Here is a 72,089-nt window from a genome sequence, read left to right as displayed (position 1 = left end):
GCAGTCAAGATCTTTTTTTTTTCCTGAGTCTTCGGTAGGTAATGGTAAAACACTGTCTGACACTATAGTCCACAGTTATTTTCAGTGAGCTTTTGGGAACCTCTGCATTAAAGGATATTTCCAATAAGAAGGTTATACATATTCCATTGTATCAAGTCCATCTTTCTTTACAGACAGCTTCCTTAACATTGGAGGCCTTGTTTGATGCAACAGGTTTTTCTATGTACTTTTCAGTGTCTTTTTCAGTGGCTGCTGTTTAAAATGGCATTGGACTTATCTTCCACACCTAACTTCTGGCTTCTAGTTCACAGATGATCATTGTTATTATAATCTCATTTTCCTTTGACTAAGAAGGGATTTTCCCATTTCAGAAGTGTTTTATCTAATGGAAGGCAAGCAGCAGATGTTTCATACACATACCTCATTAGTCTCTCTGAAAGATTACTGTGTGGGTAGAAACATCCTCTGTTTTCAAAGTAATCATCATCTAGCAACTTAGTCTGGTGCACACAATATTCCAGGTTTTATATACATTGTCTTATATGAGACTCAAAATTAGAAACAGTGAGGTCTACAGGAACATTTTTGACCTTGAGGATGTCACTTTTACCTCCTTTTTATTTATTGTTTCTGTCCTAGCTATGGCCAAGTTTTTTGACACAGAGATTATGTTTTCATGTGTGGTTTTATAACAGGTGCCTTTCTGCAGTCAGGGCTTCTGTGGCAACGGAATAAAAAACCCAACAGTAACAAGAAATGAAATTACAACTATGCCTTATTCTGCTGTGGTAATAATGTGAACAAAAAAGAGTCTGAGGATGTCATCCAGGAGTATGTGAGGCATCATGAGTGGAGAGATTAAATTCAAGGCATGAAGTCAGAGAAATTCCCACTGTAGTCACCACATACAGATAAGTAGGCTTTGACTTTACTTCTGTTCATCATAGAAAACTGAAGCAGAAAAGAAATGGGGAAATATCTGATGGCAATAATAGCGTGGAACAAATTAACTATTCACAATTAGGAAATTTTCTGGCTTTTTTGAGCAGTTCATGCCAGTCTGAGATGCAAACTCCAAGTCACTTTGAATAACTCTCAGTCTGAAGACCAAGGAAAGGCAGAACAGTGAAGATTTGCACTGTAAAATATAGTTATGTTGCACCAGTAAGTATAACTTTGTGTTTCTGTTTCCTTAGTGAGCAACCTGTGTAAAAAAAGATTGAATTAGAACCATAAATTAGAAACAGTTCTTTCAAATTAACTATTCAAAATATTCTACATATTGGGCTGTAAAATTATCCTGTTCTGAGTATGGGTACTAGGTTGAACACTTCAGTACTCATGAAAAGAGTAGCTGAGAGGATCACAACCGGCCAGATAAAATACATTTTCTCCCACTACTACTTCAGTTCCAATTATGAACTTGACTATATAATCACAGCCATACTGAGATGGTGCTGTAAAGCCTGGCCTGGTGCAACCATACCTGTACAATCACACTTAGTGTAGCAACACTCCACATTTGCCATGTTTAAGGGCTGCTTTTGCTCCTATTGTTACTGACAAATAATACAAAAGCTGTCGGTTTAAAAACTATTCTTTTTCCAGCATAACTCTTTTCTGTGACTCTGGGTGTTAGTTTAGAGTAGTTCTAATAAATATCAAACTGATTCTGAGTTGTAATTCATGGATAATGTGTTTTTTTCCAGTAACATTTTCAGTATGTCAGGAAATCAGAATATTCATTTGATTTATTCTAACTTACTTTCTTCTGAAAAGAAAGCTGAATACATTTAAGCTGCAGAGTCAAAAGCATTTAAAAAAATAATTTGCAGAAATTACCTCTATAAACTCGCATGTAAACAAGAACGAAATACCCTTATCTGTGGCAGGGGAAGGGAGGTAAGTAGCTACCACCACCCTGGTGTGCAGGCTGCTGAAATGGGTAGAACATGCTCACAAGAGTGGCTGGGCAAGCACACAACCACTTCACTGCCTGTGTGGGCTGTTAGTGCCTCTGCATTTATCATTTATTAAATAAACTAAAGAAAGAGAAAAGGATGAAAAAATACTTAGATGTCCACATTTCGGTACATATTATTTCTAAACAGCACTTTATGACCTGTCAATGTTATTTTGATAGGTATGTTTATGGCCTATTATGACATGTATGAGGATACTCCTTCTGCACATTTTTTTACTAACACTGCCAAATGGCTGGCCAAAGATATTTTCTAGGGAGTTGTGCGGATGGGAGTGAAAAATGTATGTTAAAACAGTCCAAAGTTTTATAATTAAAAAAATCATTATGAAGTAGCATGAAAAAGTTAAAAATTTTTAAAAGATAATGTTGATTTCAGTGTAACTTTTAATGAAAATCTTCCAGCCCAATGACTATCCAGGTCTAGCATTCATGATTTTTATTCTGCCCATTACACATTTAGAAATATCCTATCTCTGATGTCTGACACTCTGAGATGAGATTCCATTTAGTCATTTTCCATCCTTCTCCACCAAAGAGCCACACCATTACCTCTCTCACCTTGGGCCAAACACAACCAGCTGGCCATGTCTTGTGTGACAGACTTTTCTTCCCTTGGGAAAGCTTTCAAAAGTAGGGGAGAACTGGTCACCATCATGCCAAGGATTTTATCCTGTAACAGGGAAGCTTCAAGCAACTTGAGTGGAAAGGTTAGCACTAGGGGCACTGTGTTAAATCCAAGATTTTATTTTTGGTCAAAATATCTAAAGATAACATTGTTTCTGGTCTGATCTCTTTGTTTTTCTTAGCCTGTGAGTCTTTAGCACAGAAATTTGGGATGAATTATTCTCCTATGCCTGTATATATATATATATTATATATATATATATATTTACTGGAAGGCTATGATTTAAAGAGCAAAAGAGTATAATGTTAAGTCTACATACTATAAATTGTTATATTCTACCCAATGCATTGGAACAGTCTGTTTCTCAGCCAGGCAAAATCTATTCACTTGTGCATTTTCAGCAGTAACGTGTTTTGAATGAAAGCTGCTATTTTTTGGTGCCTTATCATAAAAGAACAGAACTCTCCTATATATGTTCCGCACTGGACACATCTAAGTATTAGTTTCAGTGGTGGTTCACCTAAGCATTTTCAGCAAACTACAAATTATCTTCAGACAAAACTTCTAAATGAATAAGGCTCAAAAGTTCAAAGTATCAAGGCTGGAAAAAAAAATACTTCTTAGAGAACTACATTAATGTGAAATAAGTTTTAAAAACCCCTTTCATCAAAACAAAACAAAAAAATCACCAGTCATTCATCCAGTTGTAGTTTTCAACACAGTTAAGAATAAATGTGAGGAGAAGAACAGCCTAGGAATTAATATGCAGATATGATAAGGAGCTTTCTGCCTTGTCTGATTTTATCCACAGTCATTACAATGAAAAGTAACCTTCTAAATTAAAATAGTCTATACCAGTGTGGACAGCCTCATATTTACTGTACTCAGATAACAATTTAAAATAAAATAACTAGTGTAAGGATGAATTCTGAGCATGTTAAATCTTCCTGATTGACAAGACAGATAGCCAAAATGTCTAATAACAAGAGACATTCAGGCTTATCTTTGGATTTTGCAAAGCATAAAATACAGAACAGTTACAGACAGAATCCCTTTATCACTCACCAAATAATTGTTCTTTGCCTTCCTACAATATTGTCCAGGACTTTGACCACAAACATTTAAATTTTGTATTAAATCAAACCCTGCCCTCCTAAAAAATTTAAAGTGGAGAGTTTTAAACTACTATTCCATAATTTTCACGATTTCACATTTCAGAGTAGGATTAAAGGTGACAAAATCCATGTAGAATTTAAGAAGATTGGGGAAAACAGTTGTAATCCAAGTGAGAAGGCTGATGTCTTCCACTGCTGCATCTCAAAGCAGCTCATCAGCTCCAAGGCACTATAATGTAATGATAAACAAACTGAAGCTCTTCAGCATGCTCTTCCCTAGGAAAAGAAGGGAGCTTGTTTTCTCTCCTAACACATCAAATATTTAATCAGCCACTGGAACACGAGGCGCTGTGGATTAAATTGTCCCTCACAGTCTGTTGTTCTGCAGAGGGGCCATGGCTCTGGGAGAGAGTGGGGACTCACAGCAAGCATCTATGTTCCCTCCCATCCTCTCACCCTCTTTTTCCTCCTTTGGATTGAAATCACAGACTCATTTTAGGTAACACCAAAGCTTGTGATGATGCAGTTGAGCTAATATCTTATTCTTTGTTTTAATGCCCTGAAAAAAAATCAAATGAACCTTTTGATTTTTCTGGGAGAATACCTCATTAATATTATGGTGTAGAGTACACAATAAGCATGTTTAGAGGTTCTCTGCTCATAGCAGCATTTCAGATAACCAATATTTGAACTCCTTTGGATAAACAAATATGTGGTAAAATAGAATATTCATATAATGAAATGTCATTCGGAGTTACAGATGATGTTAGACAAAACGCCAAGTACAGAAATCTGTGTACTGAAACCAACATTCATCTTCAAAAAGTCGATGTGATAAATAATAATAGCTAACCTGAAAGAAAATATATTTACAAAAGCTCAGTTATGCATGAAGAAAATGGGTGTGAGTAAAGAACAAATGCTCAACAAGAAATACTACAGCAATTTTTTGTCTGCTTAAGATTTGTCTACAGAAAATTTTAGGACTTTTTTTTCCAAATCATTTAAGTTATGCAAAATTCACAAAAGATGTGTTTTACATCCCAGAGGATCTTCATTTTAAAAGCTCAAAAGTTCACTTTTCTCTTAAAATAAGACTATAAGGATCCCATGAGGCCATAAACAAGAAGAAACCCTTAAATTAAGTAGTACACAAAAAAGAAAAAAATGGTTAAGCAGTCACACAGTCCATCTGCTGGGGTAGGCTAATTTAAATAAGACCTTGTCCAAGAGTATTCTGTTATTCAGTATTCAGATTATAACAGAGAATAAGAAAAAATAAGGCAAACCCTTCACGCTTTTAACTGTGACAAACACTTGCTTCATATTCGTATCTAAAGTGAAATAGAATATGGCAGGATATTTTAATTAACGTGAGTTAGGGTATTTACACCAACAAACTTTGAATTTTGAATTCCATTGCTCAAGGCAGTGCTCTGAACTAATGCTTGTGTGCAAAGGAACTCTGAATGCCTTGTAGTATTCACAGAGTTATCAAAATCCCAGCAAACGGAAAGAAAAACAACTCTTCAGTCATTAAAAAGTCCAGAAGTAGAAAACTCACTACTGTGGGTGAAGCTGGGTTCAAGGAAACTCCCATAATTAAAGTGATTACAATACCAAAGCACTGAGCCAGAAGAATTATCCAAGACCCCCTGTATAGTTTTGCAGTATATATAAATGAACTCCTACTATAAAAATCTGACACTTAGCAGTGTTCTTTCCAGGGAAGACTGCATCATATATCAGAGATGTTATATATATAGACACCTCCACTCACTGCACAGAAGCACCTAGAAGGAACTTGAATTTATGCAGGTCTATATCTACCAGTCTTGAAATAATATGCTTAATTTAGCCATAACAGAAGGGAAGTAAAACACTCAACAGAGTGTATATTTTTCTGTATGCTAATTCTTAGCTTGACTTCATGGTTTGACTGTTAAAATTCTAGGGAAACAGAATTTTGTTACCAAAATATGGACCAGTGCAAAATCCTCAACACAATAAACATAATGATTTTGTCAGTATCTCAGACATCCACAGTGATGAAAATACAACCAAAAAACCAAAACTGTGTTTGAGCCAAAATCAATATGAGGCATTATACCACAGTGGTATTTTGTAGTATCTGGCATCTGTTTAGAGCTCAGTGTAGGATGTATTGTGCCTAGAGGACTATTGAGACTCTTTGCTGTAAAACATCTTACCTCAAAAAACACACAGCAGTTACAGAGGAGCTTTGAGATGAATTATAGCTGAATCTAATAAGAGTATAAACCATAATTATAATGTCTTTCCAATTTGTTTACTGAATAACTGATTATCTTTGCTTCTGGATTATGAGCCATGAGCTCATAATGGATCTCAAGGGCTGTTGCTATTATTTAAAGGTTTAAAATGGGATACTTTTTTGCAATCTTAAATTATTTATATCTAACAAGCTCAGGAAGAAGATTTCCCACATAGAACAAAACTTCAAATTCACTGAAATGTATAGACAATGCTTTTCTGATAAAAGTTTGCTCCCACAGTTATATGAATACAACTGCACTCTTAAATTGTTTTAATTAAAATCCAAATCAAGAACGCCTCTCATTGTCTTCTAATGTCATTCAGATTACAGAAAGTTAGAGCATAAAAAAATAGTTTCTTTAGCCCACAAGACATTTTCCAAAGCAAGATTCTCCTTTTACTTCATCCAAATAATTGTGTTGTCCCTTCCTTAAAACAATGCATAACTCACTTAAATAAAGGGCTTTTGTTCTGCTATCCAAGATTTAGCTGCTTTCTAGTTTCATTTTATGACAAATTATCTTTTCATCCCCAGCATGGGTTTCAGTGTCTCTCTACATATGTGACCATAACTTCTCTATGCAAATCAGAAACAGATTTGGACACACAGCATTGGTATCTAAATGAGGTCCACTGAGAATTACCAGATCTTAAGAGAAATCAACGATCTTCAGAAATACAGCATAAGCACCATGTCAATGATGATTCTCTCTATGAAAATAACACTATTTGTAGCACTTGCTATGAGCACACTTGAAATTGGAGGCAGTCTTGAAAGAATAAATCCAGTGCTGTATATAGAAGTACTTCATTCTAGGAAATGGACTTTAATTAGCACATCACTGGTGTCAAATTTCTAATAAAATTTAAAGACAAATGGAGATAGCAGAACCTTGGGAGCTCTGCTAATGTAGAAACAGCTGTTAATTGCTGGGATTTGCATTTTTACATTAGTGCAGTCTGAGGCACAGAGCTGATAAAGAGACACCAAAGTTTTGTATTCATTTAAGCTCTTTTGAGATTGCCAATGAATGGCGTGTTCAGCCACTGTGCAGCAACCAGAAGCTCACAGAGCCCTCAGCATCACCTCCTCTGCTGATGCAGCCTGTGGGGATTAACTCCGCCTTGCTCCAGTCACGTTCTGTTAAGCCTGCACAGATTCCCATGGACTGGCTCCATCTGCATTTAGAACAAACCCAGTTGTATCCAGTCTTTCCTAAGGAAGCTGGAAAACAAAAGGATTGCCATCTTGATAGCTTCATTGCTTGCTTCCTTGGATCTCTCTCACCACCACTGGAGCATGACATAACTGTCCTCTGAACCATAATATTCTGCTGAGCCCCACATAGATTTTTCAATCAGAAATTTGATAACAGATTATTGCAGGTCTTCAGTGAACGACATGGATTTCTCTCTGGGGCCTCCAGGACCAGACAATTGAAAAGGTGGTAAATTGAAAGTTACAGGTAGTAAGGCATGGAAAAACTTGGGAAAAATGGCACCAAATTACTTTTTTCTCCCTGAAGCTGTCAGGTACAGTTGGTCAATAAGAGCAATATGTAAATTCTCGAATAATCTGGACAAAAATGCAACAATTTAACCCCCAAAGAATTCCCCCTTAAAATAGCCCAAGACACCAAAACAAACAAACATACAAAATGAAAAAACAAAACCCCAAGCCCTAACATCTCCAGAAATACCAAAAATACATTGTTCTTGACCACTCAAAATCAAAAAGTGATCTTCAAAAGAATGTATTTGAATAAATTGCATAGTTTAAAGCTGATATATTTCAAAATAATTCTACGTACTTTCAAAGTTACTAAACAAAATCAGAGACTATGAAACAGTCTTATGGGAGGTGTGGAGTGGAAAGAATCTGATAGTGAAAGAGTCAGACATGACATGCTCAAATGGAATCTATTGTGCACAGCCTTGCACCTCAGTTGCAGGGAATGGCTGTAAAAAAGCCAGAGGGAAGCAGTAATACATATGCGGATATATATCTGTGCAAATATATTTCAATAGATACTCATTGAATCATTGAATTGTAGAATATCCTGAGCTGGAAGAAGCCCATAAGAATCATCAAATTCCAACCCTTGGCCCTGCAGAGCACCATCCCCAAGAGTTACACCCTGTGCCTGAGAGCATTGTTCAAATGCTTCTTGAACTCTCTTAGGCTTAGTGCTTTGACCACTGGTCACCAGAGAGACTGGCATCAGCTCCTCCACTTAACCTCACATGGAAGCTCCATACTATGATGAGGTCTCAGTCTCCTCTTGTCCAGGCTGAACAAGTGAGGACACCTCATTTGCTCTTTACATGGCTTCACCGTTTTCATGGTCCTTCTTTGTATCCTCTCTAAGACTTTTATGTTCTTATTTGTGGCACCCAAAACTGCACACAGTAGGTGCATAGGTAGATAAAGGTTTCTCATTTCTGGTGTGGAGAAGGGTATACAAGTGACCTCACCCCTGATAAATAACAGCTGTGTTAATTACCAATGCAGCCTTCCCCCAATGAGTAACAGATGTATCCAGTAAGGATGAGTAAAATAAAAGAGGGGATTAGGTGGTAAGGGAAGGCTCATCAGGGAGGAGGAACACTGATAATCATGAGCAGGCTGCTGGTGAGAGAGAATTGCTCCTGTGAGGTTAGTCTGGGTCTGCAGTCTTAGCCTGTTGTTGGGACCTACAGTCACAGTCTAGCTGGGTAAAAGCCGCAGTTGGAGTCTGTACACTAATCCCTGCATTCAGAGTTTAGCAGAAAATACTAGCAGCTAGAGACTGCAAGGGAAGCCTACAGTAGGAGTTTGCTGTAGCCGGGGTCAGTGAGTTCTTGGAGTTAAGATAACTAGGAATAAGCAGAGAATTTTTATGCTGTATTTAACAAAAGGTATGTGCCTTGGCTCATTTCACTCTCTGATAAGAGGGCTGCTGCAACAGGGTAAGCTACAACAGGGCATTGGGGTAACAGTGTCAAGGGAAATGAGCTCTATGCTAATGGACAAACCAGCACAGTTCAGAGACATAAGGTGGTGAACTTAGGAAGATGTGGATGCTATTCCTGAACACCTAAGTACTTTTCAGATGATACTCTGCAGATACAGCTTCATACCAGAGGCAGACTCTCTTCATTAGCTTTTATACCGCCACCTCTCTTGGGCATTTCATCCTGCTCCAGAGCTGTCACTTTGTTGGGGAAATGCAGTGGAGTCTGTGAGAAATAGAAACACAGAGTCTAAGAAACAGACCTGTAGTGCTGTCACTGGTCTTAGCTTGGTCCTGTTTAGGAGGAGATGCTTAGCGATACTGAGGACTTGAATGGACAAGGTTCTGAGCAGCTGAAATCTGTTCCTGCTTGGGGTTGGGTGGAAACCAGTGGTTGAAGTCTTGGGCTGTGTCTCAGCAGTACCACAGGGAGGTTGATCCTGTGTATCACTCATGACCCTATACCTGTTAAGGACCATAATAACACCAGAGGTCTAAGCCCGGATTTGTACCTGCTGTAAAAAAACCCAACCAACAGAGCAAACAAAACCCCCAAACGTTCCTGTTTTTCTTACAGTCATTGAAAGTAATTGTTCTATAAAACATTCAGGATGTTTACATTTGCAGAGAGGAAAACTGAAGTGTTGCTAGAGGAATGACTCTGTAACCCACGTTTTTCTTTTGCTAGAACTGCATGAGGAGGATAGTTTTATTTAAGGCAGATACATTGAGGCTGGAAGTTTTCTCATCTCCTGCAGTGATTTTTCACTTTTCTTGGCTAGAGAAAATCATCTATACTGAATAACAAGCATTCACTTCTGTATTCAAACACATGAAAGGGACTAATAGTTGCTAAGTATCTTCAGTTCATCCTGCAAAGAACTATAGTACCTAGCTAAATGTGCTTCACAGTGTCCAAACATCCCACTCTGTTCTAAAAGCAATCATTTTTAACATTTTTAAACAAGTTCTGGTAATTTAGAATGAAATAATTAAGATTCAGACATTAAAGTGCAAGAAACTTCTGAGATGAAGTTAATTTTATTAAGCTATTTTAAATACTAAAGTTTATTGCAATATAGAGTTTATGCTCCTTTCATAGAATTTCTGGCACTAAAAGCTTGATAATCTGAGTATCTAATGATCTGGAAGGATAAGTGGAGTTATACAGTTTTTTTTAATGAAACCAATCAGTTATATTGCACATTTATAGGTTGTGTTGTGGCATTATGTCAGGCCTAACATAAAGAAATTTAATTTAGAGATTCTGCCCCATTAGGCCAGGACTAAACTGGGGTTCATTAAGTTGCACTTCCATTTCTGACAGTGCTTGTAGCAGGGGCACAGGGACAGCTTTAGCCTTGATGCTCAATTCCTGAATTATTCCTGCCTGATATCTGTGCCCATAGGAATCCTTTCCCACCACCTGTCCCATGTAAGTGGTTGGCTGCTTTTGCTCCGGAACATAACTCTTGATGTGATGGCCTAACAGGGTAGCAAAATCTTTGCAGTTTATCACAAGATTCAGCAAGGGTAAAGGAGTTATTTTAATCCTTAGAATCATCAAAATAAATTGGAATAACTTTCAAATCACATGTAAACACAGACCATGTCCTCGTTATCATGCTTTATCTGTAATGTCAATACCTGAGTAAAATAATGTAAGGACATGTTTCCATGCATCCTTTTATTAAGTAAATGATAAGAGCTTTCTTGCTCTGAGGATTCTTCACTGAATGTATTATGAGGTATTATATATACTGAGATTAACCCCTCTGTACTTTGTTTATCCAATATTAAAGCCTACTGTATTGACAGGTATGGTGATTGTGCTGTAATGAACTGGAAAGATAAAAGCTAATTCAACTATATTTGCTATGCAAGAGCAGTCACAGTCAAGTTAATAATTTTTGACAATTAACCTTTTTAGGTGTGAACTAAAAGTAGCTAGAGCAGGATAATCTTTTTTTCTGTGAAGCATATCATTTGATTTACAGATTTACATTACAGATCTAATAGTTACTGAGAAAGAAGTAATCTAAGTACTAAAATCTGGGGTTCTAAAACTGCTCAATCATTTAAGAGAGCTTTTCTGCATTAAGGACAGCAGGATTTGTTTCTGTGCTTTTAAATGAACAAACTAATAAACAGTTTTGAAGATGCAAAGTCAAAAAAAAGTTCTTTGATGGATTAACTGTAGAAAAGATCCAACTAATCACTGCTTATGAAGGGTGACCTTCAACATAAATAGAGCTACTTTGTCAAGCCAAAGTTGATTTGATGGAAACAGAACTAACAGGGAATAAAATCACAAATTGTCTGCAGTCAAGATGCTTGTGCAAGGTTATAAAACATTCAGTACATCTATCAGTGGTAGGGCACTCACATATTTTAGGTCTATGGTTGTGAGGAGTGTGATATAATAGACTCATAAAGGCTGAGGCCTGAAGGACCTTTAGATCGTTTATCTGACCAACACCATAAGACTTCACATCTTCCCTGTGCAGCAGCACACTGAGCCCTTCTGGGCTAGATCATGGCTTGATATAAACACTAGGAAATGCATATTCTTGCATTTTCTGTGGAGTAATGTTATAGGTGCAGAAGTAATCAAGCCATCTTCATTCCCACGTGGTTTGTGGGCCACTGCAAGGCAGTGGTTTTACTCTTCCCCGTACTGAGGAGGAGGATGTGAAGGTTATTTACCCTCCTCTCTACACAAAAACCCAGCTAGTTTTACTGCTAAACAAGAGCTTGGGACCCATGGTGGTTAGTCCTAAAGGGTGGAGAGAGCCCCTTGCAGCCTCAGCCATGGACCTTGTCCACGAAAAGGAAAAATTATTGACCTGGCCCCATCATGTGTCTTCAGATTTTTCCTCAGTTTTTCTCTGTTCTGTGACAGGAATGAAACCTTCCGTCCCTGCCCTGGGGGAGAGGGATAAGTGAAATTCTGTTGATCTGTAATGAAGAGAAGCTTTGGAGGGGCTCCAGGGTTTGACAGGTCTATATCAACTGCCTGGTGCATTGAGAAAAAAGTAAAAAGGGATGGTGCAATAAAATACAAGAGAAGTTCATGGGCAATCAGAAATTACTACAGGGCCTGGGAAAATTTGAAAAAGGATCAGGAGTACAAGTAGTGATTTCCTGGATAACTCTGGTACTAATGATATTATTGATAGGAACAGACAGATCCATCAGGTCAATGTGTGGCTCTGAGGTTGGTGCCAGACAAAAATTTGATTTGTCAGCCATGGGAGTATCTACTCAATACCTGGTCCACTGACACCTGACAGGATGCACCAAAAGATTTCTAGCACAGGAGATAGCAGGATTGCTTGTACTTCTTGTGAACAGAGAGGATCTCATGAGTGGTGATTAGTGGTCATCTTGGCCATAAAGGAATCGAGTTTAAAATCTGTTGACAGGAGGAAAAGTGCCAGCCAAACCTCAGCTCTGGACATGAGGAGAACTGACTTCAGTTGCTCAGGGAATTAGTGAAGAAGGACCATTGAGAAAAATGTTTTTGCAGGTACTGGGATCCATCAACCATACAAAGTTCCACAGCAAAAAGTGCCGGATTCTGCACTTGGGATGAGGAAACCCTGGATGTTCTGACAGACTGGGGAACAAGATGCTGGAACAGTGCCATGGTAAGGGACCTGGAGGGTCCTGGTCATCACAAAGTTGAAGAAGCCAGCAGTGTCCTGCCATCCAGAAGTTGGATATATTCCTTGTGGGTCCCTCCCAACTCAGAATATTCTGTGATTATGCAAATACCAGAGCTGCTTCTGAACACAGATCAGTACCTTGCAGCTAATCACTGGGCACTACAACTGCCTTTCCTTATAAACACTGTTGGACATGCTTGTGCTCTGCAGTCTTCATTTCAGCTATCAGACAATCTGCTTGCACAGTGGTTCTATTCTAGCTGCCTTTTTTTCTCCTGGATGATTACTTTTGATTTTTTTTTTTTTAACTGGCAAATGCCTGAATGGCCTAGTACACTAGTTGAAGGGAAAGTGCTTGTTGTTAGCAATTTAACAGATGAAGCATAAAGAACACAAAACAGTTGAGAAAAAAAAGAAGCGCACTGAAAAGGAAACACAGTATATAGACCTCATCACTGCATATTCTGAGTTGCAAATTAATTGATTAATTGATTAGTTAATTTTCTTCCTTTCCCTTCTTCAAAAGAAATAAGGATGGGAAAGAAAATTTTTATAAGCCTAAGTTCACTTAAATTTTGACTTTGTTGAGGTTTGGATCAACCTCAAAGATTTAGTGAGTTAGGAATGTGAGAGTGATGAGCAGGAGAAATCCAAATGCAATAGAGTAGAGGATACAGTTCCCTATGGTGAGCAAAACAGTGGAGAAAATGAAATGTTTCTTAGTTATGACTCGAGGAAAGAAGACCAATCAAATGACAACATACCAAAATTTCCACATACATTATCACAAAAAGGAGGAAGCATTAGGAAATCCTATTTGGAATGGGTAATAAATGTCTTACAGGATACCAGAGCATGTTCCTCTAAGTGTTCAAGCTCTGATGATAAATTGGATTATTAAACATTATACTCAAAAGAAATGAGACACTGTTAGATCTGCTGGAAAGTAAAGAGGAACTTTTCATCCTCAGAGCTCAACTGGGATGGTGGAGTTTGTATAATGTTTGTATCTTTGAATGTAACAAGAGCATAATTCTGGAGTGGGAAAAAGACAACACAGTGTCTTAACACAGTGACAAAGTGACAACCCCAAACATACAACCTGTACCCATTTTATCATGCAAAGTACCAGTTATTTTACTCCTCAAATTACAGTAAGTATTAGAGGTGACAGGATATGGGAAAGACAAAAAAAGTTTAATAGTTCTGACTGGAGATAAGACATGGAGCAAGTGATTATGAAGATAACAGTTCCCTTGGATAAATAAAGGTCTTTTTATACAGAGATTTTAGCGCTCATATTCAAATCTGTCAGTATGGTTGAGTATTGCTGAAATAATTTCTACTTTCAAAAGGGTACTCAACAAATTTCTGTATTCATTCAGAGTTCTTTGTATTTTTTTTTTTTAATATATTCTCCCATTTATCTCTGTTATCTGTTGTTCCCTCTGAACATCCAGAGATAAAACTTCCCTTATTTTCTCTTTTCCTTTCCAGGAACTCCAAGATTATAACCCAGAATTGGCTTTTCAATCCAAATATTACCCATTGATCTGTAAACAGATAAAAATGCAATTCATCCAGCTGCTTATGCTCCCTGAGAGATTTACTTTACATATATCAAGCCAGTGCACGTCATAGCCAAATTGGGGAGTAAGTGGACATCTTGTAAATGGAGTTTCTAAGGCTTTTCATTAAATTTCCTTTGACATTTCAAAGGAAATGGGGCAGATCTCCTCAAATTAATGGAAGGGCAGAGAAACCTTTGCGTAGAATATTGTTAGGTCTGTGAATGATAAGTGTTACTTTTCATACCTAGTGAGCAGGACATTTTTATGTCTCAAAATGGGAAAAAAGCAGTAATTAGACTCTTTAATGGTGAAATACACGTATGTGAATAGTTCGAGAGAATTGTATGTCCACAAGGTCAGTTGAACATTCCTACCAATTTAGACCTGAGATTGTTTCCATTATGCACATCTAACACTGCCTTTCCAGACTCTCCTGAGCTGTAAATAAAGTGACAGACTTTTATGTCAGTAATTGGGTGGTATTGAGTTATTGAGAAGTGGGCTCAGGGGGCATGATAACATGATGAGAGCTCTTGCACACTGCACGTACTTGAAAGGACTACAAGGTATAACTTTTCTAGGATGGCCTATTTCAGTAGTCAGTAGGAAGATTAATATGATGGTGTCAAACAGAGATAATTGATACCAATTTTATGTATTTAAGTTTCTATCAAGGAAGCGCACTGAAATCCATCATTCCATTTATAGTGACAAGTTGGTGTAATAGAAGCAGAATTTTTAGGTTAATTCTTTCATAACTTGTGATAAGCTGTTATTCTGAATTATCAAGATTATGAACTGGCAGATTTAAAGATCACACTTGGGGCCCGTAATGCATTCCATATGAAAAGGCATTGAAAAAGAAGGAAAATATTTTTAAGAACTGAACTGCCAGGAGACACTGAAACTGTATAAAAAGCTTTTCAGGTCCAAGGTTACCACATATCTCTCTTCTTTCTGTTAGGTCCCACTGTCCAAGTAGTCATCCAGCATCACTTGGTTTTTTTGGGTTTTTTTGGTTTTTTGGTTTTTTTTGCACCTTCTGCAGCAATATCTAAACTTTCATCAGTACTCCCCTATACCCAGTAAATCCTCACTCTCCCCATGTGTTCCCAAGAACTTGGGCATTTAGCTAAACAAGAACTGTGTGGTGAATTGCTGCACAATCAGTAAATAGCTTGGATTTCAGTAAACAATGGGTGAGTAGCACATTCTTTGCATGCACAGAGAATCCATCTCTTCCGAGGAAAATCATGTTCTTGGGAAAGCCAGAGGTCCATTGAAGGACTCTAAAAAGACTTATGTGCAGACAGCAATCATGGAAAGGGAAAACCAGATGGAAGGGCACAACCTTGAGCATAGCCAGAAGCATGTGGGATCATTAATGTTTCCCTATAGTTAGTCCTGGTGCCAGGTACCTATAACCTCTTGTCCTGAGGGTTACTGATGTAGAACTGTTATTCCTCGCTAAGGACTGTCCTGAGCCTATCTCATCAGTAAAATGCATAAATTCTTCAGTAGTTAATTTATTAGGTAGGAATACAGTTCCAACGTAATTTTTTCTTCATTCAGATGTGTGTCAATAGAACATTTAATTTCCATTCAGATTGAGTGAAAGCACTGCATTATCATTTTAGTTATAGCTTTCTTACAGTTAATTTAGCCACAAGGAGCTTTGTAAACACAGGAAAATTTAAAAAATAAACAAACTTTTAATATAAACACAAAAATCCTGCCCTCCTGCAGACAGATGTTTAAATAAATACTTTGGCAGTTTAGTTTTTCAGCATTATTGTTTTCTTTCCATTCTGTTGCACAAAAAAAAAGTATATAAATACATCACCAATCTCCATATGGTTTCAATATTTAATTGACTGGAAATTTATTAAAAAGATTTTACAAAAACATTTTCTAAATTAAAGCATATACACGTCACTGTTGCAAATTTATATTTTGTTTACTTATAAATTAAACTGAGTATGCTATGTGGCAATTTCAGCTTTGCAATGATTTGTGTTTGTTTTGTCTTATTTTTCAAAGTTGACACTGCATTTACAGGACCTATGTGATAGGATGAATTTTTATTTACTCTGTGACATTCTGACATACAAAGGCATGTGTTTTATTATCCAAAAAGATGAAGATAACCCTATATGTTTCCATATTCTTTTTGTCTAAAGAATTTGCAGTTGTGTTTGGCTGGGATAGAGGATTCTTATTTTCTTGTTGTTGATGCGGTTTCCTCACTGGTAATTTAAAGAAGAGATATTTAATACTAATAATCTTTCTCATTTACTTCAGATGGACATGGGCTTTTGATGACAATTATTCATGTAGAAACACTTCAAGTAAGAGCCTTTTCATAACACAACCAGTACTCCTCAAGATGCTTTACAGATGCCCAGTCCAACATAATTCTCCCCCTTCTTCTGTTCTGTGTGTTTTCCACAACTAATTACAAATGGAAGACCAAAAGCACAGACTCATTCCCTACCAGCAAGGCTGCACCACCTCATATGTTCCGTTCCATTAGGAGGAACACTTTACAATTTGTCATTTGACCTGATTTTCAGAGGGAAGTCTGAATGTTTTAAGTGGCTTCATGCAATAGTTTCCTATTTATAACAGAAAAGTGTGTAATGGTAAGGAGCTGGTAAAAAAATTCTCCAGATAAAATGTTTACTTAGAAATTAAATATTTCAATTCTGATCAGCTACTGCTGTTTATCACTGGAGTCATATTTTGACTGTGTTTTCATCTCTGTTCCCTGTGGGCCTATCTCCTTCTTTGAACTCTTCTTAACTCAAAAGTATTTTTATGAGAAAAAAATCTGATTTTCTAACCAGTAAATAGAATTATATTTGCCTGCTTTGTGTAAAGAATATATGCATATTGAATATTTCATACTAATACTATAATTTTAATAATAATATAAATAATGTTCAGATTTAGATTATAATTTCATAATATAACAATAACACATGTATGTTTATTTTTATGTCTATAACAATATTTCTGTAACATAATATGTAATATGTAACATGCAATAATTTATAATTTTTAATTTCTGTAATTAATATACATATTATACATTTATGCACCTTGACCTGCATGTCCTAGGGTGACTTTGAGATGCTGAATTGTATTCCCATCCGTCTGTTTAGCCCAGAAAAAATGGGCTTCTTCTAAGAGAACTGGAGACCTAAAGTCCTTATAAACTGGGATATAATTTTCAGAAAATTAATGGAAGAGAAGAGAGGTTTCTTTTTGCCATTTTCCTTCTCTAGAAGTTATTAGCTATCTAAAAAACAAACATGCAAATTTTTTCATCAACCAATTTAAATATTTGATATTATAAGTCATAAAAATTATCCATTTAAAAACCACTTATTTGTTAAAAATCCCCAAAGACAAACAATTTTCCTGTTGATATTTTCATAGTTTCAGAGTTCTTTGCAATGCATAAATGCTGTTCTTTTGTATTAAACAAAGAGCATAACTAGACTGGCATGGTCCTTCAAGGTTGACAGCTTTTATTGGACTGATTTTGTATGAAAGCTCACAAGACCTGCACAGAGGAACAGGCCACTGTTAACTTCATTTTGAAGTGTCCCTTTCTCCAGTCCCAGAAGCAGACCCAGAAGAGGACTGGTGCTTGAGGCTCTAGTGACATCCTCACCAGAAGCCACTCTGGAAAACTCCCCCAAAACCCACAAACTTGCAGCTGTGGTGGCTGGGCATTGTGAGTAAGGCTATGTTAAGTTCACGTAGTGGTCAAGGTCCGTGGCTCTTTTTGAGCACGTTTAAAAAACCTTTTGGCAAACATACAGAAAACCTATGCAGAAACTTCCTCTGAGGCATCACTAAGAAGGTATGTTTCTCCCTGTGCAATTCGAAAGTTCTGTCAGAAGTATTTTTTAGGCCGTTCTTTGAACTTTTCAGAGGATATTCTTTGAAAATACATTTGCCATGGCAATCCCACAGGTGCTAAACCAGTGCTGCTGCAGCAAGTCTCTGCTTAGCCAAATCTACTTCCTCAGCTGCCTGAATGGAGCCTGAAGGAGCACTACTGCCAGAACCAGCTCACAAATGAGGCTGGGCTATGCCAGTCCTCATTTAGATCAGTATATGCTGATTTGTTAATCATCAACCCTCTTGACAAGGTTTTAATTTTTATATGCCAGATGTCATTTCTATTAAAATTACATCAGTTACAAAGAAGTGTAAGCAGCTCTATATGTTGGGGTGGTTTTTTTCTGCTTATATTTAGGCTAAGGCTGAAATTCAAACCAGGGAATCTTAGAATATGTTAGCATATTCATTATCACTCTAAAGCTAGTTAAAAATAACCCCCAACCGTATAACTATATTTCCAGTCACAGATCCTTAAGAAATAAATATAAAAAATGGCAAAAAGCCAGTGCTTGAAATAAGATGGAATTAATTTGTCACACTCTGTAAAACAAACCAAAGCATGATTAGATATAGTTAGGTGGAGAACAAGACTGAAAGAACTTTCATTTAGTTTCTTTTATGACTCTGTGTTTCCCTTCCCTGCCCAGATACAGGCTGTATTTGTACTCAGGCTGTTTGTTTCACTTTTTTTTTTTTAGTAAGTGCTTAGCTACACTCTCAGTTCTTTGCCACCATATATCTGGGCATTTCCTCCCTTCTTTTATCTACTACAAAAATGCAAGAAAGTATGACAATGCTTCACCTGCACTGGGATAGAATATTACATTCACAGAGAAAAGAATGCACAGTAAAATATGAGGCTGAAAAGCTGCAGCAGGTTCAAGGCTTAAACATCTGATCTATAAATTTCAATCTATGTTGCCAAGTCCTGCTTTGCTTCACAGTCTTGCTGCTTGGGTCAGGGGAAATGGACAATGGAGAATCAGTGTTGCCTGGGCTCCTACAGGACCCAGTGCACGTGATTGCTTTGGGGAATGTAAGGCAAAAGAGAGCAACACACATCATGCTGTCTGGAATACATATCAGTTAGACGACATTAATGGGAGAGAGAGAATCCTTGGGAATCTTCAATACACCTGATCCTTTCTCTTCTTCTGCCATTAAATTCTGAGGAAAAAAAAAAAAAAAAAACAACCCTTCCAAGTCTTTTGCAAATACTAAATATTCAAGTTCCCAATTTTGAACAAGAAAGTTGCTGATTAATAGGAACATTTTTTCCTATTCATTTAAAGAGGCTGAGGCTAAAATCCTGCTTGTCGAAGACTAGGGATGTTCTAGGCTTCAGATTAAGAAAGAGCCCTAACCAATGCATCCTACCTTCTATCAGGCTTTCATTTCAAACTTTTTGTTAGAAGACAAACCTGTCAACTTTCAAACTACTGAGATTTAGATCCAAACTTTAATACTACTAAGAATTGGCAAAGTGTGGACAATTCCCAAAAAGTTATTCTTATAATTTAATCACAAATACAAATTAGCAGTTACAGTTGTCCATCTTAGATATTAGCAAGGTTTGAAAGTACAGTCCTTTAAAATAAAATAAAACAGAACTAAGCTAAGACCCAAAACCTTACCTTTTTTGTCATGATGCGATATTTACTGTTGGTGTTATCATTCTGCCAGTTGATCCTACTTTGTAGGATCCTACCTGTACTTTGAAAATATGTATCTGTGTGCTTAAATTACTCAAACCTTTGCTAAAATAGTTAGGGAATGAAATACCAGTGATATCAGCTGCCCTACTTAATGCAAAGCCAGAAGCTCCCCTCAGAGAGGTGGTCTTCTTTGCATTGCTCTTATGTTTCTATCAGAGACAGAACTAAATCAGAAATCTTAGTTTAATCAGGCTTAGAAATGGCATTTAGAACAGGGAGGCAAAAAGTATGTGCTCTGGTGTTACCTATGGCATATGAAGTGAGGGCAGTTAAAGACAGAAATAGATCAATTCTGATCCAATTCCTTGCAAGTGAAACACCACATCAGCATAGCCCCTTGGCTTTAGTGAGACTGTGAAGATGTATGTGTCAGTCTATGTATCTTGGATTTTAAAATAAAAGAAGGAAATGGCTAAAGGTGAATCCTGCCTGGCTATGAAATACCATTTGAATTGAAAAGCAGGAAAACATTTAAGTTCTCCATGGGGGTGAGCATCAGTAAAGCTTTCAGACTCTTGACAGCTACAGGGATCTTCAAATGTTTAAGTTGAAAGTACTTACAGAAATACTGAATAATCAGGAAAGGAACTTTAATGAGATTAACCCCAGGGAGCACAAGGAGCTTTTTTCCTCCCTTACCGGTTTGGTATTCTCCTTTAGAGGACAACTGTAACTGTTAGGGTTATTCATTGAGATGGTTTTTTACCACTTTTCTTCCTTCAGTTATATCCAAAGGTGATTTAATATGGAAAATAATCATAAATTGCCATCGAGTTTTGCTCCTGCTTAAATAACAAAGCCAGTCAGGAACTGATCTGCACCAATGGAGAAGATTTCTTTAAAAAAGTGAACTATACCATGCTGCAAAAGCTAGATTTGTAATGGTTAAAATATTTTATTTTTAATTTCTTTTCCTGAAGTAAGCACATTTGAAGAAAAGCTAAGAAGGGGAGAGTATTTTGAGAAGGGAAGAAGATCATTGTCCTCATGGTTTAATCAGAATAGAAGAAATGTTGAAATGTTGATAAACTGTCAAAAGCAGTTGTAAGGCTACCACAGTGTTTGACAATGTAAGCGAAACTGGTTAGATAATGCAAGGTTCTTACTTTGTAAAGTTAGGAGAAGGGAATTAACCTCTTTTCAAAGAATCACAAAATCATTTTGATTAGAACAGACCTTCAGATCTTCGAGTCCAACCCTAGACCAAATCAAGACCTTGCTGAGAGATCTGAAGACTGTGGAAGACAGTTCCTCTATAGAGCACGAGGCAATTAACTGAACAGGTGATTTAGGACAGTGGGAAATAGTGATCCCTTCCTTCGTTATTACAAAGGAGAAACTCCAGAGGCTAAATTGAACTCTACACAGGATGAATCCCTTCCCTCTCTCTTTACTGAGATTTGAAAGAGTGTAAACCATTGTAAGCTGGATCTTGTGAGCCTAACATGTTGCAAAAAGCTGTGTACATTAGTCAGAAGCAGCCACAAAAACACTTGGAATAGTCCAGCCAGACAACTGGTGCAGAAAGATGCTGGGAAAGTATGATGACTCTCATTAAAGAAAAATTTCCTGCCTTGATTGGTTATTTTGCTCTTGCAAATCTACCATTTCCCTATTTTGATATACAACAGACTGCGATAAAGTCATAAACCGAAGTACAATTCCTCTCTCTAAAAAAAACAGAGCTGAAAGACCTGATCCAAAGCCAACCAATGTTTTTCTACTGATTTCAGTGGACTTTAGATTATGCTCATAAAATCAATTCTAAATTCTCATCTAACCAGCAATGCAGCACAGCAAAGACATGACTGATTTTATGGCATGCATAAATGTGAGCAGGAACCCTTCTCTCCCTCAGAATTCGACTTGTTTACCTGATCAGTGTTTAATACCAGGCCTTGCTCATGTGCTTTTTAATGGAGCCCAGCTATAAAATCATGACTGACACTTTTCTGCAAGAGAGGTGTTAGGTCTGGTATCTCATCTGGCTCCAAATTTGGGTAATTACCTTCTGCCCTTGCAGTTTAAACAAGATACTCCATTTGTCTTCATTACCTGCCCTAAAATTGCTGTTCCAATTTGCTGTGCTTTACTGCAATAGCTGCTGCATTTCACTGCACTGCTTTAAGTGGTAGGTGAGCTGATTTCAGAAAGATAGATAGTTTGTATAAAATATTTTGTGATCCTTTGAAGTGAGCAGTGCTCAGAATTATTTTTGATTTTTACAGTCCTTATGGGTATACCAGGATAGTCACATTAAATATGCTACTCTGCAGGTTTTATTTTTAAAGACTACCATATGGTATATTTTCATCACCCAAGCTATTTCCTAGAACAATTCCATATGAGTGTTTGATGTTAATTTTATTTGGGACTGTACTGAGATCATCATGCCAGGTTAATTAAAACATGGCAAAGAATTCTCACAATGGACTGATGATAAAACAGAAGGAAGTGTCAGTTTTCAGTGAATAAAATAACAATACTAGAAGGTAATTATTTCCTGTTTTTAGCAGAAAGAAAATAAGAATATTGCAGAGCTCTGGGGAAAAAAAAAAAGAAAAAAAAAAAACAAAAAAAAAAGAACCAAAAACACCACACCATACCAAAAGCCCCCAAAACAATAAAAACACTGACAAACAACAAAAACAAACAAATAAAGAAAACACCAACAAAAACAAGAGAAAAAGGACAAACCACCAACAAGAGACTGTCCAAAACTTGTAGCAAAATGAACAGCTTGAGTAAATTTATTCCTTACTTGGCAACACTGAATGTAATATTCAGAACATTGTCATATAACATGTCATAAGGAACAGAGTACATTAGTCAATAGGGATGGAAGTATAGTTCAGTCTGAGTCTTTAATTTATGAGTACTACCACTGATAAGTTGAAATATAAAGCGTTTTATCCTCTGTGGGTGTGACACACTCCATTCAAATAAGGCACTTATCTGATGAAACCTATCTTTTCTTTAAATGTGTTTCTGACAGTATTCCTGAAAAAAAAGTCCTTTTCAGAGTCCTGGATTTCCTTTTCACTGTAATTCAGTGGGTTTAATTAATCACTAGAGTGATTCAGTTTTATACCTGTGAAATTCCATAAATTTGAGTTCAGGCACTTCCATGCTACTGGTAGTTATGCAGTGTGGAACAAAACATCACGCCAGAAGACCAGCAAAGCTGCAGAACTACAGGAAAAATTTTCTGGTTGCCTCTAATATTTCTTAAAGTGAAATGCACTTTGTTGTGAAGTAAAAATAAACAGAATATCTTCAATGTAAAACCCAAAATACTTTCTAGCAAGACAAAATGTTTTGAAATCAAGAAGCAAGCAAAATCAGAGCAAGCAACTATGAATCAGTGTACTGGCATTTTTCATTAAGTAAGAGACTAATCTTCTACAGATACTGACCTGTGTCACGCTTCTACGCAGAGTGATGTTCTGCTGCTCTACTGCAGTAATTACAAATGAAAAGCACAAAATTCTAGAAAACTGAAACCCCCGTCTCTTAGGAGAACAGGGCTAACTGCAAAGGCAGTACAATTGCACATAGTACAATGCACTACGACCTTTCATGTTGCTTGTGGAAGAGCCAACCTTCCCTTTAGGAGAAGGTGGAACATCCCCTCCTTTGGAGAGGCCAGTTCCTAACCTGGAGAGTACCACTAGAAGAGCAAAATTGAAGGCTCTTGTGGTACTTTTTCCTCCTCCCCTTCAATTGGCAATTATTATGATTTGGACCATGGAGCTCACATCTCACAATAATCCACACCAGAAAGCAATATCACCCCTATGCAATACTTCAAGTGTGGGCAGTCCTCTGTCTCCCATACCATGTTAAAAGTTTCAAGGCACAGGCAGAAGCACTGCTATCACATCTGGAGACCCCACACAGCAAGCCAAGCCTGCCAAGAGGCTTGGTCCTGCCTAAAACCTTTGTCGGTGTCCAGGGCACCAGGACAGGGCTACAGACATCAGGGAAGCATGAATTAAGTGGTTCTAGGCGGCAGCTTGAAGCCCCATGATCAGTAACACTCCAGAAAGGACAATATCCACGAGGAAAACATCCTTAAGCTTCCAAACAACAAAATACCCTGCTCCGTACTTTTACATCTTGATTCCAGGCAGCCCAAGAGATCCTCTTAAAAAGTGGTCAGTCTGACATGGCCATGTGAAGGCACACATTCAGAAAAAAGAAAATATTTTCTTTTTTCTCTAAACACTAGTTCCTTTATGATGTGTGATAGATTTAAAAAAAATATATATATTACAGCAAGATAGTGATATTTTGTAGTATTGCTTTCCAAAATCCATTTCTTTTCAGGTGGCTGGAAAATGTTGCTGTTGTTTTTCTTATTAATCCAGTATGATCTTGCTAAAAGTATTTATGGGGCACAAGCACTCTTATGAAACCCAGATGAGGTTTTGAAATCTAAAAGTTTGATCTTAAATTTTTGAAGTTAATAAAGATATTTTATATTAATGAAAGAGACAGGCAGCTGATGCTTTTTGGAATTAAGCCTGACCTTTTCTGTGATGCAAAACAATCATCTTTATTGTGTACAATGTTCATTCTTGGCCTCAAAAAATTAGTATAATTGTATTTAACTTGTTCTCTCAAGAGGAAAGACAAAATTTTCAATTTAGTTTAACATTGTCTTTAGTGTTAAAAAAAGGTTTAAATGTGCTAGATAGATCACAGAAAACTGAATGATATTTCCTGGGAAACACTGTGGTCTGTTCACTCAAATGCTTACAGAAATTATTGTCAAGTCATCAGACATCTTTCCACTTTTTAATTTGTCATTTAGATCTTTTCAAAATTAGATCTAGATATTTACTCTGTAACAGCACTCCCATGAAAAATTTGCTAACCAAAGAGAAAGAACCACCTCTCTCATAACACAGTCACAAATCTCAGCTGAACAGTGTCAGTCACAGTCTGGGTACAGGTCTGCTTAATACTTTGTGCAGCGATTTAGACCTGTGTGTGCTGCAAGCTCACTGTGGAAATGCACATTCAGTGTCAGATGGATGTTTATTCTGGGCCCATATTGGGCTACATCATTATGTGCTTGCTTGGCACTAGACTTGGCAGGCATTGTTTGCTGAGGTCTAACACTGCTTCCCCTGGCTTCTCTTAGGCATGCTATGTGCTACTGGTCAAGGTTCCTGGTTTGAATGTACAAGGCACAGCATGTAACGCATCCAGCCACAATATTCCACCTAAATATTTGCCTTTACATTACTGGGGTGCTCACATCAAATCAGAGATGTATCAATACATCATTGTGTCAAAAAAGCAGTAATGCATCAACCAATCACACCAAGGGCTTGAAATTTAACCGGACCAAATTCCAAATCCTGTACCTGAAATGAACAGAGTAACACCAGGCACAATAATAAACGGGGAGAGGAGCAGCTGGAGCTCAGCCCTGCAGGAAGGCTCTGGGGCCAAGAGCAGCTCAGAGTGAGGCAGCAGTGTGCCCGGGCCCCCCGAGGGCAAACCCCACCCTGGGTGCCTCAAACACAGCACAAGCAGCGGGTCACAGCAGGTGACTGTCCTGCTGTTGCTCAGCGCTGGGTGGCCTCAGCGGCAGCGCCTCGGGCTCTGCCATTTAAGAGGATGGTCAGGTCTCTGAATGCATCCAGAGGAGGGTGACAAAGCTGCTGAAAGGGCTGGAAGGAATGTCCTGTGAGGGGTGGCTGAGGACTCTTCCTCTAGTTTGGAGAAAAGGACACTGAGGGGCAACCTCATTGCTCTCTGCAGCTTCCTGAGGAGGGGAGATGGGAAGGGAGATGCCAATCTCTTCTCCCTGGGATCCAGCGATTCCAATATGGGAATGGTTCAAAGCTGTGCCAGAGGGTGTTTAGGCTGAACATTGGAAACATTTCTTTACTGAGAGGGTTTTTCAAACTCTGGGACAGGCTTCCTTTAGAGGTGATCAATGCCTGAGGTTGTCAGTGTTTAGGAGGCATTTGGACAACGTCCTTGATTACAGGCTTAATGTTTTGCTCAGTCTTGAAGTGGTCAGGCAGTTGGACTAGAAGATTTTTCTAGGCCCTTCCATCTCAAATTATCTAGCCTAGTTTTGTCTAGTCTATGCAAAAGTAGACAAAAGAGATGAGGAGAAGCTTTATGGTACTATAGCAACTTCAGTGTCAAAAGCCAACACCTTACTGAGCTAGCTCTTGTATGTCATTACTATATTTTGAAAGCAGAGTATTTTATTTCACTCAAAGATACTTCTAATAATTTGCAGATGTGTAGTGTGTTGTTAGCACTAGTACTTCATGTGCCCAACTGTAAATTCTACTTGCCTTTGAAAAGCCATCTGCATGCACACCAGACTTTCTGGAGGGTCTTGAAAAATGACAGAACATAATGTAATACAAATATTTATACACATACATTATTCTTCATACTCTTTACTTGCTTTCTTTTGAGTGGCAGGTATCCAGTCACTAATAACTTCTCTAATACTAAAAGAGAATAAGGAGAACAGTATGAATTACGCTTTTTTTTTCTATCTTCCAAATAGTTCTAAGCTGTTAAAAAACAGTTATTATATATTTTCATGATTGTTCAATCACTGATCTTATTACAGTAAACTGTGTACAATAATTGAGGGCTGTGTAAGGGGTGTAAGTTTACTTGGTCAGAAAAACAGGCATGAGTGAACAGTGATAGAACTGGCTGAATATATCTTCTGTGTCTTGGGAATTGACTGTCATTCATGCCTACTATTTAACTAGGACAAAGAATTTTAATTGAGAAACTGACTACAATCTTGCTCAATAAAAGCCCTTTCCTTGAAAAAATTAGTGTAAAATGTCATTGCTCTTCACCAGTATATCCTCACTACTACAGATCCAGTCTAACAACAGACTTCTCTCATCTCAGCAACCAAATTTTCTCCAATTCCTCATTTTTAGATGCATTTTGTTCTGGCTGTATAGATAACATTAATTCACATGAAATATTGATAGTTAGTTTGCACACTTAAGACTGAAGAGTAAAGATTTTTGTAGCACCTGTATGTAAAACCACCAGAAGTTAACATGTACTTATTGGATAACTCTTTATTTTAGGATGAAGTTACAAAACATAAGAAAACAATTACAGCTGTAAGCCAATGGCAGAAAATCACCCTTAGTGTTGACAAAATGGAAATCAAGGTCTATTTCCTTAAAGAAAGCTTTCATTGAAGCTCAGCTGGTAGTTACTGAAGCAGGAAAATCCCATCTTACAAGCCAGAAATTGTTTTCATGTTAAGATTCTGCAATACCCCCACCTTTTATAACATCTTTATACACATAGCAGCAGAAGTTCTGTTTCTCTTAGCATCAGCAAGTTTGCCAAAAGTCTTTTTTAGACTGCAACTAGGTTTTGTTTCTTTGAAAAATCCTAGTTCAAATAAGCTAATTTGGATAACATTCATCAGAGAGCTTCAGGCACAAACCACTCCTGACACATTTCATTTCGAAGCATTGATACTTTATACCTCAAAGCAGTTAAAGTTTTCAGAGACTTTAGCTAATTTTATCTCAAAGGAGTAAAACCAGCCCAAAGTAAATTAAAATCATATATTAAATAAATTGTATTCGATCAGAAAATGAAGCAAATAATTTGAACTCCAAATTAATGTTTTTTTTTCCTAGCTTGGTCTGTTGTAGAAATGCTTCAGCTACATATATACCTGTGTTTGTGTGAATCATCAAAATTTCCACATATTTATGTGTACATTTACTGATTAATAGCTGTGTTGCTGCCAAGACTGCTTAACCTGCATAAATGAAGCTATATTTGTAGGGAACTGCAATAATCTTTATTGGACCAACTGATAGAGCTGGTAGGAAACAAACAGTTGCAGGCTTACAAGAGGCCTGCTCTCGATCTGGAACAGATGCAACCACCTCAGGCTAAATACTCACTGCAGACAACTGCTCTGAGTTTCTCTTGATTATGTTAAATTTGGAGGCAATATGAGACAATAAAAAAAAAAAAAAAAAAAAAAAAAAAAAAAAAAAAAAAAAAAAAAAAAAAAAGTGATGGACACAAGAAGAGCAGAAGGGCAGGTTAGCAAAAGGGGAGATGATAGTGTTGCTTACCCTGACGAGGCAAGCAGAGATTGGGAGAGGGAATAAGTTATCAGCTTGAACTCTGAGATACAAGTGCCACTTTTGCTTCAGTTGAATAATGAGGAATTAAATATCTTTTAGTTTGTCATAGCTAAAACAATGGAATGCACTGCTAAAGGCAGCAATCAGCATGGAAAAACCTAGTGTGGATCTGAGAAATAAGTTGGTATGTATTCTTCAGAAAAAAATTTCTTGTAATCAATTTCTCATTTCCTTTGTCTTGAGACCCAAATCCCAGTGCCTCACTTGTGCCAGCCACTACCTGCAGGGATTTCATGGAAGCACTGGAATATATTAGGCTTGTTCAGCAAGCTGGTTTGCTTTGTTCTGGTCCAATTTACTGATCCCTTTCATGGTATTTTTCCCTGTCTCCACAAACAGTTCTACTGCACCACACGGGTACAGCATGTCTGGTGACATATATACCAATGATAACTTAAATGAAAGAATACTTAATTTAAAATTTTGCACTTTAAGGGATTTCATTTGTAATACAGATAGATTATGTAAAAATAATGGCCTTTTTTTGCAATGGAAGCACTCTGAGATTTTTCAATGTTAGAATCTAGAGATGATTTTCATCCTCTGAAGGACAAGGTGAAACATGCTCAATAATTTTGTTATTATCTGCTGCATCAAGCAGCAGATGTATTTGCTTCAGAAAATGTAGTCACCAGTAATTCACTCACTCTTGGCTGTGTAAAAAACACTAGACAGAGAATGAAATGAGAATAATGCTTCTCACATAACACAGAAAGACAGTTTAGACATGATTTTGGAACACTATCCCAGGGAAACATTTCTTTGTTCCAGCATACTGAAGTTAAAATATTTAATACTAAATTACCATGAAGTTGAAATTGGATAAGGAAATACGTTGTGTCCCAGAAAGTGCCTTCTTTCAGGTCTGTGCACAGGAAAGGTAACGCTCCCTTAAGGGAGGGTGTGCAGCAATGGAGAGGGCAGTGTCTGTGTACTTCCGAGCAGCCTGAATGAGGTTGCAAGGAAATGTCTGTGGAAATGAAGATGAGGAAGAGACACAGGATGAAAAGAGTTGACTCAGTTCCCTCCTTTGTTAACAACTTCGTGTGTGAGCTTGCTTAGGACTCAGTCATAAACAGCACAGTAACACTCTATTTTAGATACAGTTCTGCTAATTTCAGGAGTAATTCTAGTCCAAACCTCCCTATACCATGGCAAGCAAGAATTATTCACCTAAAATAATGGGATTCAGTGATGCCATAATGCCAGACAAAGAGCTTAAAATATGCACAGCCATACCCTGTACCCATTAGGTTGATATAGCAAAGTATGGCCAATGATGCTATGGAGTCTAAAGGAGTAAGAAATCTCAAATAATCATCATCCAGCTCAGCCTTAATTATGATTGTTCCTCTCACTTCTGCTGAGCAGAAAGTGTAGAGGTGTCAGAGCATAAGGAGAATATAGCAGCAGTCAGATGACTGATATTCATCTACCTCCTTGTGAAATAGACATTGGACAATACACATGTATATGCATAGATATGATATACATGTATTATATATACATATATTATATACATGTATATATACACACACATATATATATATATGGAAGACTTTGCCATGGAATCCAGTTGTGGGATGAATATGATCTCCAAAACACAACTCAATACAAAGATAGTCCCTCCACTCATTCATCTGACTAATACAAATTCAATAAAAATTAAATGTTTGATTCAGAAAGAACTTTTGACTGTAAACACAAACCCCTTCCCTGTTCTAGTGCTATTCTTATTTCTAAACTCAGGGGAAGTGCTACTTTAACTTTGGATTTGTTAGCTCTAAATCAGGATTTTAAAAAGAAGAAAAGAAAAAAAGAAAAAAGAAAAAACCCCCAAACAAAGAACAAATGAAAAAACACCTTACATTTTCATCTTTTCACGGTTTTCTTTAACATAAATGATTCTCATCTGACTTCTTCCATAGAAAAGATAAGTTTTGCCCAGTAGTGCTATACATTTTTATAATAGTATAACAAAAGATGCTTTTTTTTCCCCAAAGACATCTGTTTACTCTTTATAGCAGTTTTCATTTTCCTAAACTTGTTTTTCTTATTCACCCCTTTACTCCACATACTCATCTGTAATGTTCTGCCTCTTTTCTCCTTATTTTTGTGGCTTAGATTTTCATCAGAAAACCACAAAATTTGTTTTATGTATTGATTTATCTTATCATTTCAGTAAACTTTTCTGACAATGTTCATACTGTAGTGTGTGTGTAGAGATGATAACAGTTGCATTGATTACTTTACTGACAAGTAATAATAAAGCAAGGAAACTAACTGCAATGGCTTCTCAAGGAATGAGAATTTTTTCTGTATTATAAAGGGAAAGGCAGAATGATATAAGCTGTAGCAATAAAGAGGAAAATTAATTCCAAGCTTTTACAGATGACTGCAGCTGTATTGCTTAGTATGCATGTCAGCTGCAGGAGAATGTTTAAGAAAGGAGATTCAGCTCTACAGTAACAAACCACAAAGCTTCTTAAATGGGCCAAATTCAGTGGTAGAGTAAAACACTGAAGTCAGAGGAACTACAAAATGGGTAAATTTAGTATCCTATTTTCTGCATCTTTTAATAATTTTTTATTTTAATAATTAATTTAGAGGGGAAATACTTGGTCTTACTAAGTTGTTGGTACAGACAGGTTACCAATGCCATAATAAAGAGAATGCTAAAGCAAGATAAAGTGCTTTCCTTTCATTTTTATGCACTTCTCCAGATAGAAAAATATTGTATGGCCTTTCATGCTAGAATTAAAAGACTTTGGTAGTGATATTCATTGCAATACTTCTTTATGTCTTTCTATAGGGAATGCAGATTATGGTATTAGAGCCAGGAGAAGTTTAAAAATAGAAGCACAATCTTTATTAAAACAGAAATCACCATTAGCACTTTTGCTTCACCAAAAAGCCCACTGCTGAAAAGCCACCAATTCTCCAATGGGTAAAGACAGAATTAAATGAGAGCTCAGTGCATTAAGTTGCTTTGAGTACCGTAGCAGAAAAAAGCAGTAACAATTAATCAGTTAATCAATTAAGCAGCTTTATAATAATTACAATATTTCTCAAAATATTCTTTCATACCTGATAGCTATTTCTGATTTTCTTTGCCAACATAAGTTTAAACACTTTGAAGGCATAATAAATGAATACATTTTTTTATATCAGAAAATTGATTGCTATTGTGTTTCTTTTTTTTTTACTTTTTTTTTACTTTTTCAAATTCTGCCGAAGAGCCTTCAAAACCTTACCGAAAAGATTACAAGGCAGTTTTATTTTGAATCTTTCACTTTACAAGAAAAGCAGAAGAAGAAAAGTGTGGTTTACTATCATTTTCCTAAATCTATGATGACATTTTGGAAACTTCTAGGTGATTGGGTTTTTTTTTCTCTTCTAAAAAGAGTTTTGCAATTCCAAAAAGGCACTTTACAGAGCGTATGTTTCAAGAGTTGCATCTGTACTGCAAGATAACTGTTCTCTGTGGAACTGAGAATCTCAGCAATGAGATTCTTTGATCAACAAGCCCAGGGTGCTGCTGGATGATCTGTGTGGACCCCTGCCGGGTTTCTATCAAAGAAAAACAGCCTGCAGGAAGGTTAGTGACAAAGCAGGTTTCATCCTCAAATTACTGTCATGAGGAAGGCGTATCATAACAGGAATAAGGGGTGAACAGAGATGCCAGAACATTTCATATGCCAGAAATTTTTTTTTAGTTTGAATTTTTATCAGCCTCACTGGGACAATTAATATATTGAAGTTAAGCCTGTCAGTTTGTTTTTGAGGATTGGAACCTAAAAGAAACAGAATACTTGTAGTGCAGAACTGAAGTTAGGGTGCTCTCCTCCCCAAATGCACTTGCTCTGGAGGATGCTCTCCTGATTTAGGGGACACCGATGCAGCTGGTCTCCCCTCTTGTTCAAGATAAAGGTGTTTCTCCATTACTAATGCCCAAGTGCAACTGCTTGTGTCCTTCCTGGAGAGATTCTGACCTTGGAAACCACATGCAGCTCTAGCTCTCCCATGAGATCCAGCACTGACACATTCATCTCAGTAAATGTTAGTGTTGCCCACCTCACTACAGAATCACAGAATCAATTAGGCTGGGAAAGACCTCTGAAATTATTGAGTCCAACCTGTTACCAAACCACTCTGTCAGCTAGGCGATGGAACTGAGTGCCATGTCCAGGCTTTCCAAGGGCAGTGACTCCATCACCTCCCTGGGCAGCTTATTCTGATGTCTAATCACCCTTCCTGTGAAGAAATTCTTCCAAATATCCAACATGACTCCCCTGGATTATGGTGTCCCAGCTCTATCTGCCTAGAAGCCGACTGCCACCTGGCTACAACCTCCTTTCCTTTCATGTAGTTGTAGAGAGCAATAGGATTTCTCTCCAGCCTCCTTTTCTCCAGGCTAAACATTCCCAGCTTTTTCAGGCACTTCACATCAAACTTTTCTCCAGACCCTTTCCCAGCTCCATTGCCCTTCTCTGGACTTGCTCCAGTACCTCAGTGTCCTTCTTGCAGTGAGGGACCAAAAACTGGACACAGCAGTCAAGGTGTGGTGTCAGCAGTGCCCAGTACAGGGGGACAATCCCTGCCCTGGTCCTGCTGCCACACTATTGCTGCTACAGGCCAGGTGCCACTGGCCTTCTTGGCCCCCTGGGCACAGCTGGCTCGTGTTCAGCTGCTGTCAACCAGTACCCTGAGATCCTTTTCCACCAGGCAGGTTTCCACCCTCTCTATCCTCAGCCTGTAGTGGGGCTGCACCCACTAAAGCCCTGGGGAGCACCTCTAATGACTCTAATGAGCTGCCAGATGGATGTAGTACCAGTCACTGCCACTCTGGACCTGGCCATCAGCCACTTTATGACCTAGAGACAGCATGCCCACCCAAGTCAATTGCAGTTTACAGCTTAAAAAACTCCTGGAAAGCATAGTCATGCTGACCCTTCTAATTCTGCTGTGGAAGGGAATCAGCAGAAAGAAACAAGAATGAACAAAAAAGGAAATTTTGTCACTTCTATTTATTGTTTCCACCTCTTCAGCAGAACTGCACAGTTCAAAACACTGGACTGTCAGTGCAGGACATGTGTTGATTTTAATAATTAAGCACTGCTGGATTGCTGACACTATTAGTCAGGGGTCAGAAGACATTTTCATTACAGTTGTCATTTTCCAAGACTTCATAAATGTCATTTTGATTCATGCTGGGTTGAGACTTAGAGTGTAGGTTATCAACTTCCTGGCACTTTTGCTTCACCATAGTAATCTATTTTTAAAGTTTTTGAACCACAGTAATTAAGATTTTTTCTTCAGTCTGTTTCCATTAGCACTCTGTAAGCTGTGGGAACTGAAAAAGTAGGCATTTTGAAATCTCATTTCTTCTCACTGTAACAAACAACACTGAAGCCTTGGATCTGGAGATGGAGTAGCAGAGAACAGTATAAATCAGTGGAGGACTGTTGGAGCTGTCGAGACAGGGTTCTTAAGGTCTTGTGGGAGAAGTCTCAGGTATAGGTAACTTTTCTTTCAATGTAGTACCACCCTCCAAGACATAGGTGTTGGGAAAGGAAATGTCCTTTAGAGTTTATCAGGTAGATGTAGAACATCTGATAGCTGAGCCAATACGAGGCATAAGGATGCTGGAAAACCTTCACTGCTGCCCTGCTATTCCCTCTCCTCCTCTCCTGCCATACAGCAAATTATTTTTATTTACTGAGCTCTGTTTCACTGTCAGCTAATGGATCCCCTAGTGCATCTATGCTATAAGAAATACATTAACAGTTTCTCAGCTAGACATCCCTGCACACTAATCCCAAATTTAACACAGTTTTCCCTCAGGAAGAATGCTAAGTGCATTTGTTGTGCAGAAAAAGGATGCAGTCCTTGCCACTATATATAGATGTCCTTGCAACACATAATAATTCTGTTTTGACAACCCAGATGAATTTGTCTGTTTGGACTTCAGCTACTTGTTTTGCTTTGTGATATCTAGAAAACCTGCTGCAATTTTTTTTTTTTTTTTTTTTTTTTTTTTTTTTTTTTTTGTGTGTGGTGTGTGTGTGTCTGTGTGTGTCTGTGTGTGGTTTTTTCTGGGGTTTTTGGGTTTTGGTTTGGGTTTTTTTGTTGTTTGGTTTGGTTTGGTTTGTTTTTTTTTGTTTTGTTTTGTTTTTGGTTTTTGGTTGGTTTGGTTTTTTTTGTCTTTCTTGTCCAGCTTTGCATTGGGAGGGCATAAAATCTCAGGAACAGTAGAAAACCCTTCCATATAGGCTCAAGTCCCAGTGCGAGTAAATACATCTGCCTGTTAGAAATAGATAACATGCACTGGGACACAGTGCTCAGGTCATGGATGGACCTTCTTTGCTCACCCAGGAGAGATGGCACTTGAAGTAGAAGGCCAGTTCAGAGAAAAAAAAAGGCTTATGCTTCTCTATCTCTGCATTCTTGCTTATCCAGTCCTTCCAATCCAAAGTGCCAAACAAAACTTCACGAGAGCAAGCTTTAAAGAAACTTGATGTTCTGTTTTAGGTTAATTATATGATACATTAGATAAATAGAGAATAAAGAAGGCACAATTCTCTTGCTATTCTCTCTATCAAAGTCCAGTGAACAGTATATAAAATGGATTCCACTATCCCATATTTCTCCTATTTATTAGTAATTTTTATAATATGATTAAAAAGATAGTATGCTACAGGCTGGCATGGGGAGCTTTGGTTCAGTGGTTATTGGGGATCTCTTGATGTTTTTGAATTGCATTAGGCTGAAGCACATAATTCCCAGAGAAAAATGTATGCTTGTGCTCACCTGAAAAATTCCAATTACTTGGAAAATCATGTTCACTCATTCTCAAAAAGAAACTTCAGTGTTGACTAGAACCTAAATTCCGAGAAAAATTGGTAAAATATTTTTCATGTCTATTAATTGCTTAAAATCACTACTTTGGGCAAAGAGTTGATAGGCAAAAGAAAATTAAATTAATTTATTTCAAATGCATGGCCTGAAAGCATAAGTACTGGAGAAAGTCTATTGTTTGTTGAATTTTGATTAGTTTGAAAATGCATTGAATTTTCATGATGCACAAAAAAAGATTTTTAATGTAGTAATTTACCTTAGTTACTACTCTTCAAGTTTAGTCATATAGAGCTATTATCAAGAAATGGAACATGAAAATTATGTGAATTTAAATTTGAACAGGAATATTTCTTTATTGTATGTGAACCAGTAACTAACCACTTTCATTCTCTCAGTTTCAGATTTAAACAAAATGTCATCAAAGCAGTAAAGATTAATGTATACATGAAAAGAAAGACAAAGTTAAAAGATTCAAGTCCAAAAAAGTAAGTTTTTATGTTTTAATATGCAGTAAACCAAGCTACCAGAATTCAATTTTGCTCGTGTTTCTTAATATTCTCTTTGTGGTATTGAAAAAAAAAGCAAAATACAGAAAAATTTTCATAGTTTTCATTTGATGAAAATTGTTTTGGTTTACCTTGAAAAGATCAGAAGCAAATATATATATATATATATATATATATACAAACTACTGATTCCAAATACCTATTTATCTTTGGTTGTAAGTGTTAATGTTTTGCAGATTTATCTATAGAGGCTTTGAAACAGCACTGAAAAATCATGTTTAAAGAGAAAAAAATCCCTCTACAGTTATTACAACCACGAAAGGTATAGGTGAGAAGCAGTTCATAACTATATTACCCACTCCATAATTATAATGTGGAAATTAACTGAAAGGCAGAGTCAGCATTCCAGTTCATGACTCACAGCAAAGCTACCTGTAAAATTTTACTGAAATTCATTGGAAAACTCATATCAGGTGTTAGGAAAAAAAATTCTATAAAAAATTGGTATCCAGAATTTTCTATGTAATTACCCTGAAGAGATAAAAAAATCCATAGGTTTATCAGGAGTTTTATAGAGAGCAAATTAACAAACAGCCAGACACAAAACCCCACACCAAAAGAGTACATATACTGACTAGGAAAGAACATTCAAAATCTTGAAAAATTTAATTAAAAATTTAAGACCTAACATTCAGTCAAGTATATAAAATAACTGTCTTTTTATTTTCATGTCTAAACATTATTTTACATTTTTCAGCTGTATGTTCAATTATATTTCAAAAGAGTAGTAATTTCAGTCAAAGATTGAAGCATTGTTTTATCTCTTTGCTGTCTTAAGCACACCAACAAGCACCAATTTTCCTGATCAGCTCTAACCATCATTATCTGTGATAAGCTTCCTCAAGAGTTTCTCCCCACCAAGGGCTTTATCTGCTGGTGCTGGAGGGCAGCTCGGACCCTGTGTGACCTTGGATCAAGCTGCTGTGAAGGGACTGTGAGAGGGCTGCTCCAGGTCCCCACCTTCCCTTGGGACTGAATGCAAGCTCAGGACCTGCACCTTGCTGTAGGGAAGGGTTGTAGGGACTTGCACCAACCTCACACTGACCTTGATCCTGTTTTTACATCCCTTTCTTGTCCTTGGTCCTGAACCCTTGTGGAATTATAGAATGGTTTGGGCTGCAAAAGACATTAAAGATCCTCTTCTTCCAACCCTCTGCCATGGACAGGGACACGCTCCACTAGACCATCTTGTTCAGGGCTCCATCCAGCTTGACCCTGAACACTTCCAGACATTGGGCATTCACAGCTTCTTGGAGCAGGCTGTTCCATGCCTCACCACCCTCACAGTAAAGAATTTCTTTCTATTAGCAAACCTAAACTCTATTCCTTCAGTCATCATCTGTACTTCTGGTGCTTGGTTATCCCTGTCCTGCTGGGTAGCCCTGGTTTGGACCTTCTCTGCTGAGGCATGGTGGGATGGCATCCATCCCAATGAGGACCCAGACTGGCCCCCATCTGTAACTCACAGATTCTTGCTCCCACAGCCCCATGGGATCATCTCGTGATTTCAATGTTCTGGCAATAATGAGCCAAATTGGATCACACTAGCAATTTTGAAATGTGTAGGTATGAAAAAAATAGGAACTTGTCATGATGGACACTTGTGACACCTAGCAGTTAACATTATCTCGTTAAAGAGGATATTGGAAAAAAAAAAAATCCTAAACCCCAAACCGTTCTTGTGTTATTTGCATCTGCCTTACTTGACTGTTTACATGTGGTACCTGGGAGGAATTGTGAGATGAACTTGACTGATGTTTCTAAAAACAAAGTCGTGAAACCTGTGCTAAAGACCTTCCCACAGAGAGGTGCAAGTAATTTGGTCATTGTGCATGTTAAACATTCTCCAAAAAGGACATGAATTTAACAAATTCTCTCTGTTTTCTGTCTCATGTTTAATTTTTGTAAATCAAGCATGAATATCTGGAGAACTGATTAATTTCCCTCATTAAGAAATATTTTGATGATCTACACATTTTAGAGTGTGACATTTGGTTGAATTAAATGTAAACTCAGAATTTAATTTTTTCTGAGGAATTACATTAGATCTATGCTACAGTTTGAGCATTGATGTGTCATCTATTTCATCTTGTTCCATTCAATGAACTTTTTTTTCAGATACTGGCACTGATTAACTATATGTAATTACAAATGGTAATGGGACTATAGAAGTAGGTAAACAGTAACATGAGATTTGCTTAATAATCGGTTCTTTCTTCCTCCTTAATTTCAAGGTAGTAAACAATGCTAGCAGCAGGTTCATTAAGGGAATCAGTACTTTTATGGACAGTTAAATACTAATTGTAAAGGTTGCTGCACTCAAGTGAATTGTATCTTCTTTTTTCTGCTTTTTTAATTAGAAGAAAAGTCAAGAGAAACCACATTCTTCAGAGAGGAGCATCAATTTTAGAGGAAACAAAAGTTTGATACAATCAGAAATTTAAGATCCAGAACACTTGCCATACTGACATTGTTTACATGCAAAAAAAAATTAAAAAAGAAAAGAAAAAAAAAAAAGAAAAAAAAATTAAAAAGGGAAGAAAGAAAAATAAAAAAAAAAAAAAAAGAAAAAAAAAAAAGAAAAAATAAAAAAAAGAAAAAAAAAAAGAAAAAAAAAAAAAAAAAAAGAAAAAAGAAAAATAAAAAGAAAAAAAAAAAAAAGATAAAAAAAAAAAAAAAAAAAAAACTTCATTTCCTTTTATGGTTTTGCTTTGTTTTTCAGTTGCAATTTCTAGCCATGTTTCTTCTGCTGTATTTTTTGGCTGTAAAGCATCATTTTTTGTGTGTCTGCAAGACAAAGGAAGAAATGAGGCTCCTGATTTTTCATGGCAAAGCTGTATATTCATAAAGAAAAAAGAAGTGTGTGCTCTGGGTGAACTGCTGCTTATTACTGTCCTCACCCATGTTCTAAATCTCAAAATTAGGAAAAAGACCCATTTTTCACTTTGTTTTTTTGAGTTTTTTCCTCATTATCTCTAACTTTCTATCAGTACAAATCAGCTTAAGGCAAAGGAATTGGGGAATATTAGTGCTGAGCAGAAAAGAGCAAGTGAATTACATAAACAATACTTTTTGATTACTAAAGATGAATACAAATTGCAATTTCAACCCCATCATGCATTCCAGTATTTCTTCATTTTGTCTCAGACAGAAAAATGGCAAATATATTGAATTAATCCTTTTAATTGTTATAATTCCTCTGATCACGAAACAAAGGTGTCAAAAACTTCCCAGAGAGGCTAAAGTCCATCAAAGTTTGATCCTTGTTTTCCAAATACCAAAATTTTTTTTTTCAGTGTACTTACTCCAGTACAAATATAATGTGGCACAGGCAATAAAATAAAATAACTAGTAACAAAGTCAAACAAAACACTGCATGTACAGTTCTTTGCCTAAGGAGAAAGTGACAGAGAAAATGGATAGTACATGACTAAAATTACTTAGTGTTTAATGCATTTCTGGAATCTCCTCACATGATATCAGTGGGGCACTGCAAGAACCTATAAAGTAAAGAAGTTGTTGCTTTTTATTCTTGCACCAAATTGAAAGACTGTGATTGTTTTTCATTTGTTATTTAGATTTCCCTACAGCTATGTCTGTATAAGCAAATAGCTTTATGCAGAAAGAAAAGATCAGTAAATCAAAGTAGTTGGCACTCAGGATCTCACACCCACACTGCATGTGGCTGGAGGGTTTTACTGAATTTCACCAGGCCCCACACATCCCAAATGTCTCCAGCACACATTTTGTTGTCTAAAGAACGGAACAGTGGCAGTGCATATCTCTGCACACCTGACTTCTGGAAGGAGTCCACCTTCTGTGCACTGAAACCTCTCTCTGACGCAAACCAATGTGTGAATACAACACGGAGAATAACTTCAAAACTTCAGTTCTGTGCTCCACCAAAACATCAGTTTAAACACAGCATGTGTCAGATGAAGCTCCCTTCAAGCTCCCAGCTGGAGTACGTGTCCTCATGATCTCACTTTCAGCAATGCACCACAAGCTAAGGGTCTCACTCAAAATGCACAACAGCACTTTGAGGAGGGGTGGCCCACACTGAATCATGGGTGACACATCCTAATCTGGAGACCACAGCTAGATAACACAGGAGCTGTCTGATCACATGGAAACTGTTAAGCTTCAGCAAATTGTATTGTTTCAGATGGCATCTATAATGAAATAATTTTGCTTGATTTATTTATGAGAAATTAAAGACCTCAAAAATTAACACTTTTAAAAGTTTTAGGAGAACTAGTAGTTCTAAAATTATTACCTTTAAATTAGCTATAATATTATTGAAAAAGATCTTGGATCTTGGTAGCACTAAGATAAGCAGGATGGTAGAGGAATAATAGATGTTTATCTTAGGTCAGATCCTAACATTTTAGGTGGCCAAAGTAAATGATGATTAATGCTATTTGTGATAAAATGCACAATATTGAAATCCAGGAGTTCACTCAGCTAATAAAAAGATCCACAGTATTTAAATAGGTACTGGTTTAAGCCAGAAAGTTTGTCATGCTTGTATTTATTGTGCTAAGCTACAGTCATGAGCCATACAGAAAGAAATATTAGAAAGCAAATAAAGGTTACAAAGATGGTGGAAGTTCTAGAGTGGAAACTGTATGAGGAGCAGCTCAGGTCTCTTGGTCTGATCAGCCTAGAAGAATGGACTGAGAGGAGATCCCATTGCAGTCTGCAGCTTCCTCATGAGGGGAAGTAGAGGAGCAGACACTCATCCCTTCTCTGTGTCACCAGTGATAGGACCTGAGGGAAAATAAGGAAATTGTGTCTGGATATTAGGAACACTGGAAGAGACTCTCCAGGGAAGTGGTCATAGCTCCAAGCCTGACAGATTTCAAGAAGGGCTTGGACAACGCTCTCAGGTACACAGTGTCATTCCTGGAGCTGTCCTGTGCAGGAGCAGGAGCTGGACTTGGGGGTCCCTTCCATTTCTTGATATTCTATGGTTCTGTGCTATGACTATTTTTAAAACATAGAGAAAGGTGAATTATACTAATAGTACTAAGTGTACAGCTACAAAATGATTAGGGCAATCACCTATGAAATGGGAGACCCAATATGTATGTCCAGTTAACTCAGAAGAGTTTCCAGTGCGTGTATGTTCTCAGAAAGATAGTTTAGCCTAGGAAAGAGCCATCCTACACCAAGTCTGTGAAAGTCACAGCAAAGAATGCAGCAGAGAGAAGAAACTACACATACAAAATTCAAGGAAAAAGGTAGCATTTTGCAGCTTAGTACGACAATGGCATTCAGCTGGAAAGTAGGACTTAGGATTCTTTGTGTTATAAGAAACAAATACTGGAAAAATTTAACAAGAAATAAGTAAAAAAAAAAAAAAAAAAAAAAAAAAAAACACCCTACTCAATTCTTTGAAAATAGTCAGAAAATGAACTTTCAGACCCAGATTCAGAGTTGACAGGGTTGCCGTTGCCATGAGTAACATGGCTTATCTGAGGAACAGGGACTGGATTTAATTTGTATCCCTATGTGTCCCGGTAACTAAGCCACTTTCCCAGTGGAGAGAAAAGATTGCTGGACAGAGACTCACTTGACCACATATAGTCACCTATAATCTTCCAGAAAGAGATTAGATCAGTTGAATCCCACAACAATCTCTACTACAGATGGACACTAGATCAGATAAAGGTATCTCAAATAAGATGAAAGAAGTTACTTTGGTAACAAGGTATCCCTAGGAAACGGTGATGGCAGTAGGGGCCTAAATCTGGGACTTAGAATTGTCATTTGGGTACTTAGATAAGATACTCTACTATATTAGGCGCCTCAACATTTTTTGGATATAGGTCTTATTGATGATACAGGCAAGAGATAAATCCAATTTCTTCTTACAATTTTCTTCCTTGGTTAGCAATAGCCCAGCCTACAAGGGACACTTGTAGCACATTGAAGCACAACAAAGGAAGTAAAACACAGCTTAAGTGCAGAGATGTTTTAAAATGTTAAGTGATTACAGTGCTGTGAGTTGCACAATTATTAGAATTATCCACTTTATAAGGTAGTAGTTCTGATTACGTGCTTCAGCTACCTTTGTGTATTGCAAATCTGGACAGAGGTTAGATATTATAATTAATTTTAAAGATGTTTCTATTTTAGTTAATGGTATGGAAAAATCTAAAAAATCAGTTTCATCAAAAGAATCACCTTAGCCTAATAGACACAAGAAACTTTTTTTCAAAAGGTTTTGAAAATGTCCCTTTTAATTTTAGATAAATTTAGGCTCATAGCAGCTAATTCATAGTAGAAAACAGAATACTGTAAAGTTTTATTTATCCTACACTTTCAAATTTACTAAATAGAGATAAACAGAATGGGAATGTTGATTTTTTTTCTTCTGATTAATTTTACGGCAATTCAAAGTGTTTCAGTTTTAAATTAATTGTTTGAATACTGAATTACGCAGCTTTATGATCCAGGAGATAAGCAGAGCTCTAAAGATGCCTCTGAGACTTGAAAGAGACAGCATTAGAAGCTCATTATTGCCAGCACATTTAACATGGTTAAAGTAGGGGAAAATAGCCATTAAGTTAATGTAATAGTTAAACTGCATTAATTTGAAAACTGCCCAGTGAAATGCTTACAGTGATGGTGTTTGATCGGCTTTTTGGTTGGTTTGTTGGTTTTTTTTTTATTCTGTAGCAGCTTCAGATATTAGAGCCAAAACCATTTAAAGAGTAGTTCTTTTCAAGCAACTTAACATAATGTTTATACTTGAAATATTTAGTTGTCACTCAAATGTGTCAGAGTATCAACATTTCTAAGGATAGACAAGCAGATGTTAATATGCATAGAAGATGAATTAATTGAGGAATATGGGTGATAACAAACAAACAAAGTTCCAACTCTCCTTCCCATTAGTCCCTTCATCCTCTGGGTCTTTCTTCCAAACTTTGAAAAGTAGCAGAACTTAATAAAGTAGCAGTGCTTTTCTCCTAATTGCTTAAAACACCAAAGTAAACATTACAAACTGTTTAAAAGGAGAGCAAAAAGGTAACACCTAAGTCCTAGAAAAGTTTGCATTGAACAAACACAATGATTTATATAACAGGATTTGATTTAATACACTTTATGTCTCCTAAAATGAATTAATCAACCCCAGAAAAGTAAAATGCAGAGTAATACCCAAGACATATTTATGGCTTACCACTTGCTTCAAAGTGGTTGCAGAGTATAGTGCTATGTCAAATGTCCCCTGAAAAATTTATCGTATTAATTATACAAACTTCAGGGTTTTTTATTGCTGTTGCAATTTTGCCACTTTTTTATTCTTGTCACATTTTTTGTCTCAATACTTTCATTGGTAGCTGAATCTACTGTTCAACCACTTTAAAAAAATGTTATTCCCTATAATTTCACTTCAAATTACTTGTGTTTTAGATCTGAGACAATGATCTACTGAGGTTCTACTACTCAAACTTTGTAAGGATCACTACAGATCCCAAGGGTTCTGGTTGCAGGTGGTGGCATTAGGTAGAAGTGAGGCAACACCTTTCAGACCATCAAGCAGAGGAATACAATGTGGAATACAACTGTCTCAAGAGGCAACATACAGAAAGCAGCATTTACAGAATTTCATGGTCAGGCTGTATCCTTAAATGGGAGCATTAGCTAGGTAATGTAAAGTTTGAGCTTCTTCCCACAGACTGGTGTCATACACTGATGTATTGCACCTGACTTCACATCTGATAAAACCTGGACAGTTGGTGTCATGATCTGTTTTGGTGGCCAGGAGGTGTGGGGCAGATGGGGGGACTGATCAAACAAGAACTGAAACAAGAGACTTGAGCTTTTCAAGAAGCTCATCACTAATGCTGTCTCAAAGTAGAACTTCCCAAATCTCCTGATGAAGCAAGGAGTAAACTGGTCTGGGCCAGGTGAAAAAAAAAAATGTTGGGGAAATTTGGCACCCGCTTTGTACCCCATCTTACATTGTGTGTGCTGCTTATGCCCAAGTGACTCTCAAGGTGCTTTTGGTGGCAGAAGAGGACAAGAAAAAATGAAGGATTGCTCTCTGCTCTTAATGTCAGACATGGAATTAGCACACAGGAACTCCTAAGTCATGGGCTAAACAGCGCTTGTGGGAACAGAAAGCTGATGCAGATCTAGAAGAGACCAGCAGAGCCAATATCACCCATTACACCACTGCTGAGAAGCTTTCAGGCAGATCAGATATACCTGACTTACTAATTGTAACTAGGAAAAATGTGACTGTTATGAAGATCTCCTAGCTTGTGGTTCCACATCACAAAGATATTTGAGGAAGGATGAATTCAGTCAAACTACTCTTCATTCTTTTTTAGTTGTTTTTCCTTCTTATGAGCCCTGACTACAGGATTACAGAGCTCATTGTTCCTTCACCCTATCCCTAGGCAATGGTAGAAGGCTCAAGAGCTGCAAATATTGCTTCTTTGCAGAAATAATTAGAAATCTGGGCTATATGGGGATTGAGTATCTACCTGAGGAAGAGGTTGCATCTCTGTGCTGTCCATGTTATTAATCAGGCTTTGGTAGCACTGGAAATGCCAAAACCCAAATACTTCAAATTTGACACAGAGAGGAAGAAGCAAAAGATGGAGAAAGACATCAGGAGTATTTTTCATCTCTACTTTTTAAAGTAGCATAAGCCAAAGACTTCCTAAATTCTACAGGGATGATGTTATGTTTTAGCTCCAAACTCACACCTGGTAAAACAAACTCAATGGGATTTTTTTAAAGCCGGTATAGTTACCTCAACTATAACTTGTCAGAGATCATAAGTGGGTAGAAAATAAAGTGAAATTAAGAACTCAATACCTTTAGATTCCATTTGAAGAAAAACTTTTCTACTACTTCTAAATCAACTGGAAATCGATTGAGGCAAGAGCAACCTCTAATTTATTCTTTCCAATATCTGCACTGTAAATTGCCTTTCTTCTTGTGTTAGGTGCATTAAACTCTTAAACTCTAGTGCATTTTCCTGACTTAATAAGGCTTTCTTAAATTAAAAAACCAACCAAACAAATAAACAAACAAAAAGACCACAAAACAACAACAACAAACCACAAAAAACCCCCCAAAAACCTAAACAAAAACACCAAAAAACCAAAACAAACAAGCAAACAAAAAGAACACCACCAAACCCAAATTTTTAAATTATTCTGTGTTTTCCACTGAGACTTCAATATGCTCAAATATTTGCTTAAATATTATTAACATGAGTTATGTATGATTCCTCATTTCCTTTTAAGAAATGTCCAGGCTACACCAAAAACGCTTTTGGTGAAGATACATCTTTGCAAAGATATTTTTGAAACCAATTTAACGATTTTCCTAAATGAAGAAACTTACCTACTATTCCATGTCAGTGAAGTGAATGTATGACAAATGAAAAAAATCCTCTTCTTTCCCATGGTATTTCCTCACCTCTCCTGAATTTTCTACACTGATTATATGACCTTCACTGACATGAAATTAAAAGAAAGTGAAATTAAATGAGAAAGAGTAACAAACAGCTTTTCATTTGTCAGCAATTCACTTTATCTCCAAAGAAATTTTAAATAGATGATTCTCTGACAGTCTTTACAATGAAATCTGATCCAAGTTTATGCCCTCCAAACAGTAGCGGAACACTATACCTATGTAAAAAGTGTGTTTCAAAACCATTATAGTGACATACAACATATAAGTTTCATGTTTACATACAAGCAACAAATGGCTGTGCCTTGAAGAAACTTGTTTCTCCAGTCTAGCCTTGAATATTTGGGTGCATAAAGGGGTCAAACAGGCATCTTCATTTATGTTTAATTGCCTTTTATAGATAAAGAAGAGATGCCTCTTAGTATTTTGTGCCACTATAATAACACTGTGCACACCTACTGCAAATGCAAATGCAAATTCTTCTAGTAGATTTCACTGATACTGATTTTTATTTAAGTTTACCTGTTTTTTTCTCTGACATTTTTTTATTCCCTTTTTTATTTGTTTTCTCTCCATTGTCTCAAATTTTGCTCGAAGAATGCCTATGATGAGACTTACCATAGAGCAAAATAGGTGTAAGACCAGGCATTAGAATAATTATGATCCCATGAGTTTATTACATGAAATATAAGCAACCTTCCATTTAATACAAAAACAGAGTTTCAATTTCTGTAACAGCTTCAAGGGACCTTAGACTGGAATTTTGGGTTGCGAAATTCAGATTATTGGATTCCATACTTCTTCGTTCCATATTCTTCCATACTAATTAATCCTCCACAGACTATAATAACCATGTAAACCAAAGAAAATGCTCTTTGCAGTTTGCTCTAGAAGAGTTCATTTTAACTCCCTCTTTGCCCACAGTGATGGCCTAATAATTCTCTTTACAATGGCTAGCAACAGTGAAATTATGTCATTATCTGAAAACACATACCATGTTTTCAAATCTCACAGCATGCATAGGTCGCTTGCATGGTCATGTTTCACAGATCAGATGACATACTCTCAGTGAAGATGGCTGATCTTTTGAAAGAGGCTCATAAGTATAAACTGCAATTAAGGATGAGAATTTAAAATGCATCACATTACTTAAATGTACTAATGATTGATTCTTACCTTACAAAAGGTTTATTCTTCTCTCTTCAATTAATGCAATTTTTATTAGCAGAATATAAGGCTCCCAAAGAGTTGGACATAGCAAAATGAAAGTGGATCTCTTTAAACTTAAGTACCTGTAAAATGCCATTGACTGATCTAAATTTGATAGTCAATTAGCTTCTCTGATGCTATAAGTGCTTTTAATATTTGCAAAAGCACATCTCAGCCACTAATTTTCACTGAAAATAGGCTTAATTTAGTTGATTCTAAACTTTTTTGTGAGTGTTGAAGCCTTTTCTAATGAACAATTTGGATTCTGAGAGCAGTTACCATAATTCAGATTGAGACTGTCACATTTTCTTAAGCATGCTTAACACTCCCTAGTTATAAAAAAAATCCCTGAGATTTTACTTTCATATAATTTAGCCAAATTTCAACAATTTCCTATGAAAGATTTTACCCCAGGTGAGTGGAGTAAAGCCATAGGCACAGATGAGTGCCTATGGCTCATCATCTCCATATCCCTGAAAAAGTCAGTGAAGTAGTTCAATATGGCTTTAAAGTGTTAAAAATGCAATTCGGCTTAGAATTATAGAGCATTTCATGTGTCCACAGAACAGCTTTCATTGACTTCACTTACAGCTGTGTGTACTCTGCACCTGTGCAAATCAGACTCCAGAGTGTGCCCAGAAAATTCAGAAAAACATGCAATTCAACCACCTGTGAAAAATTTAACAGCTTGAGCCCCAAATAAAAGTAAAAAATACATAGCATTTTCTATATCTGCTTGTTGAAGTGTCTCTTTTAATGTAAATTAGAAGTGAGAGATGGGCATGTCTACACTTAATGATTGGAGGGTTATTCTGGGGGGACATGGGTTCTATGACTGGAACAAGAAATGTGTTAATTCTGGATTCACACTGACTTTGAAGATGACTTATTTCCTCTGTGATACATCTATATTTGAACCACAGCTATCTTGGAAGAACACTGCACTGGGATATAGCAGATATGTTCATACTATGCTACAAAACCTGAGTTACATGAAATTATCAGCATTTTCAGCTGAAGGCTTGATGCAGCTTCAACTTGATGCTGAAGACAAATCAGTCTGCCACCACTAAACCCTCCTGCCAAAAGGAGTTCTACTTGTCATAACTGCTTCTTTCTGAGACTTTATAGGCATTGCTGCTGAATATCGGACTCATTGTGAACAAAGAAATTTGTGCCAACAGAACTTTATAATGGAGACAAAGCCTTTGAATAGTTTGGTCTCACTCATGAAGTCATTTGAATAAAATTTGTTTTCTTCAAGGCTGCAAGCTTTTCCTTTTGTGATATACAATCTCAAGGGATCAATGAAGTGCTTGCTTTATGAAGAGGCACCTCCTTTCTTTCTGATAGTTCAGTTTAAACCATTTCATCGCTTGCTGTGATTACTCTTTATAAGGCAGCAGAACAAAACAGATTTTTGCTTGTCTAGTAAACAACTTTCAGTTCTTATCACTATTTTGTCACAAGAATACATTCATTTGGTGCAATTTTCCACTTTCCTTGAATTTATTATTTTGATCCAGAGAGTAACAAAACATATGATTATCTATTGAAATTACAAGACATTGATGATAACGCACATAATTTGCACAGAACTCCCAATAATGATTTTTCAAAAGACTAACCCTCAACTTATGTTTCCAGGGTTTTTTTTCCTTTGCCAAGATACCCAGAGCTACAAGGTCTCACACCACTGTACCATGGGGACCTGTACCACATACAGGCAAAACACTGTTTTGCCTTACAGAAAGATATTTTTCTATTTATTCATTAAGCAGGCTTTGTTCCTTTCTAATCTAATCTAATTTCTGCCAATTTAACAGGATAATTCATATGTTTTATCTCAGTGGGACAGTATGATATACCACTCTTTCTTTCTTTTTTCCATTTTGTTTTTTCTTTTTAGCCAGAACTTAGTAAAACTTAGGCAATATCCACATGAAGTAATCTATGATGACCCTGAAGCTCTTAAGATAAAAGTTCTTCTGGTTGCTTGTTAGATTAAAACATTCAAACTTGCCAAATCCAGTAACCCTACAGTGGGAGAGTGTTGCAGCAACCCTCTTTGTCAGAGGGTAGAAATGAGCCAAGACACAGATTTCTTGCTTACCACGCCATGAAAAGGGCCCTGGTTTTTCCTCTTTACAGCTCAGCCATCCTGACTCCAACCATTCACTGACTCTGGCTGCAGTAAGCTCCTGGTGTAGGTTTCAGCCTTTGACTGCTGGTTATTTCCTGCTAAGCTGTGACTGCAGGTGTTGGTTTGCAGACTCTGACTGCAGGCTTTTACCCAGCTAGACTGTGACTGCAGGTTCCAACAACAGTTGAGACTGCAGACCCAGACTGACCTCACAGCAGTGATTCTCTCTCCCCAGGATCCTTCTTCCTCATGACCCTCTCAATCCCTTTCCTCAGGGTTCCACCTCCACAATATTCCTCCTCCCACCAGCTAACCCAATTCCTTTAATCACAGTTATCTTTATTATATATAATGTTATTCATCAGGGTTGAGGCTGAATTGAGCCATTAACACAGCTGTTACTTAAGGGCAGACTGCAGTCATTAGGCACAGGGTATGATCCGACAAGTGTCAGCTAACATGCCACTGTGCCCTTTTACTCTTATCCCTGTGTTTCCATGCTTGTTCCCTTGCAGAGCATGCTGATTTCTCTATTCTATGCCTTTGGTTCCTTCCCATAATGAGATCTTGTATAATCCCAAAATTCTCTTCCACAGCATCCCACAAAACTTGATAGGCAGTAACCTCCTCACCTCACCTCACTACAACTTGTAAAGTGCTCCAGAAAGCTCTCTCAGTGACTAATGGTGATGGGTGCCATCCCCAAGGCACTGATGGCTGTCCTCTGACAGCCCTGGGAGGAGCCAGGGCACGTGCTCATTTTTCTAATAAACTTATTGTGATTCCCTCACTTCCCAGTGTAACTCTCTGCATCTTAGTGTTTGTGGATATGAGCTTTTAAGAATATAACTTAACACACACTGGTGCTTTTTCAGAAAAAGTGGATGACTTCTGGGAGGTGATCTGTTTGGAAGTTCAAAATGGCTTAAATGCAATTTTGACAATAAAGATGTTATAGTAGATTTGTGTCTAGCCAACTCTTTGATGACTGGAAGTATTACAGTAATGCTTATACATTTCTCAGCTTACAATGTACCATGTTAAAATACAATTTTGTTTTGCTTGATATAGTGATATCTAAGCTCAATATAAGGGTTTTTGTGTCTCATTTCCTGTCCATGCCAAAAGGGCACAAAGCCTTGAAGGGCAAAAGACCAGACATTTGAAGGCATCAAATTTTAATGTGTCCCAATGTGATTTTTCTTGAAGAAGAATGTACTTTCAGAATGTACTTAAAGGTGTAATATATTCCTCTGCAAGTGTGTGTGCATGTGTGTGCATATATATATATACATATATATAATTATTTCTTATAGTTCCATTGTCTTCATTTACTTGAACTAAGCCAAATGAGTTGTGCAAATAGCATTGCTATGCCACTGGAGGAAAAATTTGTGTCAAGTGGAAAGAGCTTTCAGCCTGGCATTAGGACTTGAAGGAGCACCTGCAGAAGGCTGGTCATGCTTAGCACATCCCAGCCACTGGATCATCAAGGCTATTGTCCCTTTTCTCAATGTTTTTGATAGTGTGAGGTTCAGCTTCTTTCCTCACTGTCCTGTCATGCTTGACATCTGTCAGAAAGATGAATTCCTGAGGCTGACCCCTCTAATTGATAAGCATGGGATTGATCTTAAAAGGTAAATGTCAAATCTCCAGGGTGAGCCTCATCACCATACACAGAAGGAGAATGCAGCCTTTCTGAAATAATTCAACAACACTTAAAAATAAAATTAGAAAACAAACTTGGAATTCCTTAACAGGTACCTGACTATACTTGGAAACAGGTACAAATAAACCAAACAAAAATGTCTCATGATGTAAAATCATCATCTTAGGAGCTTCTGGTTAGTGGCAGTCATGTTAAATTATCTTCTGCCATGCTTTCTCTAAGTGGACTCCAGCCATTGACATATCCTGTCCTTGGCTTCCCCTCTCTGAAGTAAATACCGACTGAAATTACTGTATTGATTTTACATTTTCTTTCTTAGTTAGAATTACTCTAGTAAGTGCATGCTCTCTCCCAAAGTTTTCTACAATCTCCAGTCCTGATTACTGATTTAATTAAGCCAACTGGTCATTTCTTACCTATAGAAATATAGTTTTGGTTGTAGATATTGCCTTTTTTCATTCCATTTAAAGATGCCTTTGAAATTCTCCATTCTACCAGTGAAAATTCACACACAGAAATGTGTTTTTGATTGTAAATCTGCCTAGTTACAGATGCAGTGCAGCATATCCTGGCAGATAAATGGGTCTTTCCAGATTGCATCTTCTCATCACAGATTTAAGCAGCTAAGTTTTTCAAAAAGCTGTGTGTTTATCATGCAAGTCCATAAATGAGGACCGAGAATATGTCTCTTTACAAGGCTTTGTCAGAAAGTAGATATGATGTTATAGAAAAAATAATCATTTGGGTGTTGACTTAGATGACCCTTGGAGACAGCCTGCTGAGATTTGCAGAAATGCTGGTAACAGTCTGAGTTATCCTACAATGTAAAAACAAGTTCTGCTACTGGAACCTATTTGTACAATTGTTGGGCTATTCATTGCTGGATTCTTGCTGACTTTAGGAATATAATGCAGGCACAAGAGACTAGCAGAAGAAATCAGGCCACAGATGAAGCCTGGCTAGGTAGCTTACTTCTTCTAATCCTTGATAAAACTAGAAAGTCCTGCATGACAATTTTAGAATACTGCGCATTCCTTTAAAAAGAAGGTTTTTGTGTCAGGGCCAAAGTAATTTAAAAAAGAAATTAAATTAGAAATGTTATGCAAGGTCATGCATTTCAATTATGGAGAAAGATGTTCCAGAGGGAATATAGTAGTATCTATATTGGTGGTGCATGTTTTGGATTTTACTTTGTTTGTTTTTTATGAGTTATTTCCGAAAGTTTAATGTAAAATGGTTTGTTCTTTGACCCTCCTCCTGTTCCTTTCCCTTTGTTCATCCCCAAGTTGTTTGTCAGATATTTGTTAAGTGTCAATCATTAGTTACATAACCCTCTGGTCCTGTCAGTCACTCTGGGGCCTCTCCCTGCATCCAGAAGATTCCAAGAGAGGTGTCAAGTGATTGGGCAGAACCAAGGGGTCCCCTCCCATTTGGTTATGATTTGATGTTGCACCTGTATGTTGTGTTAAGGGTCACTCCTTACTTTTCTGTCATTGGTTTGGCGCTGTACCCCATCCCTGAGACCCACCCCCCTTTATAAGTTGCTCCCCTCACATTCTCAGGATCTCTTCTGACACAGAGCCCTAGGATGAGGATGCCCTGATCCAATAAACTCTGTAGCCCTGTCTCCGAAGAGTCCCTCCTTTCATCTCCTGCCTTGGCCATGTCCCTGCTCTTGGTCACCCAGAGCCCCCAGGGCTCTCGTGGTGCCAGGGCTGGCCCAGCCGGGACACACAGACACTGCGACAGGTCAGTAATGATCCCCTAAAGCAACATTTTGATGGTACAGTATTGGTGAGAATGATGCAAATTTGCCCCCTGCAGCTAGAATTAGGAAGAAGTGTGGAAGAATAAATGTTTCTGTACTGCTTCTGCCAGACCACTTCTGCTCTGCTTTTTCGGCACAGCCAGCAGTAAACTCGTGTGTTGGTTTCTATTTGGTTTGCAGTGGAGATCCCTGTCTAATCAGTACCAAAATGAAAACTTTCAATTCCTTTCACACAGAATGCTGCATTACCTTCAGGGATAGCCTAGGAGACTCAAGGATGCACTTTGTAATCCTTTGCCTCTAGTCTAATGTTATGTATTATAGTAATCTTTCAATTGCCTTGACAAAGGAAGAAGGTGCACACAAATCTTATTACCTTTTTCTGTGGAGAGAATTGTCTCCTTTTCTAATAATATCAGAAAATATCATCCATCCATCAAATTTTCAGACACTACCTACATGGCAGATTAACAGATTTTGTTCAAATGAATTTTAGGGAAGATGAATAAATCCTTTTAAAAAAGATAGTGACACCTACCCACAGTACCATTTGGTCCAATTCCAAATCTGATATAGCTATTTGAAGTTCTTCCTAGGTTGTCTGGAGCAATATGGAAATATGAATTTGGCCCTATCTATAGAAAATTACTTGCTACTTAACTGTGACAATTTGAGGATAGTGCATATCTATCCTCCTACTCTAAGTGATACAGGCTCCATTTTAACTAGATTATTCTAGTAGCAGTACACCCAATATTACAGTTTTTACAATAAAGTAATATTTAAATTATTAATTATTGCATTATTACCTTAATAAATGCTGAAGGTACAATAAAACTGTGATTAAAGGTGCATTATGAGAAGAAAATTACAGCATTTTTAAGTTCTGTTGTTTATTGCTAGGCAATGCTATTACTGTGCTATGACACACTTACAGCATTTCAACCATCAACATTAAGCTACCATTTAGCCACTTACCAGTTTATTTTGAGATACTTTTCTGTTGTTAAGCAGAAAACAACAGAATGTAGTGCTTTGTAGGCGGGAAAGCTTTGGACCCGAGTTTCTCAAATGTTATAAAAGAATTTGAGCTTCTCAAATACCATAAAAAAATCTCAAATATCAGAAATGTTTCTTGGAGCTGATGTGTAGTGGTCAAAACAATGAACAAAAGGAACGATTCTTCCACAAGTGAAGACAGAGATCTGATATCAGAGGATTCTGCCCCAGATGAAGAGTCTTGAGGTGATGGACAGCAGTGGCTGAAGTATTCCTATTTTAACAGTATCACTACTAAAAGAAATACACATGCTTTTAGTACTCTACTTACCTAGAGTTTCCCACTATAAGAAGAGAATATAAGACATTTTTCGTGTGTTATTACCTAATATGTTTTCATCATATATATTCCTTATCAGATTAAAGTGAAGAGACAAGTTCTATTGGAACATAATGATGAGTCGGATTGCCAGTGTAACTGAGCTAGTATAGCTTTGGTAATTAGGTTTGCAGCATCTTGTAAATATTTTGCAAAATTTTTTTAGTTAAAAAAAATGAAAAGAAAGATGTTCTATATCCACACAAAATCAAAGATATCTTGCAATTTATTCTTCATTAATATTCTATCATAATATCAACTCTGATGCTTATCTGATTCCTGACAATTCTCTTAAGCAGTGCTAAAAGAGATTTAAACATCATGTTTGCTCTTTGTTGAAAGTTCGTAACTCCAAGGAAAAAAAATTATTATAGTTCCACTAGTGGTTTTATGAGCAGGATATTCACATCTGACCCGACAGCGCAGAACACAGTGTACTGCACTGAGGCTTTTGCTAGCTCTCAGCAAGATAAAACAATCCTGTGAAGTGAGCAGTCCAACTCTGTTACCTTAGAGCTCTAAACATCAATTAACCCTGGGGTTTAGCTCATATTTCTTCCTTCTATGTTGTCGTTTATATTGCAGTTACAAACTTAATTAGATAATCTATCTGGATGTTTTGTGTTTCTGTTTTAAATGACAGATTCTCTTAGATAAGGTGATAAAAAAGTCATATATGTGGGAACTGTAATGACAACGATGTGGAATTTCTTTTAGCTTTGAGTGATGGTGAGAATTCATAATTTAAAACAGATATAATTTTCTAGCCACAGTTTGTTTTCTGTGTTGCATATCAGTGTTTGCAGCTGTTCTGCATTTCTCTTCACCATATGCCAAGTATAAGGCCCCTCTGCATCAACATGTCACACTTGCTCAGTATATTTAAAATTGTTTGAGAATTAATGAACTTGATGTATGTTGCCAGATTTTGTCTTTTCTGCTTCTAATATTTCTTGAATGCGTAAAGTAGACAGATTTGATGGGAGTTAGGAAGTTACTCCAGGTTAGGTTGGAAACAATGCCTCTCAAACAAGATAAGAAAAAGAACAAACGTAGAGGAACTACAGTCATGTCTTGCAAACATAGAAAGTGCAAGATAGGTCAGGTAGTAGAGTTACATAACTGACATCACACTGCAGAACTTTTCCTTACTTTTCCTAATCTATCCTCTCCACCAAGGAAAGACTCACTGTTGCCTTATGGTCTGGAGAATGCTCTGGTCACCTGAAGATTGCATCTTCACTGAATTTGCTCAAGATGTTTGATTTATCCTCCCACTGGACTCAATGTCTATCCACAAAGAGACACATGTCCTCTAGCACTGACAAGGAGAGATAGTGCCACAAGAAGAATAAATCATGCAGATAAACTGGCATAACTTGAATATTCATTTGCAGAAATTTTATTTTTTGCCTGAAAATGAACTAAGGCTTTCATCCATGTAATATCATAGAATAGAATCATAGAATACTCTGAGCTGGATCATCAAGGATCAAGGATCATCAAATCCAACTCCTGGCCCCGCACAGCACAGCCCCAAGAATAACACCATGTGCCTGAAATCAGTGTCTAAACCCTTCTTGAACTTTGAGATAACTGTAAAATGTTACACACACACACACACACCTCAGTTACATGCTGTTCACAAGAAGAAAAGTATGCTGTAAGCTAGGAACAACACCACATATTTTCATTTCTTGTCACCTGGTCTGCAAATATGTATTTAGCCAGATTCCTTTTAGACAGAGCAGTCCTTGAACATAATAATTTAGGAAATAATGAAATTTTAATGATTATAGGCTCATTATATATAAATTATTTGAATATATGAAATTTCATATTGATATCAAATTAGGAAAGCAGTGCTGAATAACTTCCCTTCCCTTCCCTTCCCTTCCCTTCCCTTCCCTTCCCTTCCCTTCCCTTCCCTTCCCTTCCCTTCCCTTCCCTTCCCTTCCCTTCCCTTCCCTTCCCTTCCCTTCCCTTCCCTTCCCTTCCCTTCCCTTCCCTTCCCTTCCTTCCCTTCCCTTCCCTTCCCTTCCCTTCCCTTCCCTTCCCTTCCCTTCCCTTCCCTTCCCTTCCCGCCCAGGTTTCTTTTTATGGCCCAGATCCCTGCTCTGGGTGAGGATAATAAAAGGTCAATTGTTGCATAAAGTGCAAAATTTTTTTGCTTGTTGCACATAAATTGCAGGTGCACATAAATATATGGAAGGAGAAATTGGCCAAATATATATATATATATATATATATGTATGCTGAAATTAGCCAAATTTGTTTGAGTGTGTGCCTGTTACTGGGTTGCTCAATGCTTCCATTTTCAGAATGGTCAAAATCACCAGGATTTCTTTATTTTCTTACATCTCTCATATCCCAGACTTAGCTGAACTATCAGGACCTTCCTAATAAAATTAAAATACACCAACATATTACATAGATATTAATGATGTATGCAAAATAATAACCTATGACTGCAGTTAGGACAATAGTCTGAGCAAGGCAACAAAAGTAAAGGTTTATTCTGCCTTCTCCAGAGACAAGCCGGATCAAAATTTAAGAAATTAAACACAACAGATGGTTTCTATGACTAAGGCCAGCTCTCTAAGCAACATGGGTTATAAATACACTTATTAAACAGAATTACTTGCATTTTGGAGCCAAAGCCAGATACTTTGATATATTTCCCTTCCTATGTAAGTGTCTGAAAGGTTTTATTTTTGTTTCAGAACAGAACAAAAATACAATTCTAAAGTTCTTTTGATACAAAATTTTCATCCTCCTCAGTCTAGTGCCAGATACTTCCTGAGAATATGTGCTTTTAAGATCTCTACATCAGTCGAATTAACTTTGACACATAACAATCTGTGGCTTTCAGAAATAACACCTAAAGAATAAATCTTTTACACTGGTCCAAATGTTTAGGAGTTTAGAAGGAAGTAATTGCCTAGGCTATTTCACTAAGCATCCAAAGAGACTGAAGTGCAGAAATTTTCTCTCCACATCCTCAGAGAACAGTCAAGGTATGCAGAATGTGAAGAAACACCTCTTCTGTTCTCACTGCTGCATAAAGTGAAGATGCAATTGAAAGGGGTAATTTTAGCAAATCCTGGAAGATTAAATAAGGGTAATTATAGAATGAATAGTGCTCCTTTGTATATAAAACAACAACAATCTGCTGTCAGAGATGTAAAGTTTTTCATGAACATATTTCTTTGTCCCCAAGAGGTGAGTAGTTTATTACAAGCCTGAAGACCAGCATCTCTGTAGTCCACCAACAGCTGGATCATTGAAATACATCTATAAAGGGATCAGATGTAATAACAAACAGGACTTACCCATGACCTTCCACAGCTATTGAAAAGTGTAAGGAAATATTACTTTAAGCCATAAATGTACAGTAGAGATAATGCCAAGAGAATTAAACAACCATCTGGTGTAATTATCATGTTCTCTAAAAATAGTTTGCATGTGAATGTGGCACCATATTTCCCTATATAATTTAGAGGTTTGAATCTAAAGGAAAATTACAGAAAATCACAGGAAATAAAGACTACACTTTTTTTTTTTTTTTTTTTTTTTTTTTTTTTTTTTTTTTTTTTTTTTTTTTTTTTTTTTTTTTTCCCTTTTAATCGAGATTAACACATTTTCTTCTAAATAAGAAGGCACAGGGAAAAATGCAGGGAGTGGGGGTGAATGGAGAGAGAGAGGAGTGTAGTATTGGTACTTCTAAAGCAGATCTACATGTGACAACCCATTTGAATTCGTAATAATCTTTCCTTTATGTGCTGGTGTTTTTATGATACTTTGTAATATGGATATTTTTGGATTGTACAGTTATTAGGTGAGGAATTGCATGAAGATTTTGATGGCTGTTATTCTAAATATTTGGTGCAAAAATGGGTTTGAAGTAATACAGATGTTAATAAAAGAGCTTTTTATCATAGAAATATATTCTTCATTTCTGAGAAAGAGTAGTTTGTGCATAAAATACCATCTCCTGTCCCTGCTGCAAGAACATACCAATGTTTCTAGGAGCATCAGGCAGTTATAGAGAGCTTCAGCAGCCTCTAAACACTGGCCAAAATTCTTTAGCAAGCTACTCAGCAAGACTGAGTGAGCAAGCAAGCAAGCAAGACTGAACTGCATTTGAATACTGTATTCCAACAACTCAAAACCAAATTAAATTAGTAGCAACCTGTCCAAGGACGAACTGCAGAAATTGTTCTCCCCACTCCTAATTAGGCATGTGTTCTGATAGAATGGGAAATAAAATGCCCATTTATAACACATGCAGTGCTATGAAATTGTAAATTCTGTTGGGCAACTTGAGAAAAATTCAGCAGAAGTATTTTTCAGTGATAATATACGACTAATGTACATTAACGAATTTACACAGAATGTGAAATTATTGCTCTTCACTAAGATGACCAGGATTATCACAAACAAGGATAAAAAAATGTGTGTCAAGAATTAATGGATGCTGATTGCAAAATAAATACCTGCAGTAGGTGTTGTTTAATGCATCATTTCCCAAGACTGCATTTGTAGAGGAGATCATACGTAGCTGTGTACTGTGGGAGCCAAGTTTCCTATACAAATATGGGCAAGAGATGTGACCTTAGCTATAACTCTCATATCAGATGGAGGTACCATATCTCTGTGTAAAAAACCTCAGTAAATTCAATCTCAGACAAAAATTTTTGGAATGAAAACTACCACAGGAGGTAAGAGTGGACAGGAAAACCACAAGCAGGCATTCTCTTGCTACATTTTATTTTATGAAAACACCATTTGCTTCAGGACACACAAGTGCAATTGATGTCAATTCTCAATTCCTTCTTCTAACTTCCAGTTTCTTATTTCTTTTCTTTTTTTTCTTTTCTTTTCTTTTTTTTTTTTTTTTTTTTTTTTCTTTCTTTTTCTTTTCTTTTCTTTTCTTTTCTTTTATTTTTGATTTCTTTTTTTTCTTTTCTTTTTCCTTTCTTTTCTTTTCTTTTTCTTTTCTTTTCTTTTCTTTTCTTTTCTTTCACTGAGGAATGAATTCAAGCAAATTAAAGAAATTCCATCATGTCTTTTGTTTTCTATCAAATGCTCAACTAAGACAAGTGCTCAGAGAAAGCCTTTTTGTGGGTTAATGCAAATGTATACACACATGTAAAATGAGGAAAGGTGAGTAATTCTTATCTTGTCTTCACTTCTTACAATGTTACAATGTTACAATATCATGTTCTTATAAATATATCATTAACTGCTAAGAATTGCCTTTTTAACACATGCAGTGTATAGTAGAAATCTCCAGATAAAAGTAGACTAATTTAAACATCTAGTATACATTTTACTATTTAAAACAGCTCCTTTTGCCAACAACATTCCTTCCTTCAGTACCAAACATTGCTTTTAAGACATGATTGCTACCTCAGAAAAAATTGTTTGAAAGCAATGTTTTTCTTACAAAGTTAGGGTACTGTATCAAAAGTAAGGTGAGGACGTTTCTGAAGAACAAAGGGGTTTATTATAAGAACAGGAAACTAAAATAAAATAAAAGTAAATATCATCCTGTCCACATCCTTCTGCTCAAGGTAAAATCTCTATACCCTCTTAGGTTAATAGTACCAAAAAATTTATATTAAACATCTATATGTACTAATAATCTCTAGAGACTTGGAAGAAATAAGGAATGCTGGGAAAATATTTCCATAAATAACCTGGTGCTTGCTTTCATCTAACTCCTGTTCAATTCAACACATTAATCATGTCTTTCACGTGAAATGACAAATCCCTTTTCAGAACTGTTCTTGCCAATGCTCTTTATATTTTAATCAGGAAATAACAACTTCCAGATAGCCATATTGGATGACTAGTAAAATGTTTCATGTATCCAAAAAATCAAACAACTTCAGTGGATTCCTTACTAGGAACAAAGCCATTTGAGCATATGCTATTTATGTTAATTGGGAAAGTTGTTATTTGACAATACTTACACCATGTCTGTGCCAAATTCAGAAAGACAAAATTCTCTCCAAGAGCTATTAATATGTTACTGTGCCTTTTGATGGCTTTTTAAATTCAAAGACATTTTAAAAAAAGTTATGTTTGGAGAGGCTATTTTGAAAACAGAGAAGATTCTTAATAAGTGAGATTTAAATCAGAACAGAAAATCTTATTGCTTTTGAAACCAAAGAAATATGCCTTAAGGTAGGTCAAGCAGAGGACAGTTTAAAACTCAGATGTCAAGAACTTTTTACCTCAAAAGCAGTATAATCACCAAGTCGACAAAAATTACAACCCTGAATGTGTAATACCAGGCGCCTTTCATGATTCAAAACTGCTAACAAGAGAGATGAAATGATGAAGGAATAACAGCAGTTAATTTTGAATCCAGCCAAGCCTGAAGGAAGTATATTTCCCTCTTTGCATGAAACACTTGAAATGGTGGGGTGCTGTAAAAGCTCTCTGCAGTGAGCAGGCAATAACAGATGCCACTCCCTTCCTGGGCTCTAAAGAGCTCTTCAGAGCTTCTCACAACAGAAAAGCCACCTACAAACACAACACGAAAAGAATAAAATTCAGCTTGGGAGCAACTGCCCATGTCACACAGTATCTGCATTATGGTGGCTTTATGGGGATTATTTAATATGGATAAGGCAAAGTAATTAATTATTAGAAAAGTTGAAATTTTACTTTCTCTTGAACTACTTGAAGTAACATTAAAATAACATAAAAATTCAAAATACTGATAAGTTCTCCTGTAAAAAATTTGAATGCCTAACCCTTCCAATCTTGAATAAGTATTGGAAGTTGTAAATGAGAGAAGGGTCATAAGTGAAATAGAAGAATTCTCTACATGCATAGATTTTTCTGTTATGAAAATTACCCTTTAACTATTTTCCTGAAAGGGATAGGTCATATCAAGTACTTAGGAAATCATTCTTCTCAATATCTGACACAAACTGGAAAGCACCTCTAATTGGTATGTAGGTTAACTGCACTCTATACTGATCTTTAGGAGTGCAACACATTCAAAATGGTATCTAAAAGATACATATGCTAATAAATGTTTCATAATGCCCATATTAAAATGGTCAGGACACAGAGGTCTCATCTAAAATGCCCCAATGTTTCTTCCTGTAGCCATTTTTTAAAATATTTTATTTCGGAGGTCACTTCATGATAGGTCTTTGACAAAATTATTGGGGGAGCAGGAGGTTTGAGATTTTTAAGAGTCAAAATTAGAACCTAGCTTTGCCATTCACAGAGACTAATATTTCAGTTAATTATTACTTGCTTGTAGCGTGGGCCACAGTTCATGATTTGGAGAGATTTTTAATCAATTTTACCTCCTTATTTTTTGGAGCTGATTAAAATTACAACCCATTTCAGTACACAGTGGCATTTAGCTGTACCTCACCATAGAATGCATCTGTGAAGTCACCTGTTCTAATTCTGGCTTGAACAGACATCTTTTCTATGGTTGCATAAAACCTTGTGAAGGCTGGTTTTTTTTCTGTAAAAAATGGATGTACTGTACCAGGAGAGCCCCAAGCTCCCTGCCTTGTGAGTAACATTGTGTCAGCCCAGAAGGTGCACTCAGAGCATTTTGCCGAGGCTGAGATGAGCTGCATTCTTGGTGACAGCAATAAAGTAGCATGCTTTATTATACATAACCCGCCAAAATAATGACAATTGTTGAAGAATAACAAAAGTCAGGCATGCTTTAATTATAATTTTGTATAGAAAGGTCATGCTGTTCTTCAGCTTGCCATGGGCAAGTCTCCTCAAATGCACAAAATGCAGGAGATATGGTACTATTATTTTTTCTATGAGATCATAGTAAATCACAATTTTGTTGCCTTCAAAGAATCTTATGTTAAATTATGCCTTATCAGTTAATTTCAATAGCTCATTGAGTGTTAACTTACACAAAGTCTGTGCGAGATTATAAATGCAATCTTTCAAACCATCAATACTGTCAATTACATTACCTAAACAGCTGAAAATATAACATGGAGAAAACCCACAGATGTCCATAAAAGCCTCAAAAAGAACTGTCATCATGTTTTAAATGCTGTAATCAAATGAATTTGACAACTCAAATACATATCACCAAGCTAGTAACTGAGACATTGTTAACAGCTTCTTGGTGAATAGCAGTTAGTAGTGATTAATTGCTAATCTAATTAATTGAAAATTCATTTGGGTCTGGATTCATCCATTGTAACTTTAGTTACTTAAATTAGATATTCAAATTAGAAAATTAAATGTAAGAAGTAATCTCTACAGTTGTTGGAAAGACCTCAGCCATCCTGAGCTTTATGTCGTTTTTTCACCATTAAGAGGTGTCAGTCTTCTTCTGTCGCCTCTTATGGAGAAGAGACTCAGGTGACAATGTGGGGACAGTGTGGAATTGAAAGACCTCTGCCACAGTGAGTAATAACTAAAAATCCTACTAAATCTGCTGGACAGATAATTAAATTCAGTGCTCAGATGTTGATCCCTTAGAGAGACATCACTGTGTCAACTGAAATGAAATCATCATATGCTTAAATGATTTGGGTGAATCTGAAAGCTCAAGCTTTTAAGATGTTTGATGGCCCCATCAAACATTTGCTGCTGCTACGCTAAGATCAGCAATGTTATAGTTGAAGAGAAAGCATCTGAGGTGGTTTGTACACTGATGTAGTGCCCTTGTTAACCACAATGAATATTCTGATCTCACTTTGCAGAGACCAAACAGTGGTGTGGTGACCAATAGTGCAATCTGTAGACAGATCTTAGGGGTATTTAGCAAGAGAGGACTGCTGTTCCTAGGCTGTTCCTGTTACAACTCTGTTATTGTTGAGGTATGGACAGCCTGTTTCTGATTTAGCAGGTTGTCACTTTTGTCACTGCCTCAGTGGTCTCTGTGGTAAATGCCTAACCCTGGAAAGTAAGATATTGCCCTCTTGTGTTGCAAACTGCTGGCCCAGGAGACCATAGTTCATATGCACAATGAGGAAGTTCTTGAGGATTATGCTGATCTCTGAATAGAAACTTATCCAAGAAAAAGTTGGATTATGAAGAAAACTTTATGCTACTTTTAACTCTTTGGCTTAACATTTGAAGCATATTGCTCAACAGGATTTTGATACAGCCCTAGTCCCTGGGGTCTGAAAAGCTTCGGAGACACAAGTAATGCTTAAATCATGCAGAAACCAGAGTATGGCTTAGTATGTACTGATGGGAAGAAGTAAATTAGCCCAGGAGCTCACTGTCTTGGTCTCACATCTTTTGTTTGACTCATTCTATACTCAGGCCATCATTGGTTTCAGCACACAGAGTTCCATGCAGACATAACAGCTGCAGAAAGAGCAAAAGGCTCAGAAACAGTAAGCAAAGGGAATACAGAGAGGTTCCTCAGTGATCTGATGTGATCCCTCCCCCAGGCTCTGCTCTCTGCTCCAAGGATTGTTTACACATTTTGGCATTGAGGAATCCACAAATAAAATACAGAAGCGGTATCTGACTTGGCTCTTCCTGGGCCAGGCTGCATGTTACGAGGCTGTAAGCTACATTCCCAGTAGTTTACTCTTTTTTCTGGCCCTCTCACTCTTGTTTTTCTTTCTGCACAGTGCTAAAACTTCAACAGAAGAGCAGTTGAAAAAAACTTCTATAATTCTTGTCTTAAACTGGAAAATGAAGGCACAGCTTCTAGGATATGCAACATAATTTGAACTGCCTCTGAAAGTTCTCTGTTAAAGGAAAGGTGGACAGAAACTGACACCTTTCTTTTCAGCTGAATTTTCAAAGAGAACTAGAAGACAGCATCCAAACACAGAGTGGCAGCAAAGGCGCTGAAGCCCTTCAGGCTGTAAACGCCAGTCTTTCACAAACACCAGCTTAGAAGCTTTCTGAACTGCTGAAAGCTGGAACAGAAGTATGAATTTCTCTCTGCCTCCAGTCTTTCCTCCTAGCTCTCTGGCTCGCTGAGGCATCCTCAGTTCTGATGAAATTTCACAAGGCCAGCTCAGAATCATAAATCCCAGCCAGCAGTCTAACTCTTTCCACTTGTGATGCCCAGAGCAGGCAGTTTCTGGAATATGTCAAATCTAGTCATAGTGACTAAGACCTCAGTGCAGAGTTGTCTGCTCTCCCTTTTCTCTATAATTCTGTTATTTCTGTATCAACATGACAGAATCACAGCTCTAGTTCACTGTGTTATTGTGATTTTATGGGGTTTCTATAGCACTTCATCAGAGGCTTAATCTCACACACTGAGATATGAACCAGAGCAATGAGGTGCAAATCTGAGCTCTGCCTACAGCCTCTGCTCTTGAGGGCAGTCACCATAACAGAGAGGGACAACAGCCAGCTGCAGAAAAAAATATTTTAATTTACTGCTTTTGCACAGTCTCTACTGCCATTCACAATCAAAAAATCAGCTTGCTACAGTGAATCTGTTGCTTAGAGGATTTTCCTTTAGCTGACTTTTAAGTAAAGAAACAGATTTCATCCACTACCAAAATGTTCAGGAGTTTGCCAAATGTCAGGTGCTAGATAGCCCAATTTATTGTCATAAAGAAGTTTTGTTCTCTGATGGTATAATCAGCACATTCAACAAGTGTCACCAGAAATGATCATTCTCTGCCATTTTCACAGCTTTTGGCCTGAGCTGCTCTACCAGTCAGAGAAGGAAAATTCCACAATAGGAGATAAAGCAGAGCTCAGAGAATAAGAAAATAACATCTTTGATTGCTTTTATTGAGGATAAATTGTAGAGCTGGTTTCCACAGAATCACATTAAAAGAGAGATCATCTGGCAAAAAAGTACTAGACTGGCAACTCTCGAGTAGACGGTGTTGATTTAATGCTGTTAAAGTCACTCAAGAGAATAGGAACTTCAGAAGACAGAAGAGTGACAAGTGGTTGTAATGAGTTGCTACTTCATTTCTAAGTGGTTTGGAGCTTAGAAGTCACAAAACAGTAAACTTCCAGGTGCTCAAAGACAACATCTTTCCCCAGACTTCAGCATAAATTGAGCAAGGAAAGGAATTCTCAGTAATATATATGTGAAGACAATAAATTCATTATGCTGAACTTGTATACATAAGGACTATTAAAATATAACAGACTCCTCTTAAGAGAAAAAGCATATCCTTCTTATTTACATATATATAACCTCTCCACTGGCCTTGTATCTCATTCTTCCTGATGTAATTTTGCTTTAGAACGGTTATTCAGGAAATAACAGCACTGAAAAAAAAGTGATGTATTGGTCTGTGAGCCACATAAAATGCAATTTTGGCTTCAACATCTGAAGCTTTTAGACACTTTAAAAACCTCTGAAGCTTTATAGTGGCATTAGATCTGGGATAGCAACCTGAACATGGACTTTCTGTGATACTATTTCTATGAAGAGCTAAGACTTTGTGAGTCATTAAGGAAATATCATAACGTCTCATGTCTTCAGTGGTATTTGGGTGTCAAGTCCCCATTAAATAGGATTTGAATAAAAGACCGAAGTACCTTTAAAGATCTGAGATCATATTTTATACAGTGAACCCCAACAGAAGCTATCTGCTTCTGCTCAAATTTTGAACCTTAGTTCAATGTTCTTCTCTGCATGAGCATGCATTTCACAATCAGTTTGGTCTGCTAGCATGACACCACCTGTGCCATTTTATTTATTTATGTGTGTGCTTGCAGGAGTGTTTTAATCCACACCAAATACCAGCATTGTTATAGATGTGTTGGTCAGAAAGGAAAACCACAAAACCCTGGTCCACAGTTCCCAGGTCAGCAGTTTGGCATGCCCATAGCCAGGGATGGAGCTCCCTTTGCATTTTCTGGTTCCTGGGCTGGTCCTGTGGTGCTGTCCTGAGCTGGTCCAGTCCATGGGACCCAAGGCAATGCAGGGTAACTTCTCCCTCACCCCAACCTTCTCCCAGGGAAAACTGCCACTGAGCAAATTTGGGAGTGCATTCCACCATTGAACCAAGGATTAAACTGTGGGTTTAATTCAGTAATGTACTGCTTTTGTCACTAATAGGGATAATTTTAATTAGTTGCAATATTTAATCCTCTGATATTAATACAGATTCAAGAAACCATATGGGAACAGGCAGACAGAACATAGAAAAAGGAAGAAAGGAAAACCACAGTGGTGCATAAATCTTACAGGAGAAGCAGAATAATGCTCTGAAGTTGATTCAGCAGGTATTTCGAGTTAAGAATGAGTTTTGGCAGGCAGATTGGGCACATAATAATCCTAAAACAATACATCCTGTTCCATTAAGGGTTGCTTCATGCCATCAGAGGCAGGGAACCTACAAAACTAAGTGCTCAAGGAACTGAACTTTCTCTGGGGAAACTGAACATGGCCTGAAAAGCAGAAATTTTCCTTCTGAGTTATACAAACCACAGAACCAGCTCCTGCAAGTGTGAGCTACAAATCCTTGCTTACTCAGGGAACATCTCATCCTGCTTGGTATATTCACTCAGAAACTCATGAAATATTATTTCCCTTTCCAAGTCTTTGGAACAGCCAACAAACATAATCACCAGCTTGTTTTCACCCTTATCTCAGAACATTAACAGTAGCTTTTCAACAATAAAATGTTAGTGGAAATGACAACTGAAAATGCGCAAAACCATGTTCAGTTAAATTTTAACTTTAAACTAAAAATATGGCATTTTTATTTCTCATTTAGTTACAGATGTGAGTACTTCTACTAGTAAAAGAAAAAAATTTTCCCTGTGATGCAATACAGATTTGTTTTTCAGGTGTACAAAACTTCAGTTGTCATTTTTTGGTGATAAATATCTGCTCCCTCTACCATTTTTGTTTGAATTCTCATGTACTTAATTATACATTTTTTTGTAAAAATCCATTAGGAAATATGCACTCTTGTCAATAAGAACTGTTTAAAAAAATGTCATAAAAATTCTGAGATGATAGAAAATATCAGTGCAAAAATTTCCATGAAAAGTTTATGAAAATTGAAAGTGTTGGCAATTTTAAAGTGTTTTGAGACATTATAAAAGCTTGTTTTTAATGAATAACAATTGAGTGCAAAACGTCTGGCCATCTTCATGGCATTTCTAATGATACAGCTATATGTTGATGTGGCATTCTTAAAGAAATACTTTGTGTGCCACAAAGTATTTGCAGGCAATTTATTCCCAGATGAAACAAAACACCTGTTGGCACCGAAACAGTGAGATGAGATGAGTTCAGTAAATCTGCAAGTTTTTAATTAACAAAAATAACATTATGTCTGTATAGAGCAGCTTTAAATTAAAGTTTTGTAGAGAGGTATAATACCATTAATTTAACTAATTGAGAAAAAAATGCAAGTCTGCATAAGAACTCAGAAAATCCTTAGTTAAGTATAATTCTGAAGAATGTCTGAGTGTGTCTTTTTTCTCTAAAAATATATCCATTTGCCAAATCTCAATCAAAGCTTCTTAAACACTGTCATATAGTGTCACACTTGTGGAAAAAGAAAAGCATTACTACTGAAAATCCTATACAATAATAACACAAAAAGCCAAGAAAGGACATACTATTTGACATAAATGAGAAGAGAGTGGTGTTAGTTGTAAGCAACAACAACAACAACACACAACCATAGGAGCAGTTTCATAAGGAAATTGTAAAGGATTAAATCTGTAAATCTTAAAAAAATCCTGTTGAAACCATGACTGAACTTTTCTAGGAATCAGAAAGCAGCATCACTGAAATTATAACACAAAGAAAAGGGAAATCTGGCAGACCTGAATGTGTCTGTGGAGCTGGTGTGGATTATGGATTGTGGTGGAGAAGAGCATGAAGTCAAATGACAGAGTAGAAAATGTCACAGAATCCACAGAAGCAAGTGGAAGCTGAGTCTGCAGAAAGTCAGGTGAGGATAAACTTAGGAAAGCACTTTATTCAGGGAAGCAGGTGAGTATTAGCATACATTTATTATGCACTCAGTGTAGTAAGTGATAGACATTTGCACTGAACTGAATGACATCTATTCCAATGCCATATACTCTTCTAAATAGACTTAAAACAAATGTTAAGGACCAGCTAAGGCTTTGCCGTTACTGAATTTGTGGATGCACTTCTGTCCCTAGATGTAACTACACTAGATGACCTCTGTACCCAACTCACATCCAGTGTTACCTAACCTGAGTCAGACAAAAGTAGTTAATAGTTTTTCTACTCTAGCAGTTCAACAGCACAGGCAAAGAGGGTTCACGGTGCAGGTGTGAATCTCCAGGCAGAAGAAAGAGAGAAGAGCACTGTGGTGTAAGAACCAGAAGGGAGACACATAATTCACTGACAGAAGAAACACTGAGATCACAAAGTGCAAAAAATATTTAACTGTCCTTTGTTGCAGTAACCACATAGCAACCAGGCCAGTTACTGAAAAGATTGTGGTTTTTTGGAGGCATAGGGTTGGTGAGGGAGGGAAACAAGGGAAGATGTAGGAGATACTGGGCAGTGGTGACTGCTCTAAGACCCTGTGTGTGCACTTGTATCACTGTTTTACCCAGGTGATGTTTTAACAACACTGAGTTAGTCACAGCACCCCACTGTCTCTGTGATGCCCTTCCTCAATTCCATACTGCTTTCTGCACATGCACTGTAGTCATGGCTTCTGGTCTTCTGGTGTTCTGTGGATTATTTGATATTTATTTTATTTATTTGATATTCTGTGGTGCTATTTGATTTAATTTTCCTTTTCACATCTTGGCTTCATGTTTGGAAAAAAGAATGAGCTCTTTTTCACAAAATTCTCTCATTATTTATGGAATAAAAACACCAGTACATTTCTTTTCCAGTGTTACAAGGAGAAAAAATAACATGAAAAAGAACAACCTAAACTCTCTGTTCTTCAAGGGATACAAAAGCAATGAGAACAGGACCCAAATCAAACTATCATCTGTAGGAGAATAATAAATATTTTTATAAAGTCTCCGCACTAAGTGACTGAACACATAGCTCAGTTTTAAAAGCAGAATTACAAAACACAATAAAAGTAAAACCTGTCCTCATAACACATCAAAAGAGAAGACCAAAGAGACAGAACGAGCATACATTTCTTCATTATTAGGTGCTGAGTACCTTGAGAATGATTTTTAGAGAAACATATTTGGAGAAAAAGATTTGAATACGGAAACATTTCTCACAGCATGAAAAACATTACAATCTGAATTCAGTAACAGCAAACAAAACAACCGAGCAGTCCAGGCAGGATTTGAAATGTGAACTGTGTTAATGGTAGAAGCATATTTCTTTGATGTGTTATTCCTTAATATTTTGGAAACCAAGAAACCATCATGACTTTTTTCAGGGTAAGGAGACCACTTGCATGCATAATATTGTCTTTACCTGAACAAATAGAAGTGTTTTCAGCTGTGCTTATGTTATACAAAGAAACCAAAATGTTTACTGTGTCCTAGACTATGTTTAACCTGCTGCATACAGGCTCAGTTGTTCACAGGTGAATGTTTCAAAAACAGTAACATTTGAAAGCAGATAGTTCATATAATTGCCAATGAAAAACTAGATAACAGCATCAAAAGCATTAAAGCATATTACTAAATAATGGAAGTAAAAAACCACAAAAAACAAAACAAAAAAAAACCCCAAACCAAACCAACCAAACAAACAAACAAAAAAAACAAACAACAAAAAAAAAATCCACCCAGACAATTTTTTTCATTTTCTATTTATTATATAATAATTGTTACTATCACTGTTGGGTAGATTGTTGCTGTCTGTTTTTCACTTGGGGAATTCAGTTAGCTATTTAAATAAGACAGCACATTTCACAGCCCTATATTCTCTCTTTCTCTCCAGTCTACTATTAAATTTTTGTTACAATTCTCTTTCTTTGGTACACATACTTGCCTTTGTAACACCAGTGATGGAAACCCTTATTGATTCTTCAAATGCCCAAAATAAAACAAAACTGTTCACTAGACAAATATTGTTTTAATTCTGTAGAAACACCCTATATGATCACGGGATGGATATGATATGGGTATGATTAACAGTGTCTGGTTAAAGTGTTATGAATTTCCTTGCCTAAGTTCTGTATGGAGGTCATTTGTACAAAATAGTGTCATATTGTCATATAATACAGCCCAGTTTTTCACTCATAAAATAGATGCAGTTACATTCTTTCACTAAATCCTTGCATTATAAATTATGTGAGTGACATCTAGGCAGATTTAGCTATTAATTCTCTGAAATCTGCCCCCATTTCTTTCCATCAAGCCTTTGTAACATTCTGCAGTGGACCCTGAAATTTCTTATGTTTCAGTTTCTTAAAAATGGAAAAAAAAATACATTTTGTAAAGTATTCATTGTCATTTACTGGGGTTTATTGACCTTCAGTGGGCCTTGGTGACTTAGGAGGGAAAATTATATAAAATAAAATAAAAAAAAAAAACTAAAACAATATCCCCAAATGAGTCAGAGTAAAAAGAGAAGTGGATAACTTCAGTGATTACAGATGTTGGCAAGAAAAATATCCACTCCTTTGCACTTGGGATTGGCTCTCCTTCTCACTGAGTAAAAAGACAGAAAACCCTTGATTTAAGATAAACCAGTTTATCATCTACCTAAAAACAAGAAATAAAAATAATAACAGAAAAATGAAAAACAAGAGAACAAGAATAAAACAGTGGTTCTAGCACTGTAACATGACTTCTGTTTCCAGAGGAAAAAGGAAAGTTTTCTTGTAAAACTTCCTCTTATCTTTGCCTTTGCACATTGAGAACCTCTGGGGCAAGTGGGCACAAAGAGCCAGGGAAAGCAGCAGGGAGTCATATACAGGAGCCTGCTTAAGTCAGCACAGATCACCCCACGATCAATTCATCCTCCTCATCCTGAGACATGAGGAAAGGTGCTGCACTTGCCTTCTGGCATCTCTTTGGAGAGATGATGGGAAAAATGGACACAGATATATCTGAGAGAGAAAAATAAATACACTTCTTCCTCTTGTAAGGTATTGTTACAGAAAAAAAATCAAAATTACAAGCTAGGTAAATTCAGCCCTTAACACAGAAAGCCAAATTTACTTAACTGTGTAAACAAGAAATCCAAAACCTAAAATTAAAACCAATGGTAGCATGCACTGAGTGAATGCTGGATTCTTCCCGTAAAATTCTTACATATTTTCTCTTCCTTGCCATAATATAACAGTGGATGAAAACTACTTGGGAAGAGCTCCATTAAAATGAAAAATAGATGGAAAACAAAGGATAAAACAAAACTTCAGGTTATGGAGCTAATACCCTTCTGATCATCTACAAAACTTGATGGATTAGAAAGATGGGTAATGGCCAACCATATGAAGCTTAACAAGTGCCAAATTATGAACCTGGGATGGGGCAACCGTGGTTGTGTATGAAGACTGGAGAACAAACGGGGAGGGCAGCACTGCAGAAAGGGACCTGGGGGTCCTGGTTGATGACAAGTTGAATGTCAGTCAGCACTGCCCTGGCAGCCCCCCAGTCCTGGGCAGCACCAGGCACAGCATCACCAGCCAGGCCAGAGAGGGGATTGTCCTGCTCTGCTCTGGGGCAGCCTCACTCTGAGTGCTGGGGGCAGTTTTGGGTGTCACAATATAAAAAAGACATTAAACTATTAGAGAGCATCCAAAGGAGGGCCATGAGGATGGTAAAGGGTCTGAAGGGAAAGGTGCATGAAGAGTGGCTGAAGGCACTTGGTCAGTACCCTGGAGAAGAAGAGACTGAAGAGAAGACCTCACCACAGGAGGAGAAGACCCTCACCTGCAACTTCCTCATGAGGAGGAAAAGAAGAGACAGGCACTGATCTCCTCTCTCTAGTGACAAGTGACAGGATCCAAGTTAATGGCCCAAAGTTGTGTCAGGGGAGGTTCAGGTTGGATGTTAGAAAAAGATTCTTCACCTAGAGGTGGTTGGGCCCTGGAACAGGCTTCCCAGGGCAGTGGTCACAGCACCAAGCCTGAGAGAGCTCAGGAAGTGTTCAGACAATATTCTCAGGCACATAGTGACTCCTGGGGATGATGATGTGCAGGGTCAGGAGCTGGACTTGGATGATCTTTGTGGGTCCTTTCCACCCAGTATAGTCTATGATTTTATAATTCTGTGATTAAAATTGCTAGCAATTTTTCTCAGTCTGTTACCCTGAATAATTGTTGTTATGCAAGAGTATTTATTTCCATAACATTACATCATGTTGCAAAAACCACCCTTCCCATACAACAAATGCAAAAGATGAAAACTAAGCCACAAGCCTTTTCCGCAGCCAGCAAAACTTGCATTACCAATGTGGAGATCATGTTTTCATACTCCTGACCTATGAACAAATTAAATTTTACAAGCTTCAATGCTCAGATTTTAAGTGAACATTTAGGGCTTAGACAGTCTTATATTAGAAAAAAGTGTTCTTCCTGAATTTGGCCTCTACTCCACACCCTCAATTGCTTGCTCATTCTATCCTGTCGAAGGAATATTTCTAGTCCTGTGGAATTGAGGAAAAATTGACATAAAATTATTAAATAATCACAAAAGCAAAGGTAAATGAAAGATTGCCTTCTTAATAAGAGGCACTCAAATATGACTTGCACACCACCTCAGACACTGTTCACTGTCAGGGGAGATAATCAGATTCTTTAACCTTTAAGACTGACATATAACCCTCTTTGATTTAGAGTTGAATAAAGACACCAGAATATAAAACAGGATTAGGAGGACACTAGGAATTCTACATCCAAAATTATGACCTAAGAAGTTTTGCTTACACTCAGCTAGACAGGGATGGTGATGGGCTGTCCTTGGAAAGGCAAGAGAAAGGTGTTTGATTGGACAGCAATGCAGTGCAAACTGAGAGCAGAGAGACCTGAGAAATCAGCTTTCTGGGTGCCCAAAGTCTTACAGAAACCAAAAAGGGAAATTGAGCTACCAGCTACAGAACTCCTGGATCAAAATCCCTGTGTCTCTGGCCTGGATGAAAGTTTACTACACACC

This window comes from Sylvia atricapilla, chromosome 4 (assembly GCF_009819655.1).
Source record: "Sylvia atricapilla isolate bSylAtr1 chromosome 4, bSylAtr1.pri, whole genome shotgun sequence".
Lineage (NCBI taxonomy): Eukaryota > Metazoa > Chordata > Aves > Passeriformes > Sylviidae > Sylvia > Sylvia atricapilla.
Note: the sequence above shows the minus strand (reverse complement) of the source record.